The sequence below is a fragment of the Phyllostomus discolor genome, chromosome 3, assembly GCF_004126475.2.
Source record: "Phyllostomus discolor isolate MPI-MPIP mPhyDis1 chromosome 3, mPhyDis1.pri.v3, whole genome shotgun sequence".
In the NCBI taxonomy this organism is placed as follows: domain Eukaryota; kingdom Metazoa; phylum Chordata; class Mammalia; order Chiroptera; family Phyllostomidae; genus Phyllostomus; species Phyllostomus discolor.
In genome coordinates this window covers 198742494-198814582 of record NC_040905.2, presented here as the reverse complement: position 1 = coordinate 198814582, position 72089 = coordinate 198742494, and the positions used below count along the sequence as shown (strand labels likewise).

General features: G+C 41.3%; 1 protein-coding gene across 1 annotated transcript; it reads left to right on the top strand.

Annotated features, from left to right (window-relative positions):
• Positions 1 to 11924: 11924 nt before the first annotated feature.
• On the top strand, positions 11925 to 40997 carry TNFSF8 (TNF superfamily member 8). The gene is made up of 4 exons (XM_028519243.2): positions 11925 to 12411; positions 23477 to 23519; positions 36207 to 36278; positions 38004 to 40997. The coding sequence occupies exons 1-4, from the start codon at positions 12217 to 12219 to the stop codon at positions 38396 to 38398; spliced, it is 705 nt and encodes a 234-aa protein (XP_028375044.1). The 5' UTR covers positions 11925 to 12216; the 3' UTR covers positions 38399 to 40997.
• The last annotated feature ends 31092 nt before the right edge of the window (positions 40998 to 72089 follow it).

Sequence of the window (72089 nt, the reverse complement as noted above, 5' to 3'; positions counted from 1 at the left end):
TCCCTTAAATGACCCTTGAACCTATAAAACTCTTCCCAGCCTTGGGCTTTCACACATGCTCTTCTCTTTCTAAAACCCAATTCCTCCCATTGCCTAGTCCACAATTTCTGACATTTCAGGTTTCACTTTAAAATCCACATCCTCAGAAAAAATACCCTCTTGGATATCTCTCAGCAAGGGCCCTTGCAGGAAGCAGGTGTCACATACCAAGCCAGGCAAAGGTTAATAAAGAGGCTATGTACAAAGGTGTGGGCAGAGTTTAGAAACCCCCACAAGAAATAATGCGGTGCCCCATGGCTAACAACAGCAAGCAAACATTACCTCGCTCAGGCCTGAATCAGGAGGGGAGGGAACATGTACAGGAACCTGGAGAAAGTAGCTGTAAGAAGGAGGCTGCCTTAAAAGAACTGGTGGCCTTCAGCAGAGGGTCACAAAGGGTCACAACTGAGTGGGGAGGCCTGGTAGAGAAGGAACTAGGGAAGTAAATACCCCAGAGCCCTTGTTCTCTCACTGTCCCAATGACCAATCTCCAGCTGGGAGCAGAGGAGCCCTTAGTGGCCATCCATGCAGGCAGCCTCCTGGGAAGGGCAGAGAAGGCAGGGAGAAGGTTGGCGGGGTGTACAGAAGCTGCCCAGTGCATTATCCACTCTCAAGTAAACCCTCTTGTTATTTTGCCTCATAGCAACCTGTGCTTTTTCATGTGAATACTCAATACAATGTTCACTTCTGTATCTTTTTTGCTGAATATCTAAAAGCACCTTCAGGCTGTAAATCCCATGGCCAGGAAGACATGAGCCTTACTTGACATACTTGCTCACTACAGCATTCCCAGTGTATAATAGGTGCTGAATAAATACTACTAGCGAATGAGTGAATGCAGGCATTAATTAGAGACATAGTCACACATATAATTACACACATACATATCTCCATTTCAAAGGGAGAAACCTCCTTTATAGAATTAAGAAATGCCAGGAAATTTCACATCAAAGTCAATTCAATGAAGAAAAATTTGCTGCCTCGCATAGAATATCAAACTTTAACTTCAAAAAGAGCTGATCATTTTAAACCCTACTGAAGGGACACACTTGGTGCTGTCCTCTTGGCCTGCAGTGCTTCCTCCGCACCATTCTTCTAAGCAAAGTGGACCACTGTGTTCATGTTGGTTTGATTATCAATATTTGCTATTCAAGTATTGGCCTTGGAGGGATAGCATTAACGGTACCTGCTTGATGTGGTCAGCTGCTCCCCAGATCTATTGAATTACAATCAGCGTTTTAACAAGATCCCCAGGCAACTTCTATGCATAATTAAGTTTCTGAGGCAGTAGAATAAGGTAAACCCAGGAGCAGAACTGGTGGTCGCATAGAATGGGCAAGAGAGTGGACACTAGCCAATTTCTACTGCTCTTAGGATGATCAACTGCTCTTAGGATGCTCTTAGGATGATATCTCAGGTCAAATCCATATTCATGTGTATTTTTTCCTTGTTGTTTCTAGTTTTTACTTCTAATTCTTTAATCACAGCATTACTGATGTTCTCCAGAGGACTCTTTAAGAGAGATTAGGGTGTGCTATTAAAACCTACAATTAATCAATTAGCCCTCAATCCCATGCAGTGAAGACAACAATTTCCACAATGTTTTAAATGCGTTAAATTTTAGGCTTTATTTCTTCTCTCCAAAAATGCTTATCAAGCACCATCACATCAAAGAAAAAGGAAAGAAAGGCAAAGCCATGTGGCCTCCAAGCTGGGGTCCCCCTGTTCCATGAAGTACAGGAGAGCTGGGTCGGCTTTGTCCAGCCTGGATCCTGCAGGAGGCATGTACCAGGAGCCAAAGACAGGACCACACAGGAGCAGCTCACTGCTGGCACATGCTCCGGGTCCCAGTCCTCTAAGGACAAGGCAATCATCTTCTAAAGTTCTGCCAGACTGGCAGATGAGCCCCTTGGACTGATACTTTATTCTCTCTTGGTTCCCATAAAGGGTTTTCAGCCTGTCCAGCTATTCATCAGCTACATCAACATTTTCTGACATGTGGACAGAAGGGGCTACCCCAGACATCACCATTTCACAACAAGAAGAAAAGGACACACAGGGCGGGGTCCACCACTCTGTGGGCTGGTTTCAGAGGGAGAAATTTAATTTTGTTTCTCATACATTTCACATTCCCTGGAAAGAGGTAGTGAAAGGTAGTACAGGGTTTTCAGAAAAGAAAATAATAGATTTTCATATGGCCTGTAGGAAACTACCACACATATAACTTAAAAAAAGAAAGAAATGAAGAGTATAAGGTCTGTCCAGAAAGTGTCCAGCTATGTAATATGAAAAATAGAGACCCTTATTGAAGAAGATGCAAGATCCAAGAAACATTGTACATAAGACAATGACACCTCAGTCCCCTTCAAAGTAGGCACCTTGGGACCTCACACACTTCTCTCCCAGTGTCTCTTCCACTGTTCAAAACACTCTGCAAAATCCTTTGTTGGAATAGCCATCAGCTGCCCCATAGTATTTTCCTGAGTCTCACTGACAGTCTGAAATCTCTTCCCTTTCAAAGGTTATTTTACTTTTGGGAAAAGCCAGAAGTCACAGGGCACCAAATCTGGTTCATTGGTAACAGTTTGGATCAGGTCATTAGTAACTGCAACATGATGCTCCTTCTGCTCTGGTAGCAGAAGTCATGAAACAAATTTTGCCATGACATGTTTCATGCCAAGATCCTGCATCAAAATCTTGGACACAACAGTTTTTGTCAGCTTCTAGATCAGCTTCCAGTTCTTGCACTGTTAGTCTCCAATCTTTATTCAGCGCAGCCCATACACATTCAACATTCCCCAGTGTTCTGCCTGTTGCAGACCTTCCAGAACATGGATCACTTTCAACAGATTCTCAACCATCTTTTAAGTTTGTGCCACACTTTTATTTGCACTGCACTCATTGCATCATCCTTGAAAGCCTCTTGAATCATCTGAATAGTTTCCACAGAGGAATGTTCAAGCTTAATGAAAAATTTGATGCAGAGTCATTGCTCCACTTGCTCAGTCATTTTGAATGCAACAGCCACACAGTACCCATGCTCACTCAACGTCTACCACCCCCACTGACTAGTACAGTGAAGTCATCATTGTTCACACATACTCATTCCAGTCCATTCTCTTTGGCTGCCAGGTTACACTGATGTTATGCAAACCATTATTATATTAACAATGGCTGGACTTTTTCCAGACAGACCTCATATAACATATATTCAATATAATCACAAGATATTAGTTGTCATAGGATTATGGGTTGTTTCTAGTACCTTCTTTACTAAAAGCAATGCATGTTCATTATAATCAATTTCAGACAAAAATATATAACAAAAATAAGAGAAATATAATTGGTTAAAATTGCAGCGGGGTGAGCAGAAGGGAATATTAGAAGCAAGAAGGGAAAGGACAAGTGAGAAAAAAGAGGGAAAGACCCTGAAAGGGAAGAAGGCTTGAAAGGAAAGGAGGAATGGATGTCTTTGGTGATTTGACCAGGAATGCTGGAGGAATTTCAAGGCCTCGACACATACTCAATGGCTCATTCAGCTAGATTAACACTTCAAGTCAACAACACTCAGATCCTTGGAACAAATGTAAACCAAGTGCTCACTCTATGCACCAGGAGCTGTTCTAAGATGTTTTAAACACAGTATCAATCTTTTAACCACCCTAAAAGTGAAAATTATTTTTGTCATGTTACCAATGAAAACAATTGACACATAAGGTGACTACATAAACCCTCTCCCAAATGCTAGAAATACCTATCTTAACGTGAGTGCTCAATAAATGTTCATTCTCAATAGAAGGGAGGGGGAGAGAATTTGAAATCAGGTCCGCAGCAGGTCACTGCTCTGAATGCTTCTCAAAACATCCACACTCTTCCATACAACAGTTTTCCTGATCCATGGCTTTGCTTTCCACACTTTCAATGACCTGTGGTCAATCGTGGTTCAAAAATTAAATCAAATTTCTCCAACCATTGACATCATCTATTCCTGACATCCAACCATCAACATCGTCATGGCTTGATGACCCAGGATCACTCAAAACAGATGGTCCTCCTTCTGAACTGACATACGGTGAGAAGGTCAGTTGTAGCCTGATGCTACATCACAATGCCTATGTCATTCACCTCACTGCACCTCATCACATAGGCATTTTATCTCATCTTCACAAGAAGGGTGAATACAAGAGGTATTTTGAGAGAAAGACCACATTCACATAATTTTTATTACAGTATATTATTATAGTTGTTCTCTTTTATTATTAGTTATGCTTGTTAACCTCTTACTGTGCCTAACTGATAAATTAAACTTTATCACAGGTATGAACATATAGGGAAAAAACAGAATATGTAGGGTTCGGCACTATCTGCGGTTGCAGGCACCCACTGGAAAGTATCCGCTGGAGGACCTTGGAAAGTATCTCTGTGAATAAGAGGGGACTACTGTAGCCCCACTAAGGCCAAGTTTCCCAGAGAGATGCTCCACTACACGTTTTCTTCTATTTCTTAACACCCTCTGTGTTTCCCCCTTTTTGGTTATCCCCCCTGCAGACAGATGCTCACATGTTGGTATTTTCAGTCTGATAATCCCTCCTTTATTGGCACAGCTGAAAGTTTAATGTTAAGAAAGCAAAGTTAGGTTGGGACTTTTTTGTTCTCCTTCCCAGTAAAAATAACAACTATGCAAAATTAAGGGGTGCATTCTTGTGGCTCACATGTTTCCTCCTTTGCGTGTCCCTTCACAACTGAAAATATGTGGCATTGCACAGCAAAAGCACCTGTCAGATTTGAAATAGTTTGTTCCAGGTATAGATCAAGTATTACTTCAAAACCAAGACCCTTCAAGCTTCAAATTTCACAGAAATTGAAAAAAAAAGTTAGCACACTTTAAAGAGAAAAGGTCACTTCCTGATTTTGCTAACATCAGGAAACAACACGTTAGGACATCTTTTAGTGTCAACCTCCACCCTCAGTGCAGTCCATAAATCTAGCATAACCAGAGAAATGAGCCATCCAAATCTCAATCTCTCTCTCTCTCATATAACATTTGCTCATCTAATTCTTTGCCCACCAATTATGTTTCAGGCACCATTGTAAGAATACAATTTTCTTAGACATCTGTGTCACAGTTTCTGTCCACTTCTATTTCAAGACATGTGTGACCATATACTTAGAGGCAAGGACTCGAGTAGAGAGAGAGAGACAGGAATTTGGAGGTTGGAAGGGAGCAAGAGGGAAGGGGTTGGGGAGAGGACCAGACCTGAGATCTCTGTTTGGGGAAAGACTCACATTTAGACCTCATTTATGAACAAAATTTTAAATGTCTTTAAGCAAATGGCATTTCCCTAATATATGTATTTAAATAGATTCATTAAGTAGAGGCACAGTTTAAACATTTATTGGGAGCCTAATAGGGGTGAATACCTGCAAGTCATTTACTCAAGGGACATACTATGTCCTCAAGGTGCTTATAGTGTAGTTGGGGGACAGAGCCCTAAGTAGTCACCTAGAATACAGTTAATATAATTGCACAGTAGTTTCAGCAACTTGCTCTGCAGTCAGGTGGACCTGTGTCATAATGCCAGCTCCATCAATGCATAACAGTAAGACTTTAAAAAGCCATTTGGTAGCTCCAAACCTGTTTCCTTATCTGCTAAATGGGAATAATAGCACTCATGGAATAACTGTAAAAAGAAATGAAATTATGAATGTAATGTGCCTGACACACAGTATGAGCTCACAAAATGTAGGTGATGGCTGTAACCATACAATAATTATTATTACTCTCATCATTACTGACTAGAGATAGAAGTATGCTATGGAACCCTGCAGAAAAAGAAGGATATATTTCTTACTGGAAGTTTGGGGTGGAAACTCAGAGAGACAATATTTGAGGAGCAACTTTTTTTAAGAAGTGTTGAATTATCAGAGCAAAAGATGTAAGAAAGGGCATTCGATGTGGTGAGGGTGTTGCCTGCACAAAAAATACAGAGTCAGGGAGGGGATTAGCAGGGAAGGGAATTGGAACACACAGCACAACTGGAGTAGAGGTAGCGTTTTAGTGGGATCAGAGACTGAAAAAAAAGCTTAGGAGAAGACCATGCAGGGCTTGCAAGGAAAAGTGCCCAGGTTCCATGGGCAAAGGAAGATCATGGTAGATTTAACAGTGGAAGAGGAATGGAGTGAAACTACCTAGTAGTGTTCAGGGGGATTTTTATTCATTAACCTAGCGTAGAGATCAAAGAGTTCACCACAAGGAAGCCCGCTAGACAATGACAGATCAGCTTGAATTTTCCCACTGTACACAGGAACACCCTGAGTCTTCTGTTAACCAATACCACTTACCCAATTTTAAGTTTCATAAAGGCAGGAATGATATCTGTTGTCTTCATTGTTATACTGGCAATGCCCAGCATGTAGCAAGCTTTCAAATGCCCAGTGCGCAATAAAACACCCGTCTCCTCCCTTATGTATTGTTTTATTGATAAGGAAGGAACTCACCTCAGCTTTGCAAAAAGTCAGGCCCATCTCTCTTCTTTGAATGACAATAGGCCATCTAGTTGATGAGTTTTTTAGTTCTCCAGTTCTACTGGAAGCCTGAAGCGGTCAGGAGAGTGATGATCTATTGTTGTTCTTCAATCTTCCACTTTCCTAGTGCTTTGTTTGTTTATCACCAGCTCTGGATCACTGAAAATCATAAAGCATTTCTTTTGAAACACTTCAACATTTTCAATTCTTAAGACTGGTTCTTATTCTAATTCATTTCAGTGGCATACTTTAAATTCATAGATTACAGTCATCTACCATTTCAGCATGTGTATATTTCAAAGCACCTATATAACAAGCAAAGGGTCCATTTCTCTTTTGAACTCACCTGCTCTTTATGATCAAAGAGAATCATGAAACCCCATGTGTTTTCTTCTTTGTTACCAGGGAGCTCAAGGATATACATGCTGTGCTCAACTGCTGAAACTGTCATCAGCCAGGGTTTCTTAATCCATTCACTTTCTCTCTACCTTTCTACCCTGGCTCCTACTTTTCGCTTTGTCTTATGACTTCAGTTCTTATAAATCTGTGTATTGATTTTAAGTTGCCTCAAAACATTTTTCAAGTCAGCAGTAATTATATATATGCAAGAATGTGTATATATGTATATAATTCATGTATATATGTGCATATATTCATATATGTATGTCACATATTTATGAACACACATATATCCAATATTGAAAACATATCTATTTGTATACTGCCCCCCTTATCTTCTGCCATGCCTCTCTCTCAGCTCCTGCGTCCTCTCCAGTAGTTCATTTTTGGCATTTGCAGAGGACATCCAGCTACTCTGCAATTGGTGAATCCTAAGAAAGAATTTTCTCACAGGAAGGCATGAGTTAGCAATATAAATGTAAGTAAAGACTTCATAGGGGACCCCAAGGAAACACATTTCTGTTCTATTCTCCAAATCCCTTCTTTGGTTATCCTGCTTTGTGTTTATTTTAATACTCTAACCCAGGGGTTGGCAAACTTTTTCTATAGAGGGCTAAATAGTAACATTTTAGACCTTGTGGGCTGTGAGGTCTCTATCGCAAGTACTCAACGCTGCTGCTGTAGTGCAAGCTCAGCCATCAATGGTGCATAAGTAGAGGGCCATGACTATGTTACATTTTTATTTATCAAACAGTGGCACGCCAGATCTGGCCCGTAACTGGATTTTGCTGACCCTACTCTAAACCTTCTCCCCTCCCCCACTGTGTCTGTCTTCACTGCATCCTCTCAGGAAGTGTCACTCTGGCCAACTCTACTGCCCAATGTAGTCAAGGTAACCCCAGCAAAACAGGACTGCCCAGCTAATGGGACAGGACCCTCCCTCCTCAGTAGCATTGACATTACATATTTTATTGCTTGAAAATACCCTGCAGGAGTTTGTCCCTCTCTTGCATATACCAACCATTTTTAAATATATCTTTCTACCACAGACAATAATCACCACGAGAGAACTGTAGATACATATTACAAATATATCTCCATCTGCATGAGCAATAGTATTTTTACAGCCTACAGCCACATTTGAGTTTGGAAACAGCACTCAATTGAAAGACAGAAAAACAAGTCTTCGTGTCAACATTCCCCAGCTGCATGAACCTGGACAATCCCTTCTCTATGCCTCAGTTTTCTCATCTCTACTGTGAGGGTAAGGGTTCACCTGCCCAAAGGCACAGTCTAGACCAGATAATCCCTTGGAGGTTCATTCTCGAATAGACAGGTCAGGTCTTTATACTAGAAATTTCCAAATGGTTTCACAAATCACAACTCTCTGGGGCTGTATGTCAAAACAGATTGCGGGACCCCAGCCTGAGTTCTGATTTGGTAAGTCTAGGGTGGAGCCTGAGAATTTGCAGCCACCGAGGTCCTGCTACTGCTGGCCTGGGGACCACACTTTAGGAACCACCAGTACACATGCTACAGATCTCACAGTCCCTTCTGTGAGGAAGCACTGGTGGGGGGAGGGTTTTCTAGAGCTGGTTCCTCATTTCAAGAATGGGGCTCCCTCTTAAAGGGATAAGAAATTTGTTCTTTTTGCACACTGAGTCTCAGATGCTATAGCCACACCTCACTATTAATTCGAGGTTAAAAGGAGGCTGGTGTTCACTCCACCTGTAGAAGGACAGGGAGATAGGGGACATCGCACAATTCTTTTGTATAAGCCAAGCTTCTAGAACTTTCTCTCTCCACACACAAAATCAACACAAGCACTGACTGAGGGTCGACCATTCCTAGGCCCTGTGCCAACTAATGCAGGGTGGGATGCAAGGAATCAGAAGGAAACTGGGAAAGTGAGGCTGCCCTCAGGGACTCTCAGTCTTAAGGAGAAGGCAAAATTCACATGGGTTCACACATTTGACCATCATGTGTCAAGGCCATCAGTAGATAATGAGATGCAGTGTTAGGGGGCATGGAGATGGAGAGTTCTGCAGACAGGATGTTGGTAGACTTGAGAGGTCTAGACAGACTTTCCTGGAGGAGGTGAGGCAGCCTGGCAGTGGCCCAGGGGGACAAGAAGGACCTGAAGCAGTGGCAAGGGGAGGAGAACATGAAAAGAAACCTGGGTGTTCCTGGAATATTAGCAGAGAAGGGGTGAGAATGAGCACAGGGGACTTCTGAGCTTGTGTCTACCCTCCCCATGTGAACTCCCAAAGTCATTTCCATTTGTTCATCTCAGTTTCCCGGTTTGAGCAATGAAGGTTTGAGCTAAATCACAAGTTTCCAAATGGTGTTCCATCTTGAAGAGACCCCAGGCCATTAAAAGGTAAAACGAGCAGGTCGGGCTCAGCCCTTCTCCTTGTCCTGTCTGTTTCTGCCAGAGAAGCTCTGCTTTCTTATAGTGTTCACTCCCTGTCCAGTGTCACTTCCAGAAAGGAGCTGAGAACCACTCAACAAGAAAGTTTCTGAAGGCTCTTCCCATTGGTATGCTGGGTGTCTGAATAGACAGGAGAAAGAAGCTGGTTAGCACAGCGGATGGGGCCGCTGGGTTGGTCGGGCTCACTGCTAGAACAGCTTGGCAGCAGAGGGTTTCAGCCAATGGGGGCAGGAATCAGGGAACTCACAGGAGGTTTGAGAGGGGAGAAGTACCACAAGCTGCTAAGCAAACTGATCTGAAAATCTCAACTGCTCAGAAGGTTCTGAGTAAACACAAAGGTTGATTTTTCCCCCGTGTCAGCCTTCCCTCCCAGGACATTGTACTATATGCAAAACGGGTAACTGTAAGACAAACATTTTTTTCCACTGCCCTTCTAAGCCTCACAGGCCTTCAGGAAGACCTGCACTTCAAGCAAACCTTTTTTATTTTTCAACACCCACAGCTTCCATTCAACAATCAGAAGTTTTCCACTTTCATCAAAGAGAATGAAGAGAGAGGCCGAGGAAGCAGGCTGTTCTCAGCAGCCCTGGGCAGATTACTAAATCCCCTGCTACCCACTCACTGCCCATGCCCACCACAGGACATAGCCTTCTCCCCAAATCAGCCAGGTACACATGCAAAAAAAAAATGCCCACTGCCTTGCTTGCTTCATTCCCACCTCAATTTCCAGGCCAAATGAGTGTGTGTACCGACTTCACCCTAAACCAAGCCCAGGTGTTAGCTGAACCTATTGTGAGAATCATTATATATATTACATATAGTATTCATATACCAATATAATATAAAGTCACGTTTATATATAACTTTGTACCGGGCATCTTGAACATACAGTGATGTATATCAATTACTTCCCAACCTGGGATCAAGGGGCTTTGGCTTCTTTGAGGGTAAAATGGGTCTATAGCTTCGTACTCTATTTAGCCCAAGAAAACAATGCACTTCTGAGTGGCTCTTCCATATCTGGAATCTGTGATTTTATAGATTCACTGGGAAGGAATATTCAGACCAGTTCCTAGAGTCTGACCTGACTCCGGTGATGCTCAGCAGTTTGGCATCCCTGCAGAGGGACCCAAGCTTGGCTTGGGACAGAAGACATTTATTTCCTTAGGAGGAACTGGGGTTTCTGCTGGCTTGCAGAGAGAGCCAAAAAGTAGCTTCAGCCAAAAAGTGGCTTCAGCCAAAGAGTGAGCAGAAAGGGGAGGGGTGCTACAAAGAATTGGGTACTTCCAGATGAGGTTTTCAAGGAGCTGTATCCGGAGGCACCAACTCTGCACTGATTCACATTTCAAATGGTGTTTTGACATGCAGAGCATTAACAAGCACAGAAGTGACCAGCTCTGTCCCCCAGAGAATCTATTTATTGAATCTATCTAAATTCCAGACTGGGCCCAGGGGACCACTTCGGATGCTTAACCGGAATGGTCCAACACCACGGCCAAGTCTATTCCCGTTCATGAAGTGTTCTTACATCACTATACCATTTCATCCTTACAGTGGCTGTCAAAGCATATGGGGAGAAGGGAGGGCCATAAGGATTTGTACAAGGACCCAAGGCCAGTGAGAGGCAGGGCTGAGACCCAATCTCAGGTTTTCAGCATTCAAGTGCAGTGACAGTTCAATGATTTAGCCAGGGGATTTGGGGGCTAGCCAGGTATGGCTATGAACCCAAGTTATCTCATTGATCAACATTTGAGACTTGGCTTGAGACAGTTTTCATTTTTTCTGATTCTCTATTTTCCCATCTGGTAAAAAGAAAATACTACCTGCCTCCGAGGGTGGAGATGAGGGTGGAGTGAGGTCATGTGTAAAGCTCCTTGCACAGTGCCTGAAACAGTAGAGGTTCAACTATAATAGTCCCATACCTGTATAGCACACACGATACACAATATATACATATGCGCACCACACATGCAACCACCCACACAGAGCACGTGCAAACACACCCTTCACTTTGGCATACAACCACGTCCCCACCTCCGCCCTCACAACACATTCCTTCCCCTTTTTGTGAGTTTTATGACAAGCCCAGGTGATCTGCAACTTTAACAATCCTGATACACTTTGCAGAAATTTTTGTTCAAAAGATCAGTGTGTTCAGATTTCCTGCTTACAAACAGTCTCTTTGCACCTGCCCCCAAATTTTATGCTGCCACAAGCTTGTTCTTCTTTGGGTAAATCTCCACAGTCATGGGCTCTTCCTTCCCAGATATCTGGTAGCAGTTCCAGTTTTCAGGAGAGCTGACATTGTCAAACTGAGTCCAAAGAATCCAACCTCCCTGCGGCCCAGCAAAGAGACATTTTCTAACAAGATCTTCTGATCTGCACGCCTCCCTAAAGAGAGCGTGCAGCATGTCAAGCCGGAAGGCGTTTTGCGGCTGGGTCTAAATGAAGCAGAAGTGAAGCAGAAGTGACTGCATGTGTGCACGCGCGCGGGTGCGCACCTCCCCACCCCCTACCCCCAGAATAGGGAAACTGTCATTTTCCTACTTGCCCTCTGACATCAGCTACCTTCTGTGTAGCTACAGTTTCTCTGCACTCAAATTAATCCCTGGCGATGAAAAATGAGCCTCTCCCCCACCCTTGCTGCTGCCTTTCACCTCACGCCCCCAGAGAAGAGCTGCTTCATGAGGCAGCTGGTGAAGGTTTTTTTCCAAGTCACATGATCCAGGATGCAGGGGAGAATCCTTCTTGGAACCGAGATGGGCCCAGAACCGAATCAGATGAGGAGAGATAAGGTGTGATGTGGGGAAGACTATATAAGAATGGGCCCAGGACTGCGGCAAGCACTCAACCAAGTGGCCCCTTCTCAAGACACAGCCATGCAGGAGCCAACAGGCTCCGTCACCAGCCACCTGGGAACCACTAGCCGCAGTTATTTCTATTTCACCACGGCCACGCTGGCGCTGTGTCTCGTCCTTGCTGTGGCAACCATTATGGTGTTGGTAGTTCAGAAGACGGTAAGTGGAATTCTCTTCCTTGCCTTTCCTTTCTGATTTATATTCAGTTTTCCCCGGACAGAAAGCCTTGGTAATAGATTATAAATGAATGGAGAGGTTAAAAAAAAAGTACATATATCATGTAGTGAAAGGGAGAAAAGAAACGGGAACTTAACTCTGAAATGTTTGGGTTTTTGAAAGAAAAATATTTTGAGCCATCATCTCAAAACTTTCCAGACTCCCTAGAGCCAAAAGAGGGCAGAAGAGCTACAGGCTTTGAATTCAGATTTAATTCAGAGAAATTAAGATTTAAATCTTGCAGAGACAGAGACTCATATCAAGGAGGGAAGCAATAAGGAAACCGGGTAACCTAATTGCACAACTTATTATTTTGTCTTTGAGGTCTTCGGACAAGATTCTTGGGTTCTGTATTTTCAGTCTAAACATTTCTCCGATTTCTGAGGCCTCATCCATTTCCAGGGGCTTTTTGTGTTTTTAAACAAGGATCTCAGTTTCAGAGGCCAAGGTCGGTAAGGGAAGGAGGCAAAAGAGAAGACCCGGACTGCTTAGAGCTTTGGCCATTTCAGCATTGAAATCCACAAGGCAAACTGCAAGCTTCCTCCCAAGTCACTCACTGCTTTGAAGAGTTTAGGGTGTCACAAAAAACAGCATAGAGTCAGGACATAGAAATGTTTTTAACACCTGTTCCCTCTGAGGCTGCTCAGAACACTGAAGTACAAGCAGTTATGGGTGCACACAGTAGCGTCAAACCGTCTCAGGAGACTTACTTTGTTTGAAGGAAATGGTAAGCTTTGTTGCAAAAACAGAAGAGATGAAGGAGGACACTTCTTTATATTTTAGAAAACTGGCGTTTATAGAGAGTCCACCAGTATTTATTATTAATAAACAGTGTACTGAAAGTATCCACTGCTGATGCATTCTTAAGTAAAATTTTTGTTAATTTTGGTGATTCAAGAACTGTACTCTCCCCCCACCCCACCAAAGTGAGAACATTTCTGTTTATTCCTTCATAGTTCTCATTTTTCACAGTATTACAATCTCGCAGAATTTGCTCTGGTTTTCCTTCAGTTCTCTTAGGCTGAATGCTCTATAACTTATGGATTACTAAAAAGAACAGGCTTTAAAATGCCTCTGTAGTATCTTTCTCAAGTGTCCTTAGGCTTTGAAACTTAAATGAAGCTTTGAGTCTTGTATCTCCATAAAAGTGAAAGGAACTAATTGCTAGTGTTTGATTTTGGTAGTAGAATGTGTGTAAGTCACCATTTAATAGCCTTTTCTACATCTACTAAGAATTAATACTCTTGAAAACATTCCAGGGCACTTTTATTTTGGTAGAGGCTCTATAATTTCTCTAATTCTAATTTGATGTGAACCAAGGCCAAAGAAAAGAAATCTAAGTGGCCTTTAAGGTCTAGTTAAAGGTTCCAACTAGAACTGCTGAGAGGGAGGGAGGGAGGGAGGGAGGGAGAGAGAGAGGAGGGGGATGGGGTGGGTGTGGTGATGATGACATTTGAAGCTAGAGAAAGCTCCAGAAAAGCTCTTATGCAAATCCCACGTTTAATTGAATTGATTCTTCTTACACAGGAACGGGCATGGATCTTTCTGCCTTGTTTTTGTAAACGTGGAAAATGGGGAACAGAAAGGGGACAGGGCTTGAACTAAGTCATCCTGAGAAAGTGGCAGAGCCCACTATCTGAGTGTGCACTGGGAAAGCATTCTCTTTTCCAATATAGACAGCAACAGAAGCACTGTGGAACTTGGTTCTTAACCAAAGCTCTGGGGAGCTTTGTCTGTTTGTGTCTCCATTTCTCTGACTTAGACCTCATGTTTGGATATGAAAAGATTCATTTCACAATCTGATTGTATGGTTTGGTATGCTGTGATTTCTTAGCCTGAAAAATATCAGTTACTCGTTTGAAAGCATTGTGATAGTAAGTGTTTTACATGTGTCATTTCCAATAAATTGTCAATACATTAACTGTTATAAGAGATAAGAAGGATTATTCCCTGGAGTTCAAGGTATCAGGGAAGGCTTCGTGTAGGAAGACGGAATGCAGGCTGACTTTCAGGATACATAGAGCTTAGACAAATGAAGAAACTTCAATATGACTTCTGGTAAGAAAAAAATCAGTGGGAGATAACCAAAAAACTTAAACTCACATCCCAGTTATTAAAAATGAAATGTGTTGACGGCCACATAGCTCTGTATGTGTGAGGATGGATGGGGCCAGGGTGGAGAACAAGGAGAATAGTTTTACTATCCTAGAAAGTCACAGTTGCAGGTAAAAGGACACATGTACAGACACAATTGAAACAAGAGAAGTCATAATATATAATAAGTGATGGAAGGTAGGCACCTAGCGCTACCATGAGATCCCAGTTTAAGGAGACAGAACAATTTCCCAGGCAAGTTTAAGAAAAAATGTCACTGGAGATTGAAGTTTCAGGTTCGCTTGAGAGACATGTATCATTTCCCACAGGTGGAGAAGGGACATCAAGGGAGAGGGGACACCTGCTCAATAGAACACCACAAGCAAAGGGATGGAGAAGAGCAGGTGTAATGCATGCAGGAAAATCAACAAAGACTGCCTTGCCATTTGTCCTTAAGATCAAATAACTCCAAGGTCAAGCTTTTTGGGAAAAACAAAAAAGGCACTTAGGTTTCAATTACAAATTTTTTATTGAGCATATACTGTGTGCAGGACACTGTTCTAAGCAATGGGATTATACATAGACCTAAACAAAGCCAACAGATGCCCCGCTTTCATGTTGCTTGTACAACAGTCATCTAGTGATATCTCTAAGTCTGTGTGGTGTACTTTGCTCTATTTCCATTTAAAACTAGTATTATAATTATAAAATATTATATTCAAATTATTTAAGGTTGGGCCCTGGCTGGCGTAGCTCAGTGGATTGAGCTCGGACTGCGAACCAAAGCATCACGGGTTCAATTCCCAGTCAGGGTATGTGCCTGGGTTGCAGGCCACAGCCACCAGCAACCACACATTGATGTTTCTCTCTCTCTCTCTCTCTCTATCTCCCTCCCTTCCCTCTCTAAAAATAAATAAATAAAATCTTTTAAAAAATTATTTAAGGTTGGTAAACAAGAAACAAGGGAAAAGAAAAAAAGGTAAAAATCTCTTATACCTGCCCAACTACCAATCCCTCTTTCTTGAGATAACCACCACTGACAGATTCTTCCTTGTTCTTCCAAAAATCTGTTTATCTACAAATTCATAGTGTACACATATGATTATAGTAAACTCATCATTTTGCACCTTACTTTATTGACTTGACAGTATATCTTGGAGATTCTTCCATGCCAATACATGGAAATTCACCTATTCTTTTGAGAAGTCACATAGTATTCTATTGTATGCCTGCTTCATAATGTATTTTATCTGTGCCTAATGAAGGACACAATGTTTTTGTCTACAATTTTTCTTGCTGTGCATGTCTAACAGAATATCTGTGGGATAAATTCCTAGTGGAATTTTGTCAGTCAGCTTCCAAAGAGGTTGTACCAATATACCCTTGAGGATGTAAAAGTACGACCAACAAAGAGACACCTCTGCACCACAATATGGAAAGAAAGAAAAGTGATATATTATTATATTAGCACAGCATAGTCCACACATATACGTCAGGATCAAATTTCACACAATTTATACAGCAAAGCAAAAGCAAAAACAAAAAAATGTCTCTTATCTCCTACAAAGGGTTAGTTAGATAAGGAGGTGGGCTGTGAGGTTGACCCCAGAAGTGTTTACATTTCAAGGGACTCTGGGGTCTTCAGTGTTAAGGACATCTCTCTTACAAACCCAGCCCCTGGAGAGATTAATTTACTTTCTAAAAGGTTAGAGCAAATACAGTTGTCTCCATTTTCCCACCACCATTTTCCCCTGCCCCACCCACCCTCAATCCTACCCCTCTTTGGCTTTGTCGATGGGTCCTTTATACATGATCCTTGACCACCCTTTCCCTTCTTCTTCTTTCCCCATTATCTCCCTCCCCCTCCCATCTGGTGACTATCAGCTTGTTCTTTATTTCAATGTCTCTGGTTATGTTTTGCTTACTTGTTTGTTTTATTGATTAAGTGGAACTTAATCAATAAAGTATTTGTCTTTAGTATTTGTCTTTAACTGCCTGGCTTATTTTACTTAGCATAATACTCTCCAGTTTCAGGAGTTCCTTCTTTCTTCTGTACAGTATTCCATTGTGTAAATGTACCATACTTTTCTGATCCACTCATTTACTGATGAGCACTTAGTCTGTTTCCAGCACTCGGCTATTGTAAATTGTGCTGCTATGAACATTAGAGTGTATAGGTTCTTTTGTATTGGTGTTTTAGGATTCTTAGGGTATTATCCCAGCAGTGGAATTGCTGGGTCAAAAGGCAGTTCCAGTTTTAGTGTTTTGAGGAGATACCATATTGTTTTCCACAGAGGCTGCACCAGTCTGCATTCCCAGCAGATCACTAGGTTTACAAGGAGACCCTTTCTAGAAAGAAAAGAAAGCAGCTGCCCCCTTTCTCTTTATAATTAAAGAGAATTCCTTTTTTAAGACAATGTATCCTTATCAAGCATGGAACTGAATGCCTGTTTAAGGGTAGTGATTGGAGTGGTAATATGGGGTTTTGTTTATTTGTTTACTTTTAGCTTCAAATAAAATTAAGAGGTGAGTTGAAATGCCCTGTGACACTTCCCTCTACCCAAGTTACCCTCTTTCATGCATTTAATTTATCAGTGAAAAAAAAATCTTCTGAAAATCTCAGGATCAAGCCCTGTGATGGATGGGCTGCGATGGGAGGACCAAATGAAAGGGGCAGGACTTCTGTTTGCTTGGAATTCTCTAGACTGAAGAGTGAGGTTCAAATATCCAAGAGCTTGCACTCAGGGCAGAATGGCACAGAATACTACAGGCCACAGGAGAGGAAGGTGATTTCTGCTTAGAGTGAGAGAGGGGTTAACAGAAGGGCTAGAATATAAGCTGAGCCTCTTCCAAGGGTAGAAGGACCTCACGTCGTATGCCCAAAGTTTTATTTTGAAAATGTTCAAACCTACAGTAAACTAGAATGGTAAATGCCCATATAACCTAAACTTGCTGTGTTAGTATTTTGCCATATTTGTGTTCTCCCTCTCTCTCTCCGTGTGTGTGTGTGTATGAATGAAAATGAGTTGCAGTGTGAGCCTTTCACTTACATGTACTCAGCCCCCATCTTCTACTTACTGCAAAGATATCATCATAGCTGAGACAGTTAATGTTAACTCAGTAAGATCATCTAATAATAATAACATGCAGTCCATATTTTAATTTTCCCACTTGTCCAAAGATATTTTCTACAGGAGTTGTGCTTTGTTTTGTTTGGGGATCCAGAATCCATGCTCAGGTCACAAACCACATTTGGCTATGTCTGTTAATCTAGATCTTTGCTACTTAAAGGGCAGTCCTGGAAGCTTATAGAAATGCAGAATCGCAGGCCCCATTCTAGACTTACTGAATCAATATCTGCAGTTTAACAAGGTCCCCAGGTGATCTGTATGCACATTGAAGAGTGAGAAGCGATGATCTAAGAATCTTCTCTGCCCTTTGCTGTTTTTATGACATTGACTTTTTTGAAGCATCCAGGCTAGTTCTGTTGTAGAATAGTTCACTTTTTAGATTTGTCTTAGTGTTTACTCGTGATTACATGCAGGTGAAACATTTTTGGCAATTACAGTCCATAGGTAATGTTATAGACTTTTTATTGTAGCATGGTTGGAGGTGTTTGTCAGGCTGTCCCATCACAGGCAAAGATGTTTAGTCAGTTGATTAAGGTGGTAACCACTGGCTTTCTCTTTTGTAAAACACTATTTTTCTTACTAATTAGCGATCTATGGGGCAATAATACTTTGATGCAATAATACTCTGATGACATGTAAATATCCTTCACTCAGTGTTTTTTGGCACCCTTGATGACCCTGGTCTGAATCAGCTAAGAAACTGAGGGTAGACGAATAATGATTGCCTAATTCTATCATTCCTTCTACATTTATTAGCTGGCATTCTTCAAGGGGGAAGAGCCTTCTGTTGGAAGGATGGTGGCAGGTAGAGTTGGGATAGGACATTCCAGGTGAGGCAAATGTACATTCCATAGGAAGGTAAGCCTAGGCATGAGGAGAGTAAAGGCAGAGCCAGAACAGTGGTCGGTCCAGACTGCAGACGGTAGCAGCAGGAAATAGGCCTAGGTAACAAGGAGCATTGATAGTGGAAGGTGAGAGGACAGGATGCCACTCCCATCAGTAGTCTAGGAAGAAGTTTCCCTAAGCCCCTATTTGAGCCCAGCTGCACACTCAGCCTCCTGTAGCCATACCCCCATTCCTTAGGTGCTCTGATTGCCTGTTCGGTAATGTCTTTAAGCCTTTGCTATTCAGCAAGTGTGGGCACCATCCAGAACCTCCTTAGAAATGCAAAACCTAAGGGCCCATCTCAGACCTACTAAATCAGAATCAGCACTTGAACAAGACCCCCACGGGAAGAATCGCTGCTGTAAGCCACTCTATCTCAACTCCCACTTTCACTGATCATACCAAGACGAAGACTATGTTTCCTTCAGTGAACTTCATCTTTCTCCTGGGAATTTTCTATGACCTCCGTCCACTTTCTCAGAGAGTCACAGAATTTCCTGCCTCGGGTTAATCTTGCCCTTCCTTAGAAAGGCAACATGGCATGCCATCTAAATTAACATACCTGAGTTTGAATCCTTTCCCACTATTTGTTATCTGTGGGACCCTCTGTAATCATTGTCATTTCTCTAAGTCTTAATTAGTCACTAACGCTTGGGGTAAAGACCAAATAAAATAATATACATGAAGTATTTAGCCCCAGATGATTAAGAGTTTAACAACGTTAACTTGAAAATAAGAGAGACATCCTGACTGGTGTGGCTCAGTGGGTGGGATATTGTCTCACAAACTGAAATGTCACTGGTTCAATTCCAGGTCAGGGCACATGCCTGGGTTGCTGCCCAGGTCCCCAGTTGGGACCAAGCAAGAGGCAACCTTCAATGTTTCTCTCAAACATTATTGCTTCTTTCCCTTTCTCTCTCCTTTCCTCTCTCTCTAAAAATAAATAAATAAAATCTTTTTAAAAAGAGAGAGAAGAGAGGCATTCCTGGCAAAGATCTCCGTGGCCCACCTTATAAGATAGCACAAGGCCAGCAAGAAAGGGGATATGGAATCCCCCTGGAATATTCCAAATACTAGCTGCCTTTGGCCATTTTCAATTCAAGAGGGCATATTCTATCAAAAGGACATTTGGGAGCTGTTTACCTCTGCACAGCGTTGCTCTGTGAAAGGAAATACCCTTTCAAGGTGTTGAGGCAAATTAAGCACATCATTAGGTTGAAGAGAGTAGCCAAAATAGGTATCATTTTCAAGCATTCTCTAACAATTTATATCTAACATCTTATTATGTCTGCAACAACACAGTGGACAGTACGATTATTAGTTCTGTAATCACAATGACTAAAAGAAGTGAGAAAATGGAGTCCTAGGCAGGGAAGATGATTGGGATTGGGTCATTTCATCTGGATAAGCAGGTTAAATGTGACAGTTCCTCCCTCCATGCACAGAAACGTTGTTGGGGACATCCATCAGCCACCCAGAATCTGAACCAAAAGAAGTTCACTGAAGGAAGTGTAGCTGGTTGGTAACCATGGAGATGAAGTTTCCTGAGCTACTCAGTGGAGCTGAGAATGACAACTTGAAAGGGTCCATTGTCTGTGTCTGTCTCTAGCCTGTGTACCTTTCACCTCAAAGTCAAGTCACTAAGCAAGATGGTTTGTTTCCCCAGTCAGGACCCAGATCCCCTGGCGAGATGTGGGAGAGAATTCTAGGACTGGAGCGGGGGAATGGGGGGCACCTGCCATGGAAGAACTGATAGACAGCACTTAGCATAGTGCCTAGGGCACATACAGTCCTCAGCCAATTTTGGAAGTCATTATTCCTTTATACCCTGCTTTCTTATCTCCAAATGGGAGGGGAGAGGAGGGAAGGCTGAGCTTTCCTGCCCTTGGCTTCTAAAGATAGCCACTACTCCTGGGGAAGTGGAAAGAGCACCAGAGAACTTCAGTTCACATCTGCCACTGACTCATGAGTGTCTCAATTTCCTCTTCTGTAAAATTAGCTTGATGGACTAAAAGATGTCTAGGTTCTCCTCTGGCTCTGACTCTCAGATCTCGTCTACCATGGGCCTCCAAGAGACCTAGGAGGCTTTGTCCCAAGAGCTCTTTACAACAGGAGTTGTCACACTCCTGTCTTGGCTGCCCTCGGCCCCGGGTGAAGGTTTAAGTCACAGGACTCTTTCCTGTACAAAGGTACCTTGTTTTTGACATCTCCTATCTGAAGTTAGGAAACCAAGAAGCCCCAAAATGATAGACAGAGGCTTTTGACCCCCAAATAAATGAGGTCCTCCTCCCAGGTATTATCTTTTACAAGTTTGCTACCCAATGTGTGTTCTGTGGGACAGCGACATCATCATTACCTGGGAGCTTGTCAGAAATACAGACTCCTGGACTCTACCCGAACCTGCAGTCAGAATTTGCATTTTAACTCCAAGTGCCTGAGGAGTGCAGCAGTCTCCCTCCACACCTTATCTGTGGTTTCTGTTATCTGTGCTCAACTGTGATCCACAAATATTAAGTGGAAAGTTCCGGAAATAGACAACTCTGAGTGGTGTAATAAAATCTCACCACGTCCCCCTCCAGCCCCCTCTGACCTGCCCAGGATATGAATCATGCCTTTGTCCAGCATCTCCATGCTGTATAAGCTCCCTGCCTGTTAGTCATTCAGTGGCCATAGAGGTACTCAGGTCTACTGTCATGGTATCTTATTGCAGTGCTTGTGTTGGAATCACTTTTATTTTACTTAACGGCTCCAAAGCCATCACTACTGTGATGCTGGCAATCTGGATATTGTTTAAGGGGAAAGGTCAGTATGTGTAGAAAAAACAGTATATAGAGTTCAGTTTTGTCCACGATTTCAGGCATCCACTGGGGGTCTTGGAAGGCATTCCCCTTGGATAAGAGGGAACAACTGTACAACCTTGAGATATTTGGACTTTTTGCCTTCATAGCTCTTGTAGCAACTTGAAATTCTAATTATATATTTATTTGTATATTTTAAATAACTGTTTCAATGACTGAGCCATAAAATCCACAGGATGTTTTCCAATGACTAACTTGGTGCCTGGCACATACCAGGTGCTCATTCCATATGTGCTGCGTGAATGATTCTCTGGTATTTCCCAACTGCTAGCAGCCCCTGGACGACTCCCACACATTTGCTGTTCTGCCATTCTCCCACTGTACCTCCATATTCTCCTGGGCAGCCAACAAATTCAATGATGTTAGTATCACACCCAACATAGATGATTTTCTTTGTCCATTCAAACATCATGCTGACCAATGCTCATGCTCTGCAGTAAATTAGGTGCTGGTTAAATTTTGAGATGCTGTTTATTGTTTCACAGAGACAACATGGAGGGGAATTTTGTGATGTCAGGTTTTCCTATGACCTGCAAGCACAACTGAGAGACCACAAGTGCACAGTATTGTTAGTTAGGTTAAGAGCTTTCAACTAAAGCAATCGAATCATAGAATATGAGAGCAAAGAGGGAAGAACCTGTGAAACCAAGTTCACTTTCTTTTCCCTGAAAAGCTGAAGCCCAAGAGTTTACACTGACTTCTGCAATCTCCAGATCAGTGCTGAGCTAGGGTGTTGCCTCCAGAATACTTCCCAGACTCATACCACCCATTTTGGCTTAGAGAAGAGACCTAGTCACCAGGAAAAGAGTCCTCAGTGGAAGGCAAAAGGCAGAGCCCCTAGGAAGGTGGTAGAATAAAAGGAGAACTCTAGATGTGGTCCTAGGTATTTATACTGAACACTAAAGAAAATAAGATACAGGCAGCTGCTAACTTCTTGCTTTGATAGAGGTAGGGAAATTGTTCTCATCTAAGAGCTCCAACCTCCCTAGGTCTTTATTAATATTTCAATCCAATGACCCACAGGAGATCTCAACCTGGCCAGGTAAGAGATGGCTAAGACACTTTATTCCTTCTTGGCAGGACACCTGAGGGTGTCTCCATGGCTGAGGTGGAGAGAAGGGGAAGGGAGACTAGTTGTGGGGAAGTTAGTCTCTAAAAAATGTATTAGGGGTAAAGAACTGTGCCCATCTGCATCTGTTGCCTGCTTACTCAGTGCACCTCAACAAGACTTCTCTTTCATCCTCTGCAACACCCCAACCCAGGTGGTACCCCCCACAGAACACAATCTGTCTCTATCCATCTCATAGTTATCTGTGTAAATATTGATGTATGCATTTATGTTTACTGCACAGTAAATATAAAATATACAGTGACTATATACATATATAATATTTCTGCATTTATTTATATGTTTATACATATTTGGATATTATATTCAATTTTTAACTTGTAATAAATCCAGAGGGCGGGACTCAATTTTATTATTTCAGTTACCCTCATGATGCTTGGCATATAAACATTCAATTAATTCAGAATTTCCAACCACAGGACAGATATAAATGTACCTTCCCAGGTATGTTTACAACCTACTTTTACTATTTGATGAACCAATGATGGAAAAAAACCCACATATATTTATATACTATATTTGATTGTTCTTAGGTGGACCAAAGAGGGAAAAAATAACATATGTGGAGGTGAAAAAAAATAAAAGCACTGGACTGGGAGTTGGTTGCAGATTCTGGTCCCTGAGCTGCCATAAACTTTTCATTTTACCTATCTTAGCCCTGCCCCCCATTCCTCGCCTGTGAAATAAGACAGTAATTGAATTGCTTTTCTGATAGGCACGTTGTGAAGTAAATGCATGAGCAAGTATATTATAACTAAGTCAGTGAATTTATTTTTTAAAATGTAAGAGTCAAATGGAATGTGAATTCTAAATAGCACAGTACATTGAGGACAATCAAAATGTGGGGGGTGGGGGGAGTATATTATTTCAATTGAATATCATCCTCATACTGTTTATTTCTTCTGTTCTAGGACTACATTCCCAACTCACCAGGAAAATTCCCCCTTAAAGGAGGTAAGACCTTGAGATTAAGAATAAATGTGTAGTGAGTCATCCACATCACACCACAGGTGATCAACAACCAGAAACATCATGGCAGTGCCCAACAGAAAAGTGGGTGGAAGCGGAGGCAGAGGCTGCTTGGGCAGAGCTGATAAAGTTGATTCATCATAGCAGGCTCTGATCTGCACTCTCATCCCCACAAGTCTTCCACCATCCCTCAACTCTCCCACTAATGAAATTCTACCTCTGGCATAGGCTGTCACATGGACATGGGCAGGAACACAAAGCAGCATTGTGTTAAAAGCTTGCAATCTGGAGTCAGGCAAGTGTGGGTATGAATCTTGGCTCTATCACCTACCTGGGAGCCTCAGTTCCTTATCTATGAAACAGGAATAACAATACTACCTTATGAAGGTATTCAAGGAGCCAATTAGATCTCATCCACAAATTGTTTAGCATGGCCACCAATACATAAGAATCATTAAATAATTGGTAGTCACTAAAATGTATATTGCAGTTGAGGACTTGTGAAAACAGACCTTCTCCACACCTCCTACATATTTTATCATTGAGGTCACTAAATAATGCATTGTCTCTACTAGCCTCAGAGGGCTGATATGCAGAGTTAGGTTAGCACTGAAGGTGAAAAACTTTGAGATCATCTGATTAATGTTTTCATTGCACAGAGGAAAAGTAAGACCCAGTGAAGTGTTGTGTCCAAGGTAATACAGAGCTAAACCTAGAACCCAGATGTTCTTATCTCTTATCCAGTATTCTTTTCACTTAAGAGCATTAACTCTTCTGAGTTCTGCACTCTTTAGAACCTCAGTAACAAACACAGCTGGATAACCAGAGAGCTTAGAGAAAAAATGTAAAAGAGAAAGGGGGGAGGGGGTTATCACGGGCACCCAGGTAGAAACACCAGAGCATCCTTGGGACCAGAAGAGGACACAAGTGTCTACACACAGCCTCCCACACCAACATCATCACACTTGGAGTTCCCTTAAGCATGTCTCTCCTGCTATCTGTCACCCAGAGGCTTAGAAAATAGGGGCAAAAGGCCCCAAAACAGACAAGCACTCTGGATCTTTTGGGAAAGATGAATAATTATAGCTTTGTCAACAGTATCTTAACTGTGGCTCTAATTACTTAGCATGTGACCTCAATTCTCATAATACCTCTTTAGACAGTCACATTAAAGTAAAAAGAATCATGGTATAATGAAAAGGTAAGCAAAAAAATTTTCCATAAAGGGCCAGATAGTAAATATTTTAAGCTCTGCAGGTCATAAGGTCTTTCTTGCAACTAGTCAGCTCTTCTGTTGCAGTGCAAAGCAGCCATGGACTTTGCAAATGAGCGGTCAGGGCTGCGGGTCCATAAAGCTTTATTTACAGAAGGAGGTGGTAGGCTGGCTTTGACACAACATATAAGGCACGTTCTCATGGAGTCTTTCAGAAAGCCAAGCCCACACAGCAAAAGTCATTTTCCCTTCCCTACTCTCACCATTCCACCACCACAGCTACCCAGATTTTTCTAGCAAGACCAGAACTTTTCATTTTTTGTGAGGTTTTTCTTTAACAGGAATATGACCTCAGGGACAAGGACAGATTTAATTAGGTAGTGAGACCTTAGCCACTTAGGATCTCAGTTCAACACCTGGAGAGAACTTCCAGCATAGGTTGCCAAGCACAGGGGCCCTAACCAGTGGTTTTGCCCCTATTATAGTTTTCAACAGTCCAGAGTGGAATCAGAAAAAGAAAGACAAGGTCACCCCTGTTCTCGCAGCCAACAATTTTTAATGTTAGGGGAGCTCCTTTGCTCTGAGAGTATCTTTTCCTAGTCTTAAAATGTCCTTTCTTTTACAACATGAAGCTGATAGGGATGGAAGTTAAGTTGGTTTGCTTTTTGTCCATTATTTTATTTTGTTTTAATGGTTGCAATAGGAAAAAATCAAAAGCTGGCCACTCTGCATGGGTCACTGAATTTTCATTTTGGGGTAAATTTCACCAATCCATGAAATCCAAAACCATGGGCACCATGGACTAGACCATTTGTTAGATCTCTTCTTATCTTGGCTACCACTGTGAATTATCAGAACACAAACTAATCCAAAACCAACTTCAGTTCACAATGTAATGTTACTGCAACCAGATAAACAACGCTAATAATAATCTGCACTAGGGCTCTGGCACTTTTGGTAAAGACCTTCCAGAACCTCCCTTGCAGAGATCTTAGCCTCCCTCCCGTGAGTGAACAACATGGGAATTAGTGATCCCATTTTGCAGATGAGTAGCTGACACCCATGCAATCAATGAGACTTGCCTAAGGTCATCCAAGGAGTTGCCTGAAGAGCAGGGACCAGAATCCAAGGCTCCTCTCTATTTCCCTCCTGCAAGATGTGCTTCAGCCGTAAATGTCCATGACTTGTTGTGTGTGGTTCCTGGTCTTCTCCTGCTTTTAATGAAAGCCTACTCTTCCCTTCACTTGGCCCATTGCACACATGGTAGAATGGTGAGGTGGAAAGCATGTAAGATCTAGTCTCCAGGACAGACCTTCATTCCAGCAGGCGGTTTCTCCGGGCCTCGTCTGTAACGTAATGGCAATGTACTCAATGAACTGGAAAGCCCTTCCAGCTTTGGCACTTTACCATAATTCTGTTATTTAATATGTAAATATGTAAGAAAAAATCTAACAATAACCTCGAGGAAATCTGCAGCCATAGCTTCTGTCTCCAGCAAGCCTGTCTACACAGGTACAAGCAGCAAATTTTCCCTTTAGAAAAGCCATTGCAAGATATTCCAGGCAGATGGGAACCATCTCCCAGAAACTCTTAGGAGGAAGCTCCAGAGGCAGTCTGTGCTTTGTCACTGGAGCAGACAAGAGCAGAAGCCAGACACTTTCAGGGAGCCCTGTGCCACTGGCTGATGGACATTGCCCCCCATCAGCAGGAAGCTGGCAGCAGTTCAGAACCTGGGAAGCAGGGCCACGTATGAACACTAAAGTAACTCAGCACAGCCTGACTATCAACTGCAGGGAAACCATGGGAAACAAAGCCCTTTTTGTAGAGGAAGGATTTCTCAGTCCCAAGACAAGATTCCTCTTCCTGGCTAGGATGCTGGTCATCAGCAGCCATTCGCACTCACTCCATTGTGCTTAGGACTCAGTGGATCACTCTGGGGTTCACTGGGACCGTCACCCAGGAGAACCTTCCAGTGCACCCTCCTCTTCTCTAGAAAACAGAGTTAATAATAACTCTTGCACAGAACCGCTATGAGAGTGAATGCAACAGTACAACCCTCCACTGCCACTAAATAAAAGGGCTTCATCCGGCCCCATATACAATGAGAAATTCAAGAGAGCTGCAGGGAGAGTGAGGCATGTGCTGCTGCTCCTCACTTCTTGTTCCAATTTTCTGTTTCCACCACATTTGGTATCTTGCATGCGCTCATGCGGCTCATTTGTCCAAACCACAGAATAAAGACACATCTGCCTTAATTTCCCCAGTGTTCCTATAGCAACACTTGTTTATAGCAACATTTGCAGTAGGATTTAGGGTATGAGAGAAGCTGGTGGGCAGTGCACTCCTTCGCAGAGGACGATGCAAACTGTGAATTGCACCCTTCTGTTCTCCTAAGGCTTCTTCCACACCAGCCACTGGGCATCGCCTGAGGGACAGCTTTCTGCCCAGGGTTCAGCCCTCCACCGTGCATGCTGACCCACTCTCCTTCCTACTTCTTTTTACTTTCTTCTTCTCCCCATTTCCACACTTCACGCCCACACACACGACTTCCTCTCTTAAACACTGTGGAAATTCAAATTCTACTGACTCTACTTTGCAGAAAGATTTTGTCACCTTGGTCTCACACCCAAAACTTTCCAACATCCCAACAATCAAATGGCAGTTTTTCCTTGCCTTCAAGAAACTCTGCAGACAAATTTTAAATCAGTTTTTTCTGTTTCCCCTCACTTCATATGAATGAGGATCTGAGGATCTAGCAAAGTGAAAATAATAAACACTGATGTGCCAAGCACGGGGCTAAGGGCTTCGTGATTCACTCACACCCTCCTCACAATGAGCCCCAAGGATAAGTATTATCTCTATCTTATAGGAACAGAAACTGGTGCACAGAGAGGTTTACTGACTTACCTAAAATTGCACAGCTAGCAAGGATTGGAGCAAGACTTCAAAATCCAGGCTGACCTACCTTGGAGCCCTTTTGTTTATACAGGTGCTTAGTAAAATCCCACCATGCTTCCTTCTAGGGACCCTGTCAGTTCTCCGTGGCTGGGATCCTCCCAATACCTTCCTCATTCCCTCAGAACCTGCAGGCATCTGTCTGTTTTCCTGTCCCTGAAGCATACTCATCGTTACTGAGTTCTGAGGCAGACAGCGCCATTAGGGTGGCCACACACGTACCTTTGCATGAAAGGTGAAGTGGTGGGGAGCATAAAGGGCCCAGGATAGGGGGTCTAGAGGGCCAATTTAAGCCCTAGCTCTGTAGCTGAGGAGTCATGAAATCTGGGATGATTCCTTCCCTCCTGCCAGTTAGAAGGGGTTTGCCTTTTCTGTGAATGTCGTGTGCCTGCCATATCCAGAGGTTCCTAGAGGCCCTTAGGAAAGTGCGTAGACCATATAGGGTCCTGACAGCCTCGTCCTTGCATTCCCCACCCTCACCTGAATGCAGTCTCCAGCTAAGGGCAAGGCACAAAAGGCAGAGAACTGGGTTGAACTTTGGAATACCTACACTCCAGTCCTGGGACTTGGAGAAACTCATTTTCCCTTAGCAGGGCTGGAATTTCCTGTTTTCTAAAAGATCAGGAGTGATGGGGGCAAGCCAGATGGCCTGACCCCGGCCCAGACTTTGCTTGGGGTATAACATTCCAGGAATCAAGCAAATATCTTAATATTCTTTAACCTTTTTACCATTATAACAACTTACAAATTCTGCCTGGCTTGGCAGGCACCCTCCTCCACACTCCTTTTGCTGAAAAGAAAATGTGGGCATTAGGGAGATCAGGTGAGGTTGGCTCTCTAATGGAACCCAGTGAGTCCACTCCCAAAGAAACAGGAAAAGCCACCCATTGCAGGCAATGAAGCTAAACCACTCAGGCTAACTACTCACCAAACCCTGATGTCCCTGATGTGATATGGCTGTGACCCACACAGTCACAGTCCCACCAGGACCCTGCTCTGGCAGCAGAAGTGGCAGGTAGGGGACCAAAGCCCCCTTCCCTACAAAGACTGAAAGCAGCAAATCTTACTTCTATCAGCTGGATTCATCTGGATCTAGATAGCCCAACCGAGCAGGTGTTGCTGCTTTTATTCAGAGCGAGAGGGGCGACCTCCACTTAGGAGGCAAATCGCTTTTCAGATAGCCAGTCACAGGTCTCGGAGGGCTTATTTGCTTCTCTATTTACTCTAAATACACTCACTCCAAACCCTCTCTTAAACTCGCTCTTTCTTAAGGCAGAGCTAACAAGAAAAAGAAATCTCTCCACAATAAAATAAGTAGAAAATTGGCCACACAGAATAAAGTAAAATAGGTCCTAGGGAGGCCATCCAGAGTGTTAAAGGATCTACACCTAACACTCACCCTCTGCCCTCGAGAGGAGAGAGGGGTACTAGGGAGCAGAGGAGAGCGAGGAGGAGATGGAAGATAAGAGGAGAGGAGAGGAAAAGGAAAAAAATGTTTTGATCACTGAGAAACATTAAAATGTATTACTTGAATTTAGTACATACAAATCACAAGTCTCTAAATCCAGAGGAAATCCTCATCTTTCAAATACTTTGAGGAAGGAAAAAGGAAAGACAGACAAGTGGGGGAGGGAAAGCAGGCCTATTTCTCAAACTGGCTTCATTATTTATTTCATCCAAGCCCTCAGGAGACCGCACGTGTTGGCTGAAATTTCTACGAGCCTAGCAGTGCAAGCCCTGAACCATGGAATGGGAACCAGACACTACTTTGTATATTTTGGGTAGTGGATAAAAGCTCATTGTTATGCATTATCTCATTTAATCCTTCCAGCAACTCTTCAAGGAAGGTTACTATTATCCTCACTTTTAGGAGAATTCAAAGAGGCTGAGTGTCTAGTCAGTGGCAGGGAAAAAGTCTGAATCCACGCTGGTTTGATCTCAAGACTAACATTCTAAGTGTGCTGTCATACTTTTGCATCTAGAATAAGCTAAGAAGTGTTTTCAAAAAGTTGTTTAAAATGTTAGCAGATTTCACTGTAAGATTCTAGACTTACTTTGTCTTTTGGATTATAAACATTAAAGGTGCTTCTTAAATGCTCCCAATATTATCAATTCAACCTGCATTTACTGGAACTGAATTCCAAAGAAATACCCACAGGGTAAGACAGTTTTAGCTCACAAACTGCAACAAGTTAGGATTGAAAAGACCCTAAAATCCTTCAAGGGGTACAAATGAGCTCCAGCCTGATCTCAGTTTGTACTACTGATCACTTTCTCTATAGGTGCTTAACACTGAGCAGACCAGGGTGGGTATCCCCCAAAACTGCTCTTTTTAAATCCAAGGCCACTTATCCTGGAGTTTCTCTATCACTAGGTGACTAGGTGGCATCAAGAAGACGGTTAAGTTAAAGCCAGTTGAAATGACCCTTAACTTAGGTTCGGGATTCACTTTGATTCCAAACTCTACTGATAACAGAGAGACGCTCCCCTAGATGTCACTGTTGGGACTCTCCTGGATATTCCACCGGCCCAGTGGAATATAGCCAGACCCAGGTAGATGCAGAGTCATTAGAAAAATTACTCTCTTTCCTGGGAAGACTAAAATATTTCAAAAGATGGAAGGAGGATTCTGCACGCCTTTCTGGAAGTGTCAGATGGCCTCAAACACTTTCATACATAATTGAGAGACTAATCCATCATATAATGCCATGAGCTTTGTTTTAGAGAGCATTTCATCAGCCAGATTTCTCTGTTTAGCAGTAGTGTTTGGCTGGGCCACTGTAACAACTAGGAAAAGAGGAGTAGGGGAGGAAGGGACTGCCTACCATTTGCTGGCTGTCTCCTGTATGTCACACTCTGCACTGGCCACTTTACATCCGTCATCTCATTGTATCATCACAGGACCCATGCATTTGGGTTGACTGTTATCCCACTTTATAGATGCAGTAACTGAGGGTCAGTAAGAGGAAGTGACAGGTCTGAAGCTCAAAGCCGTGACCAGAACCCAGGTGTTTGTTCGGAGATGCACTATGTCTGTCTAGTCCTGATACCAACCTGGAAGGTGCCTGGTACTCAGACCACATACCATCTGGCAACAATGGTTGGTGTGGTTTGTTTTGCCACCTTGGACATCATTGCATCTTAATGTGGCCTGACAGATGACTCAGCAGGGTTCAGCACATGGGCCTGAAATCACCTTCTGGCATTCTCCCACAAGAGGGAGCCCGGAGGCTTGTTTTCCTAGCACCTCCAGCTGTCTTGTTTTCAGTCCAGTGCCGAGCTGCGTTTGGTAGCTGCAAACCCACTTAGCCCTCTCTGCTCCATGAAAAGACCAGAAACCAGGAACAGTGCTTTGGACTGGAGGTGCTCTGAACCCAGCTCTGCTACTTACTGTGAGGCTTGGGGACATACCTTCAGCCCAGCCCCTCTGGGGTCAGTGTCCCCACTCACAGAACTAGGATTGTGGTTCACTTAGCATCTAATGGCCCTTTTAGGCCTAACCTTATGAGATCTCAAGGTGGGGTACAATCTTCAGGTTAACATTATTCTCACTTCTAGGACACGATCCTTTCAACCACTTTAAGCAACATCTCCCTCTGTGCAACTGGCCAGGAGGGTTTCATTGGCACATATTTCTCTTCAGGTCCCTCCCCGCAGAAAAGCCTAAGAAAGTTCATGATCCTTCCAGAGGAGTCCAAAGCTTGGGAAAACAGTTTACAAATCTTTCCCATCAGAAAGCCTTGGCCCTCCAAAGAATTCACAGGGTACTTGAGTTGTCTGAAAGATGGAATGCCCCAAAGAAGGAGTAAGGAGCCCTGGACCCTGGTCCTGCCTCTGTCCCTAACTCATGGGGTGACCTAGGACAAGTATGCAGTGGGGTAACATTGGGGAGCACATGTATTATCAGCTGGTTACCAAGCCTGGACCAAGTGACTTCTCCGGAACTTCCATTTCTATGAAGCAAGCACATCCTTAAGGAACTGGGCCCTACATAACTTTGACTATCCCCAGAGCTGAAATGTTCTGTTTCAGCAGGACACCTACCATGGCAGGTGTCTGGAGTCTGACTATGAGAAGACAGACTCCTAGCTGGGGAAGAGTAGCATGTGCACACAGACAGACAGCTGGAGCTAGGACTGACTTCCCCCACCCCACAGCAGGCCTGGCAGTGTACAGCTGAGGCTAAAAGCCTTTTAGAATAAGTGAGAAGGGCCTTCCTAGATCATCAAATCCACAGTGCTCTTCATCTGGCTAGGGACAGGAGAGCCCCAAAACAGGAAATTCCTAATTTCTAACTCCCAGGCCACGTAACTCAGCCACAACTTGCAGAAAGTTCTCATTTTCCCCATGGAAGCCTTCAGCTCTTCCAACTAACCCCAACCCCAGGCTCCACATTCACCCGGGAAATGAATGAAAAGGGAATGTTTTGCGTTCTATGCTCCCAGCACACAAAATTTCAGGGACATTGCAGGAGTACAGCTGCACGTAGCGCTACCCATTGGTAAGTCACTCCTTCCCGTTTTCAGAGCCAGAAAAGAAAGTCATCTCATGGACTCCCAGGGTGCTAAGGAGACACGAGCCACATAAAATGTTCATCCAGTTCTTGACAAGAGGCATATGACCCTCCAAGCAGCCCAACACCTCTTTGAACAGCATTTGACTGGGACTGCTCATATTTGAGGTCCCAGTACTGTGACTTCCAGTCTAATTTGTGTGCCCCTAGTGAAGGTCCTTCCATTGCCTCATCTGAGAAATGAGGATGAGCGCACCATTAGCCATTAGCGGAGTGGGTCAACTCCTTAAACGTGCATTCGCAGCCTTAGCGTTAGGGGCCCGCAGAACAGGTTGTCCGCCTTCCTGCTGACAGCCTTGTCAGATGGCCAAGGCCTCCTCTGAGCTCCTCTCCAAGTTCAACCACTGCATTCATTCCATCTGCAACCCCTCCTGGATCCTGGGGCCCAGCCCCCTTTCCTTAGCAATGTCATTCTCACAGGTAGTGGCGCATGTTTTTCCTTTCACTTTAAACTATTTAAGAGATTCTTCAAGAAAAATTAAAATACACCACACCATTTGACTTCAGGAAATGCAACTTCAAATACATTTTTTTTCATTCTTGGGTTTCTCAGAATCACAACTGAGGTCAACCCACCAAACATGCAAAGACCAAAGGGGGAGAAAAAAAGAACCTGCCTATGTGAGAGGCAAGCCCAGGCTTGTACTTTTACAGCCATCTGTTTACAGAGGCTCACCTGATATGGCATGATGTGAGCAGACCTCTGGCCTATGAGCAGAGCTCGTCCTTGGTGTGACATGCTGGCCTCACTCCAGGGCACAAGTTTTATCCTCTCATTTAATCTAGCCTACCCTGCAGGACAATGGGAGAATGAGGCCAGGTGTATCTCAACCTGGAGGGGAAAGGCAAGCCAAGCACCCCATTCACCTCGCTCATGCCTGAAGAACTTACCTGATATCCTCAGAGGGAAGAGAGAGAGGTGAACTAGATTATCCAATTCAACAAACATCCACAGAGCATCTTCTGCACTGGGCAGTGGGGATATATAAACACTAATCCCTTTGTGGTCCAATGGAGGAAACTAGGCAAACCGAGGAGACAGTCAGAAGAGGCTTCCTGGAGGGGATGACTGCCAGGCTATGCTTTAAATGAACCATTACTTGCCCAATGAAGGGGAACCCCAGTGGGATGGCAAATCAACATGTGTGTTTGGGGGCAGCAGAAACCCCCAAACTCCAGTAGTGATAAGCAATCCACTCAGGAATTAAAGTCAGGCAACCTGGGTTTGAATCTCCACTACACCACTGACTAGTTGTATGGATGGAAACAAGTCACTTAACCCTTTAAAACCTTGATTCCTTAGACACAAGATGGAAATCATTATAATACATTTCTTGTGGGGTGGTTGTAATGATCAAGTAAAATAATCCATGTAACATGCTTAGCAAAGTACCTAGAAAATAGCCATCACTCAAAATGTATCAGCTATTACTATTATTACTAGCACTACTATTACTATTATTATTTCATTAGGGCAGAGGGGACAGATGAGAACACAGGGGACCATGAAAGCCATGTGGAGGAGCTTGGCCCTGATACTACAGGCACACAGGCCCCAGGAAGGGGATTCAAGCAGAACACAGCTAAGCGCATCTCCGTGATTCCTCCTGACTCGATGTTCCACACCCCACAAAGAGGAGGCAGGACCACAGAAATCTCAACAGCTGTCACAGTGCTTAGAGAGTAAGCAGCCCTCAGTGTTTGGTTTCTGATTCTGAGACAAGAGGGCAACCTAGTCCAGGGCTTGTCACCACTCAGCCAAAAAGCAGAGATGGGGACTGGATTGTAATCGTGCTTTTATTAATATCAGAGGCCAGCCATCCAAGAAGGTGGAGGGTTAAAGCCGTAACATCCATTCTCCCTTGAGTTTTCAGAAGCAAGTTTATATAGGGGAAGTGTGGGGATTCGTGAGGGGGAAATTCCAAAGGGAGTTGAAAGGGGAGCCTGGCAGCTTCTTCCCAAACTCTCTCCCTTTGTTCTGGTGTTATCTCTCCGTTCACGTTAGCATCGCTCTCTTCCCCCAGACATCTGTGGTTTACGCCCATCAAAGCTTTGTATTCTCTGGTTAGGGAGGAGAGGTAAAACCCGTTCACTCTCAAGTGCCCTTGGTCAGGGGAGATAAGGTTTTGTGATTCACCAGCTGACTGTAAGTTGCTTAAACTGTTTGGTCTTATATAATTTTCTTGTCTCAGTTTCCCCATTCCACTCGCCCAGGAATTCTCCTAGCTTCTTACTATCGTATCTCAATTCTACACACCCCAAACGTGTGGGCTGTGGGCTGAAACAGGCAGGGCAAGAACGCTCATTGGAGTATGAGTGAAAGATGGATTCAAAAGCCTGGCAGCTGGCCTTCCAGTCCTCATCACAAAAGAGACATGTGGATCAGAGAGCTTCTTTAAGGGGTGAGGGCAACGCTTCCGGTGAAGACGCCCCTAGCAGCAAGCTTGTTCAGACAGCAGAGGGAACTCTTCACTTAATGTTCAACTATTCCAGTACCATGAAGAGCCAAGAGGGATTTTCTCAGGCCTGGGAGCAGAGGGCAGTGGGAAGATTATGAGCCCAGCAAGTATTATAAGCAAATTCACGGGTGTAGTGCCTTCAACTGAATTGGCCTATGGCTGCCTAGTGTCTGATGGTCAGAATGAACAGTCATTTATGATGACATCATTCAAAGGATGTCAATGTCAGGTCATATCTACCAGTTTTATAGCTAGGGAAACCAAGGCCCAAAGAAAAAAAAGGAATTTGCCTAGAATAAGTTGAATTCATGAGGCAGTGTTGGAAATGTGTAACGTGGTTCTTTGCATACAAAATAGTTACAATAATAAGAAGCTAAGCCACCATCACCAGTGAATATATTGAATAAAATGCTTTTATATTTTAAGCCATAATGACATAAACATTGTCTTTTTCCCCTGCCAACAGAGCTCCTGATAGCAGGTTCCCCACTTAGATTTCTTTGATCCTATATCCTCTTACAGTTGAGCACAAGGATGTTTTTTATCTCCACTGCCTAGCAAAACAGCCTGAAGGAGGAAACCTGGCCTCTGGATGCATGCTGACTTAGATATGAGTCTCAGCATTTCCAACCACTTGCTTGACCTTGTACCACTGACTGTATCTAGGCCTCAGGATTAACCTTGCAGAGTTATTCTGAGAATTAAATTAGCTGAAACATGTGCAAGCACACAGTTCGGTACCCGGTGCACTTGCAAAGGAAGGACAGCGACAATTACCATCAAATCAACAATTACACAGCATTGCTGCAACCACCACGGCCGGGCTGAGTGAGGTGGGAAAAGACTAGGTGAGGTGAAATCTGCAATAGGACAAGAATGGCACCTGGTACAAAGAGGAACCTGGGTCATATATGTTTTCATTCCCCAACTTCCACAGTCTGGTGAAAGCCCAAGTAGAAGCAATCCATTTTTAAAATACTAAGGTAGCTGATGGCAAAATGAGAAATAAACAGATTTCTGTGGTGAGAACCAGGGGAGGGGGGCCGGGGGCTAGGCAGAGGTGGGCAAATGGGGGCAAAATGGGGGGCATCTGTAATAGTGTTAATTAACAATTTTAAAAAAGGGAAAAACTAAGCTATAGAGATCTAATGTGTGGTATAATATAATGAATATTATACTATAAAGATATAATGTGATAAATATTACTTCAATGGCAATCATATTATAATATATAACAACATGCTATATGCCTGAAATTTACAAAATATAATATATCAGATTAAATAAAAATAAATTAAAATTAAAAAGTAAAGGCAGTAAACTACTAAAAAAATAAATAAATAAACAGATGCCCTTTGCCCCCAAATGGAAACAGCATGGTAATGGTCTCCATCAAAGGGCCGTGGGAGAAGATCTGGTGTCTCCCACTCCCAGAGCAGAGAGAAACAGTTAATGTGTGATTTCACTTTTAGGAAATTGCTCAGAGGACATCTCATGTATCCTGGAAAGGGCTCCGTTCAAGAAGTCATGGGCCTACCTCCAAGGTCAGTAACCAAATCCAGGAACTCCAACCATCCCAGGGCCAATTCCTGCAGCCTTTTTTGCATTTGGAAAACATTTTCGTTAATTTATTGTTGTTCAGTAACAATTGTTCCACCTTTTTCCTCATCCTGGAACTTCTAAGCTAGAGGTCACAAGTAGAGGCCTGTGGCCAAATGTGACTGGCCGATGTGTTCGGTTTAGCCCGCAATTTGAATTAAATTTACAATTTGAATTAAAATGCCTTAGGAAAAAGAGAAGAGAGTTGCTGTAAAACAACAAGGCTCCTCTAGCCTCAGCCACCTGCACTGCATTCACTGCTTCTCACTGACTACCTGGCTCCCAAAGGCATCTGCATCCCACCCCCACCACCCCTCTCTACTCAGCACCCCTTCCCCAAGTTGCAAGGCCAACTGCATAGTGCTTTTCCTCCTCCAAGGGAAGCAGGCTCTTAATCTCTGCCTCTGTCTAGTTATTCAAAAGGGGACCACAAAACTGCCCTGTCCCCAGATTGACAGCTTAATGAACAAGTCAGCACAGTGTCTATTTACATATTATTGCAAAGTAAGAGTCCCCTTATAAAAGAAATAATTAGAGCCACTTACACTGGGAAAGATGAAATACGGAGGGGATGGCTAAGATTCTCTGAATAGCCATTCTGCTCATTTTAGAAATTCAATTTTGCAGTTAGATTAGTTTGCACTCTTCAGTTGAATTGCAAGGAGGTTTAAAGGGAAGGCACGGAGGCTATTAAAACTAACACGCCTGCTTCCCAGTTCTGAAAGGCACCCTGAGTGCTGGTTTTCACTCGTTAGGGCCCAGAGCAATTATAATCTAGATTATATGTTGACACGTAAATAATCTAGGGTGTCCAAGCTTTTGGCGTTTCCGGGCCACACTGGAAGAAGAGTTGTCTTAGGCCACACATTAAATACACTGGAATACAGAATCACAAAAAAATCTCATAATGGTCTAAGTAAATTCATGATTTTGTGTTGGGCCACATTCACACCATCCTGGGCTGCATGCGGCCTGTGGGCCGCAGGCTGAACACCCCAGGAGGATCTGCTAACATTCTGCCTTTCTATAAACCCCAGCTTGGAAGAGGTCCTTAATGTGCATGTAAAGGGTATCTGCATTTATGTTTGGCTGCGTTTTTAAAAAGAGGAAAACATTTAAAAATTTAGATGATGAATGGTTAAAGGATGCATCTTATTTTGAAAGCAGACAGGCTGAGATTCTCCTGAACATCTTGATGCCTAAATTGGTTACTAATTGATTACTAAAAATAAATATCCTATTTCTGATATTTTGTGCAATGCCTACCAAATATTAGTCCCCCCTTAATCAAGTATTCATTGATTGATTGGCTAAATGAACATGATAGTCCAGAACTTGAGGGGAATACATCCAGGAGCTTGTGGTCTGAAAAGGCAAAGATATTGTAATAACAGAATATAATAATTAAATGGAAAGTAATTCTGTAGGAGGTAGAGAGAGGTCCAGCACCCTGTGTGTTCTTACTCTCAGCTTTGAGCATTAGAGAAAGGGGAGAATATTAAGCAGCACCTAGAAAGAGTAACACAGAAGATATTTCAGGTGGTTGTCACAGCAGGCAATATTATAGAAGACATAAGTCTTGAATGGGGAACACTGAAAAAGACTTCACATTTTTTAGCCTGCACCTGCCAACTGCCCCATAACTGTTTTGTTTCTTCTTCTCTTTCCAGTGTCAAAGCATATAAACAAAACCAAGTTGTCTTGGAACAAAGATGGCATCATCCATGGAGTCAGACAACAGGATGGGAACCTGATCATCCAGTTCCCGGGTTGGTACTTCATTATTTGCCAACTGCAGTTTTATGTGAAATGCCCGGGACATTCTGTCGACCTAAAGTTGGAACTTCTCATCAACAAAGACGTCAAAAAGCAGACGCTGGTGACAGTGTGTGAGTCTGGAGTGCAAACTGAAAAGATATACCAAAATCTCTCTCAGTTCCTGCTGCAGCACCTACAGGTCAACAGTACCATATCAGTCCAGGTGGATAAATTCCAGTATGTGGATACAAACACCTTTCCTCTTGAGAATGTGTTGTCTGTCTTCTTATACAGTAGTTCAGACTGAACCCTTTCTCCTGGCCTCTGTCATATAGCACTTCATCCATCCAAACACTTGAGCAAAAAGGAAACTCTAGAACAAGACTGAAACCACAAAGGGTATTAAATAGTACGCTTCTCCTTCTGTCTTTTGGGAAGATACAGCTCCAGGGTTAAAAAGAGAGTTTCAGATAGAGAGCAGGGAAGCAATGCGGTGTGGTGGACAGAGCCCCACAAGGGAATCAGAAGGGATGGGTTTATGCCCCAACCACTAACTCACAGAATGACCTGGAGCTATTCCTTTCCTATCCTTGGAACTCAGGATCCACGCCTGAAGAATGAAAGGGCTGGATCTGAATCACTCTAGTCTCTTCCATCTCCAAAGACCATCCTCTCTCATCACAAATCTATGAACTAAGATTCCAGACAGTGTTCTGGAAGCCCCCAACTAAAGGGAAGGCCCTCACACCAGTATAAAACCGATGGCACTAGTATCATCTGGCTGCATGTCACCTCCACAGAGTCAGAAGTTGGAGACAACATTCAGAGCACCTTGACAAATGGTGTGAACTGCAGGACCTAAAATGTGTAAAAAAAACCATAACTGCCAATCTGACCATTCCAAATCGAAGAGGCTTTGTGGGTCCATTTCACTGAAGGCAGACAATAATTCAACAACAGATGGTTTCTGGTTTTCAGGAAAGTGCTATGCATTCAGTCAACTCTTAAATTGAGCGGTGGTCAAATGATGGGATGGTCCAAATGATGTGGTCATTTGGTCAGGGCACAGCTGCTGCCATCTCCCTCATGAGTTCATTCTGTCCCCTGCTTCAAACACCTCTCAGAAAACCATTTCTGGGCAGGGTTTGTAAGGCCTCACAAAGTTGTCAATAGACAGTGATGACCCTGAAGACAGTGAAAAGGACTCCTGAGCAAAGCCAGATTTCACTCACTACATCAACTTTGACAGCTGTCCATCATCTTCGAAGGAGCATCTGATTGTTTGAAAAGGCCATTGGACTAGAAGCGTAAGCCCCTGAGGTTATGCTTCAGAAAGAAAAGGGACCTTTAACTCTATGCAAAAGAGTGAAGTGAAATTTGTTTTTTTCTCAGTAATTGGGAGAGGAAAGAAAAGATTAAGAATTCAGAAAAGCTTGTCAGAGAAAGATTTAAAAAGATTTAAAGAAGAAAAAAAGCAGCAGTGGTGGTATGGATGAGAGGAACTTGGGAGCACAGAAATGACTAAGAACATTTTAAATGAGTAGCTGAGCGGCATACTCTGCGGACTCCTCCTCCATCAATGAATTATTCAGTAAAGTCTGCATTTCTCTTAAACGCTTTCTGTGAGTAGACAAGGGGCATTGGAAGAGGTGTTGAACTGAGCAAGCCAAGTGGTATGTGGTAAAAACACAAGCAGGTTTTGAGGATCCAAAGCTAGAAAACAAGGAGGCCTCTGCCATTTGAGTTATACCCTAACTCTACAGAGCAAATGAATCTTGCCTTAGACCAACTCATGCATTCTTGAAAATGTATCTACAACCCAAGCATGTGTAAATTAAGCACATTTTTTTTTACCATTTCACATTCCAACTCAAGAACTACTCCATTTGCACTTTTCACCAACCATCCTCCAAGCAGAGGTACCTGATTTGGACATTGTGAGTGGTTCCCAATCTCAGGCTCTACCAAGTCAACAGTTGAAGACACAGGGGGCACAGCATTGAAAGGAATCTTGAAGCAAGACAAAACAGTAAGAGAGTAATCTCTAGTCAGTCACCTAATAGTTACACAGGAAGTAGACGACCTAATAATTATATAGGGAGTGGACAACCTAGGAAGTTCGAAACTAAAGTTACTCCCTGAGAGTTAACCAGCTTCCGGACATATTGTGAGCAAATGACACCATCTTTGCCAGTAAAATAAATGATTTTTGTAACTGGGAAGTCAGGCTACCTGAAACATATGCCTATTTGGTAAAAACTCAACTGCACTTCTCTACCCCCCAACACACACACACACACACACACACACACACACACACACAGAGTATACTTGCAGAACTTGTAGAAGAGCATGAATTGATGAAAAGTAACAAGTCAATATAGACTAAATATATTGCTGCCCTTGGGAAAATTCATACCACTGATTCATTCCCACACAAGGACAAAGCCCTTAGTTAAGAGGATAGTCAGTCTGACATCTCTGGAAAGATCCTGAGAGATCAGCTAACCCAACATTTGAATGGAAACCCAATAAAAGGCAGGGACTTGGGAAGTCCTTACCCATGATTAGCAGCAGCGCTGGGTCTGAGCCCAGCCTCCTGACTCCAGTCTCCACTATTTCCCACCAGGCTTTGTGGGTCCCCTTCTGCAGCCTATCTGTAATTCCTCAGGCCACATCTTCCCAGCCCTGCACTGAAGTATCCCTAGTACTCAGGGCTGTCCTCTGCTCTGTCTTGCCCTCACTGCAATCACCCCAGGATCACCATTCTAACATGAGACCCATGTGATCTGTAGATTCAATACACGGTCAAATCTCAGGGAAAGGTCAGTGTCCCATGATATAAAAGTCCTATCTCTCAGAAACTGAAGAAATATGTAAGGCTGGTATTTTTTCCAATAAAAAAATTAAAATCATGTTTTAATTTGAAATTATGTGTATATGTGCATATATGTGTTAACACATATGTGTGTACATCTATATATCTCTATATGTGTGTGCACTGTACACGCATGTATTATATATACATACATGTATGTGTGTGTGTGTACTTTCTTCAGTAATTGTTTTAAAGCTCATCTGTGTATTCTGGGGTCAGGGGAGGGAGCCTGATTCTTGCTCTGGTCATTACAAAATGTATATTCATTTGTATTTATTTTAATTATAAAAAGAACAGAAAATAATATTTCTTCCATGCCTTACCAGCCTATTTAAATAACTATTAATATTTTGCTATATCTGTCTCTGCTTCTTTTGAAAAATAAAATAATACATATAGACCTAAAGTCTCATTCCTCCATCCACGTCCCTACACCCTCCCCAGAGAATAACTATTGCCTGGGAGTTTGTGTGTTCCCTTCACTTACATAAATTTACACTTGTTCTCCCATAAAATTATATAGTACAGTTCAGAGTAGCTTTTAAAATTTCAATAAATGATATCATACTTTATATAACACTTTGAATTAAATGTTGTCATGTAATAGTAAGTTTTTGAGATTTATGCAGACTGATACATGTAGTTCTAGCTCATTCATTTAACTGCTATATGCTAATATTTCATTATTTAAATACCCCACCCTTTGCCCATTCTTCTATGGATGAACATTTACTTTGCCTCCTGATTTTGCTGCAATAAGCACATCTTCCTGCCCAACTCCCACTGCTTGTTGCCATTTTTCTATACAACAAAAATACTCTTTAAAAACTATAAATATGGCAGTTCCTCCTTTATCCACAAGAAATACATTCCAAGACACCCAGTGGATGCCTGAAACCACAGATTGTACCAAACCCTATACATACTGTTTTTTCCTATACATATTCTAATACATACCTTTTAACTTAAAAAATAAAAGCAATTAACTTTAAAAAATTGAGGGCTTCTCTCTGACATATCGGAATTGCCAGAATCACTATTCCTGCATTTTGGGGCTATTATGAAGTAAGAGAAGGGTAACCTGAACACCAGCACTGTGATACCGTGACAGTCAGTCTGTTAAACAAGACAGCTGTTACATGACTAATAGGCAGGGAACACGTAGGGCCTAGATCTCATGGGCAAAGGGATGAGTCGCATCTCAACTGGGAGCTGCACGGCATGAGATTTCATCACAGTCTTCAGAACAGCCTGCAATTTAACACTTATGAATTGTTTATCTCTGGAACTTTCCATGTAATATTTTCAGACCACAGTTGACTGGGTAAGTGAAAGCATGCAAAGTGGAACCACAGTTAAGGTAGACTGCCATCGTAGCCTGAACCTACTGAGTCAACCGTGGCAAATGAGACTAGACCCCTCTGTGGTCACAGCTCATGAGCCAGAGCTTTGGAATCTGAACAGCTCTTCCTGCCTTTCTTAAGCACTTCTCTGCTCTGTGCACCCACTCTGCACACATCAGGAGTGCCCGTGTGGTGCCTGGCCTCAGGCCAGATGCCAGGTTATAACCCAGTGTGATGTGTGCCACGGCCCTGACAGGCTGCTGCAAAATCAGTGCTAGTTAACACGTGTTTGGAACATGCCTTTCCAAAGTGTTCTGGGGCGTCCCCGGATCCAGCTCTCTTCCTGATGAGTATTTGAAAAATGCTCGAGTGCAAGAAGGACAAGCACAACCCCAGAAGAATATTTCTGCTTCAAGATGAAATGCCTGTGTTCTCTGTGGTCTGTTCCAGACCTCTTTCTCCTGACACTCCATACTGTCTCCCTGGGTGACTTAACTCCCATGACTTCAAACAACATCTTCTTGTCAATGACTATATAATCTAGATATCCAGGCCTGATTTTCTCCTAAAACCCAGCCCTATATATTCAGTAGACTCTGGGCTCTATCCATTAGTTCTCTCTGAGACCTTGCAATGGAAGACTGGCACTCAACGTCTAGTGCAGTGACTTTTGAGGTTTGCTTTTTTTACCATGACCCAGAGAAAGAAATATTCTCCTTTGCAAACAAGAATACATATACACATGTACACATACCCTTAAGACAAAAGTTTTATTACATTAAGAGTTGCCCTTACTATTGGCAACTAAGAAAAAAAATATTGTTGTGACCACCTGAATTGATTTCATGAGTCACAACTCACAATTTGCAAAATACTGTCCTCATGTGACCTTCCCTACTCCAGAAGTTGGAAAACTAAAGATATACTTTCCTTATTGTCTTGTGGCTTGGGCTCTTGCAGCTGAGACAAACAAGGCTTTGGGATGCTTGTCCCTTCTGCCACAAGCCCAGCTGTGGAGGCATTTGGTATTTCTGCAGCTGCTTTTGCAGAGGTTCCCATGTTTAGATACTGGCGTAGTAAGTGTGGCGAGTCTAGGTGTAGGGAGAGGAGCATCCATGCTGCTGAGATGGTCTGTTGCAGATTTCCATTGGTCCTAGAACCGGAAGTGGTAGCAGTTTCCTGATTGTGGTGTTTTCCTGTTCGAAACAGCAGTGTGGTGGTTCCTGAGGGGGCAGCTTCTAGTACAAGATTACTGAAGAGAAACCTGAGCAGCCCAGTTCCTAGGAGAGGGGTTAGAAGTTGCTCCTGAAAGCTCAAGCTGAATTCTTTTTCCTCAGCCCTCTTGATAATTCTGTAAGCCATTTAATACCCTGTGATAAATGTCTTCTTGCTAAGCAAGCTAGAGTAAAGTCTGATCTCTGCAACTGGTCCCTGATGGGTAGCCTCAGCAGGTACTGAACCAACCTCATGATACCACAACTTGTCAGCATTCCCATGTTCTAAATTTCAAAGTCTACATGAGTTTTGTATCATCCTTCTTTCCTATTTCCCATCCAATCTGCAACTGTTCAATTCATCCTGTTCTCTAGCCCCAGCCACCATCATCTCACTTGCATTCACTCTCATCACCTTCTAACTCACATCCTTGGTTGCTGTCTACTCGCAAATCCCATCTTCAAACAGAAATAACAACTCTCCATTGTTCTTGAGCTTGGTAGTAATAATTGTTTACCCAGCTCTCACATGTTACGCACTTTTCATATCCTTGCTCATTTAATCCTCAAAACATCCCTATAAGGTAGACATCATTATTCCCACCCAGCAGACATGACATCAGGACTCAGAAACACTGGGTAGCATGGCCAGCATCACCCAGCCAGTGGTTGGTAGAGCTGGGATTCAAGCCCTAGTGTGTGAACATCCACATTCCAACATTACCTACTCCAATCACTACAAATTCAGCCTTCCTAAAATGTAAGATCTCTAAACCAGCCCCCTCTCCATCTAGATCCTGCCTTTCTCTCTGGCTTCATATCACTTCCCACCCCTAGATCATATTGAACTTCTCCCAATCCCTCAAACTTGCTGTGTTCAGCTTTGCCGCCAGGTGTTTGCAGATGTTCTTCCTTCTGCTTAGAATACTGGTTTTGTTCACTTTTTCCTGGTTACCACCTATCATGGTCCGATCTCAGAGAAGTCTTCCTGACTCTGCTGGCCTCACCTAATGTCCTGCTGCCTTCTTCCATACTTGTCCCATTCTTAAGTGCATAACACTGTACTGTTCACCCCTGGTTCTCTTCAACATCTGGACTCCTCAAGTGCAGGAACCCTATCTGATTCAGCACTGGGTCCTCACAGCCCAGCACAGCTCCTGGGACAAAACGATCATTCGGTGACTATTTCTTAAATGAATAATCAAAGAAAATCTCTTTCAACACAGGCCTCATTCTAGGGAGAAGATAGCAAATAAGCCATCCCCCCCTCACAGGAATAAAAACTATTTACAAAATATGAAAATGTACATTGAAAACAATCTTTTTTCTTCAAATGGTTTTTCAGGACTCAGGAGAATAAGGATGCAGACTAAAGAAAGGGGAAATTTTCAGAAAACAAAATCCACTACTGCCACCTGAAAATTTGGAAAAAAGACAAACTCTCATTTAGTTTATTGAACCCCTTATGGTCCAGGTGTAGTATATCCTCTATATAATTCATCTCTATTCCTACCCCTATGAGATAGCTAGATGCTATTCTATTCCTTTCGTAGGTGGGGAATGCTCACCATAGAGAATTTAAATCAAATTTTACTGCATCTTACAATCAACTGAAAGATTTCTTTAAACCCTCAGGGTCTATCTCATGCCAATTAAGTTAGAATCTCTGGGGTTAGAACTCAGGCATCAGGATGACTTTAAGCTCCCAAATTTGAAGCTAAGTTTGAGTCAGTGGTTTAGACCCTTGCTGTCCAAATGGACCAGCAGCCCAGAATCTCACACCCACCCGGACCCATTAAAACAGAACTTCCATTTTAATAAGACCCACAAGAGACTCACAGATACCTATACCCTATGAAAGTTCACCCTGGATTTTATTTCCTTAGCCCTCTTGACAATTCTATAAGCCATTTAATTTTTGAGGAACACTGGCTTTGATGACTGTCCCTGTGAAGTGGAGAAAACTGCACTGAATCCATTATGTTTCCTAAGCTGACTTGGGAGACGGTATCCCCGTTCTTCTGCTGCTTATGCAAATATGCGGGTCCAGACACTACCAAGAGCATCCTCAAGTCACCATGACAGTATTCATTTGTAATTATCATCACTGAGTTTTTAAAATAGCTTTTGGTCCAGCTCTCTCCCTTGGGAATCTTTTTTTTTTTTTACCCTGTGTTGTTGTATTTCTTTTTTTTATTTTAATCATTGTTCAAGTACAGTTTTCTCCCCCCTACTCCCATTCCAGCCCACCCACCCAACTCACCCCCCTTCCCCCCATTACCCCCCTTGGGAATCTTAGGCAAGATCTTGTACAAGACTGTACAAGGTACTGGCCAATACGTGGAAAGCTTGCAATACAGTCCAGAGTGGGTTATGTGTTTTCCCTATAGCCAAGGAAAGCAAGAAAACAAGTCTGGGGGCAGCAGAAGGGAAAAAAACAATTTGGAAACTTGAGTTTGAATCCTAGCTCAGGCAATTGCTAGCATTAGGATCTTGATGAGCCACCAACATCCTCTAAACTTATCTTTCCACAGCTATAAAATGAGAAGCATAATCTGCCCCAAAGCTGTGGGTAAAGCAAATACACAATAAGCCTGAAATGTATACAAATGATATTCAGTATCCTCAGAGGAGTCTGACTGCGGGAAAAGGAGCAGAAAAACAAATCAAGAGCAAATTTGAGAGGAATGAAGCTTCCACAACCTCACCGAATCCCACTCCCACCTGCATCCTGAAAAACCAGCCACTGGACTGACAAAGATGTACACAAGGCCAATGCCCATGGCATGCTTTCATACTTTTGGGAAAACTGGCCTGGTTAAGCCAATTGAGTATTGGGAGATGGGGTATGGGGGGTCCCTTTCCTGTCTCCTCCATGGCAGCACTGATCACATAGGAGTGTTGGTGTCTTCGAGTCTTTTTTCCACTTAGAATGAACTACTTAGTCAAGAATCTGCCTCTGAACCCCAACGCCTCGGTCAGTGTCTGGCACTAAGTCCACACTCAGGAAGCCTGTGGATTTCACTCACAGCAAGACAGGAAATTAGCAGCTGGGGGTGTCAGAGCAGCTAGTTGAGAACATGCTGAAGTCCCCTCCACCTTCACTACCAGAAAGCTGCAAGTGAAAACTAGCTGAGGTATTTCATCATTGCATTGTCTGTGCTGGTGGTATTACAGATGACATCACTGCCATGACCTCTGATTTTGTCTTCTGCTCTCACACTAGTTTCACTTTAACAGCTGGCCTGATGCACTCAGCATCAGGTGCGGAGGAGTCAAAGAAAGAAAGGCCACAAACAGTCATGGGATTGACACATCCAGAGGAGGACAGAGCAAGAGTGTGCATAAGGAGGCTGAATTCCTACTGCCGAAGCAACACTCGTACACTCAAACAGAGAGCCCTCAATTGTATCTGACCTTTACTTGTTCCTCTTTTCATTAACTATGGTGTGTTTATCTAAGTAGCTTTATATCATATTAATCTATATAATTGCTAACACTTACTTTATGCTTGGCTTACCAGGTTTGCTTACCAGGTTCCAGGCATCATATTGAAGCTTTCAAATACTGCTCTATTCTCACTACCTGTTATGAGAAAGACTGTTTATTCCCATGTTAATAGATGAGGAAACACAGCCTTAAAGAAATGCATAAGCATACAAATTGGCAGTTTCAGAATAGTCATGGAAACATAAAGTACAACATAGGGAATATAGTCAGTAATATTGTAACAACTATGTATGATATCAGATGGGTACCAGATGTATTGGGGTGATCACTTAGTAAGTTACATAATGTCCAATCATTGGGATATATACCTGAAACTAATAAAATATTGTTAGTCAACTGTAATTGAAAAATAAGAAATTATTTTTTAAACAAGAAATGCACATATAGACAGAAATAATTACATGTTTATTTGTCTATTTAGATCTGGTTTTTAAAAAAGTGTGTTTAGCTGTGAGTCAAAGCATCGCAGGTTCGATTCCCAGCCAGGGTACATGCCTGGGTTGCAGGCCATGACCCCCAGCAACCGCACATTGATGTTTCTCTCTCTCTCTCTTTCTCCCTCCCTAAAAATAAATAAAATCTTTAAAAAATAAATTTTAAAAAGTGTGTTTAAAGGAATGAAAGCAAGTGATCAAAGATACAGAAGCCATTTAATTTGTGATAAAATTTCTTTTCTTTGTGTGCTCACCACCCAAAGACAAGCCTTCCTCGGTCACACTATATATTTGACCTCTTTTATACACAATGCAATATACAGGTGATGTGTTATAGAATTATATACTTGAAACCAATGTCACCCCAATAAATTTAATATAATTTTTTTAAAAAACAAGAGATAATAAAATTTAAAAAACAACCAAAACAGAAAGAAAGAAAGAAAGAAAGAAAGAAAGAAAGAAAGAAAGAAAGAAAGAAAGAAAGAAAGAAGACATAAGCATGTCCCACTTTAAGCAGCTTGGAGCCAGGATATAAATGTCTGAAGTCTGACTGCAGAGCCACATCCCTGAGGAGGACCCTGTACTGCTGCTCTGCTGTGAAGCCACCTGACTTTGCACATACTGCTCCCTCTGGCTACAGGGTCCTTGCCCTTCTGCCTCAGCTTGGCTAAGTTACCTCATTCATAAGATTTTACTATTTCTCAAGAATCATTCCCAGGCTAAGTCAGGTATCCAGCCCAGGCCTTGATGCCCTCATCTCTAAGCAGTCATCACCCTGTTCTAAAATTGTGTGAATTATGTGTTTATCTACCTTGCTAGACTGTGCACTTAATGCTAAGAACAATGTTTATATGTAGTACACTTCTCCCTCCAGTGTCTACAACATAAAGTGCTTCTTGCTTCCAAATGATTTGGCACAGCCTCCCATCATTCACGCCCTACTCTAGACTCTGGAAAGGACATTGCTACCTTGAGGCCGTAACTCTACAAGCCTGAGCCTTCATGCTGGCTGCTCCAGAAATGCTGGCTGCTTCTCCTCTTGGTTACTGTCACAACTTAGTGGAAAATCATATACTTAATGATACCCATCATTCTAGGCTGAATTCCAAATAGTCAGGAAGTATCTCATTCCCCACAGCCTGAATGACCAAGGCCTTTCCATGACTTAGAATGTTGGTCCAACTCTTCCTGGACCAGAGACAGAAAGAAGTGTGACCACCCCGAACCCAAAGTGCCAACTCATTTCCTGCCCAGAATTAACCACTTCCCAAAAAGAGTAACTATGTGAACATTAGGTCCCTTCAGGGGAAAACCCCACCTCCCCCTACAGGGCTGTCATCTTACCTTATGATCCCAACTTGACAGTCATCCAGCTGTCCGTTATTGGTACCCTACCCAAAATTTATATGACTCATTCTTGTCAACTACCACCTTGCTGTTCTAGGACAATTCTTAACACACATTGGGCATTTGATGTGCATTTGTTGAATAAATGAAAGATTAAATGAATACCATCTTGGATATCTACATAGTATTTTTTAATTTTATTTTTCATTCAGTTTACATTCAATATTATTTTGTATTAGTTTTAGGTATACAACATAGTGGTTGGACAATCATCTACTTTACAAAGTGTCCTCTCAATATTTCCAGTACCTTAATATATGTATGGCACCTACCACACATATATTATTGACTATATTCCCTATGGTATACTTTACATCGTTATGACTATTTTGTAACTACCAATTTGTACTTTTTAATCCTTTCACCCTTTTCATCTGGTTCCCACCTCCCTCCCTTGTGGCAACATCAGTCTATTCTCTGTGAACATAGTACTTTATAGAGTTTACAAAACTGTTCTTTCAAGTGACAGATGAGGGAATTAAGCTGTTCAGGCAGCTGGTAAGGGGCAGAGCTGGGAGCCCCTGTATTCTGATTTCTTGTCCAGACTGTACTATATTCTGGGGTCAGCAAACTACAGCCTCTGGGGATTTTACATGTTTTGGTAAATAAAGTTTCATTAGAACACAGCTCTGTCCGCTCATTGACATACAATCCATAGCTGCTCTTGAACTACAATGATTACAAGTTGAGTAGTTGTGCCAGAATGCAACAGAGGTTCTATGGCCTACAAAGCCTAAAATGTTTAATATTTGTCCCTTTATAGAAAATGTTTGCCAAATCCTTCTATATATTAATGGTGATTCCATGTATGTTAAGACAGACCATATTTTTCCATATATAATGAACCCCTATGTTTTGTACACACTGTACATGGGATTATTATACCCATGGTATGTAATCATTATACCTATGTATAATGCACATCCTTATCTTTCCCTTAAAAATTTGGGCAAAAAAATGTGCATTATACATCACAAAATACAGTACATGTTTACATACCACACACATGTTTAATTTACTTACAAAGAGAATGATTTGGCTATTGCTTCTATCTCAACTTTTCAATATTGTCAACTATAGGGAGTGCCAATTCTGTTAGAATTGAGTATAGAACATACCTGTTGGCAGTTTGCCAGATGGAAGGGGTTGGGGGATGGGTGAAAAAAGGGAGGAATTAAGATGTAAAAATTGTCAGTTATAAAACAGTCACAGAAACATAAAGCACAGTATATGAAATAAGTATGTATGGTATCAAATGGGTACCAGACTTATCAGGGTGATCACTTCCTAAGGTACATATAAATGTCTAACCACTATGTTGTACAGCTGAAACTAATGTAAATTGCGTGTCAACTCTAATTAAAAAATAAAAATAAAGCCCTGGCTGGCGTACCTCAGTGGATTGAGCGCAGGATGCGAACCAGTGTCGCAGGTTCAATCCCGTGAGGGCACATGCCTGGGTTGTAGGCCATGACCCCCAGCAACCACACACTGATGTTTCTCTCTCTCTCTCTCTCTTTCTCCCTCCCTTCCCTTTAAAAATAAATAAATAAAATCTTAAAAAATAATAAAAATAAATTTTAAAAAGAAAATGTCTGTGAGTGCTGAGTTCTATGAAAGAATGCATGGGCTTTGACCATGGTAGTATCTATCCTAACAAAAGAAGAACTGGCCTCAGAGGCAAGTCCACCAAACACAGTGAGCAGGAATGGCTTGCAGTAAGAGGGGACAACAGGAACATGAAAAACAGAATAATTTAAAATCACAATGTAGCTCAGGGATGAAAGCCCTACATACCCTTATAATGACACAATTTGATTCAATTTTAACATCGTGGCTGACACTGAATTGCATTTTTTGCATTATTATTATTATTATTATTATTACTATTATTATATCTTGATGATTTAAGTTAGAAAAACAGCTGCCAGGAGGTTTCTAAACTCAGAATTGTAAGGTACCATTTTAGAAAAAGAGTTTATTGTTTTTTAAAAAAACACATTAATGGACCTTTTTGTTATATAAAAACAAAGCAAAGATTGAGCTCTAAATGAAAGAATTTTTGAGATGTGAGGATTTGAACTTCCTTATAATAATAATAAAGGTTTCAGAGGCTGAAATTCTTAACTGCACAGAAACTTCATTCCTTTAATATGCACTTTTCCCCTTCTTTCCTTTGTTATATAAAAACAAAGCAAAGATTGAGCTCTAAATGAAAGAATTTTTGAGATGTAAGGATAACTTCCTTATAATAATGAAAAAGGTTTTAAGTGGAATTTTTTTTCTAAAATATGAATTTGGAATGTACTGCTCCAGGAAAATTACTGTTTGTTCTTAGATGTGTATGTTTGTTTGTTTTTTTCAATCAGCTAGTCAGGGGAGTTTAGAAACAGTTGAGTAGATGGATGATACCTGAAGGGATATGAAAATGTGTCTTTCATTTTCACTGGTAAAGTGGACTTAGTGAATTCTAGGTGAACTATGGAGCCTCATATATGACTATTTTGCAGAATAAATTATCCAGTTTTCCAGAAATATGCTATCAGACATGATGTTGTATTCAAACATCGGGACAAAGCCAACATGGTGGGTAGTAGAATATTGTAAGTGTCCAATAAAGACAAGGGTATCATTATTATTCCTCTTTGAATCACATGGTAGGTACTTATGACATACTTTTTTATTTGAACAGAAGCTGAAATTCTTAACTGCACAGAAACTTCATTCCTTTAATATGCACTTTTCCCCTTTCTTTCCTTTTGATTCATACTGGCCTCATCCAACACCCTAACTCACCTGCCTCTTTCTCCCTTGCATGTCTACTCCCTTAATCATTAAACCCTCAGGACAAGGTGGTTCTGGTCAGTATCAATAATATTAGGAACAAAGTCTCAGGTCTATTGACGCAAAGACAGAATTTCAGTCAAACTAGAGATAAAATCTGGGCCTCAGCTATGTTCCAGCTTTAGACCCAGAAAAGCGGAACAACCCCACCAAAAAACGTTCTCTTTGCAAGAACACACCCTTGCAAAACCAGGCAGAGAGCCACAATGGCTGACATCAGGATGGGACGCACAGATCAACTGCCTCCTTACCCAGGTTCCAACCAATCAATAGAGGTAATGACCCTAATCATAACCCTAACTACATTAGTCCCCTATATAACCCTTTGCTTAGAAAACATCAGAGAGCCAGGTTTTGGAGCAATAGCTCACTTGTGACTCTGAGTTTGGCCCCATTTCCTTAAATAAACTTTTGCTGCAAACTCCTATTCATGTTTGGGCTTTGATGTGTGCAGGCAAACAAGCCCCTTTAGTTCCGTTACAAAATCACCTTCATATATTGAATTTTTCCTTTTAGTTCCATTAATTTTCCAACTGAAAATATTCTATTCAAATATTCATTAAATGAGCTATATATACTTATATTTCCAAAATAATTAACGCAAGACTCCTTTTAAATAAAGGATTAGCAAGAACAGCATTCTATTTGAGACAGCATATGGTATAAAGAAAAATTATAAAAGACTGAAATTTAGTGAGAGTACTGACTAGCTCATGAATTCAGATTATTTAGCTTTTGTTGTCTCAGAGATTTTTTACAATCCTTAAAGTTGTAGGAAAATAATGACAAAGAAATCCTTTTTCATAAAAATGCAAGCCGTGTCCCATGCAATGCAACTGATTATTATTTTGTGGATATTGACCAGTTTTGCTAGTTTTCTATACCTTTAAGTCCCACCTCCACCAAAGAGTGTCTATTGGCATCTTCAAAGAACAATCTTTGGTAAACATTGGTCTGTCTATACCCTTTTCTGTAATTGTTAACAATTCTATCTATCTATCTATCTATCTATGTACCTACCTACTTATACAGAGAGATATATATGGATACATATATGCATGCATATGTGTATATCTCATATGCCTACCATGCATATGTGTACATAAGGATATAGGCATATGAGATATATACACACACTAGTGATTGCAATACACATTTACAGTATTCTTGTGTTCCAGCTATTTTTAAATCACATTTTTGTCAAAAATACTATTATAGTATTTTAATCTAAATAGTGAAATACAGAAGAAAGCTAAATGCTACATTAAAAAAGCATTACCATCCTCATCTTATTGATGTAGAAGCACTGAAAATCAGAGAAGGGGGTAATGGGGGGAAGAGGGAAAGGGTTTTCAGAAACAACTATAAAGGACACATGGACAAAACCAAGGGGCAGGTGGAAGCAAGGGAGGGAGGGATGGCTGGGCGGGGGATGGAGCGCTGGGGGGTAAATGCAGACAACTGTAATTGAACAACAATTTTTTTAAAAAAGAGAATCAGAGGGGAAAATCACCAAGATAATAAGTAAATAAAAAACCAAGGCTTCAACCCAGGTTTCAGCAACCAAATTAGTCTTCATTCTAAACCACATTTCTTTCTCTGAATACTTAAAGAGGTTAAATCTCCACATAATACATAAAGACATATCCATTATCGCTAAAACAGCAAAACTTCAAAAAGGATTAGGCTCATGGTATTTCAGAAATACAGGTAAAAAAATACTGAACTATGAAAATTATCATTTTGCTATTCTATTGCAAATAGCAAAAATGACTAGCACAAAGTAAATGCAAGAAAAGTACAAGACTCATTTGCGTGTTTGCAGAACTTAAAAAGGAGCTTGGAAAATGTTATAGGAACTCAAAACTTCCTGATAAAAGTATAAAATGATATATTAAAAAGCCCAATAAATTCAATAATATCAGCTAATAATAACAGCTAACAAGCAATAAAAGCATACCAATTGCCACAGATTAGTCTGAGTGCTTTTTACCCAAATGACTTTTTTTTAAAGATTTTACTCTTTTTATTTTTAGACAGAGCAGGAGGGAGGAAGAAAGAGAGGGAGAAAAACATCAATGTGTTTTCCCCTTGCACATCCCCTTGCAATGTGGTTGCCCCTTGCACATCCCCTACTGGGGACCTAGTCTGCAACCCAAGTATGTGCCCTAACTGGGAATTGAACCAGCAACCCTGTAGTTCACAGGCCAGCACTCAATCCACTGAGCCACACCAGCCAAGGCCCAAATGTCTCTTTTAATCTTCACAGGTATACTATGAGTTTGGTCCATTGATATCTCCAATTTAAAGATGGAAATGCGGCCTGGAGAGACTAAATTACAGCAGGGCCTGTCATGAGAATGTCTTGCTAAGGGATAGAACTCCTGTGATAACTGTGGTATTTGAATTTGGAGAGCCCCACCTTTGGCCCAGTGGGGAAGAAGGGGATCCAGAAAAGAAATCAGCTGTGCAGACACAGTGGTGCTGAGGAGAAGTCCAGGCCTTCAAGGAGGAAGGCTCCAAAGCATGGCTAAGGCACAGTAGGAAGACAGAGAATAAAAGGCAATCAAGATGAGGTCAACGGTGTTCTAGGCAGAATAAGAAAACATGCTTAAAAGGTTTGGGAAAATCACACCTTAAAAATACCTTAACAGATTTTTTTAAATCCTTTGCTAAAGAGATTTGTTTTATTTAAAAATACTAAAACTAGTGCACCAAAAAATAAAAGTATCCCCTGATAAAACTGTTAAAATTTGGGGGTCGGGGGGGATACAATAATAGCAAGTCCTTCCTTTCTTCATCAAAATTCTGTAATAAACCAAAAATTAAAAGAGATTAAGACAGATGGGAAATTAAAATATCAATTTTATGGTTGTGAAAGGTCAATTTGGAGGATGTAGTTTAGTTTAAGAGTCAAATGGACCAGCCTCGCTAGCCAAATCCCAGATTTAGACAAACTTGCCTGTTACAGCATCACTGAATCCTAGAAAAGACAGGAGTCCCCCAAGAGGAAGATAAAGAGAGCCTTGGAGCAGAATATGCCCATTGTACTCTTCCCAGATAAGTCATTCAACCATCCCTGTGGCAGAATAAACAAAAGAGCACAGAGAGAAATGGAGTTATGCTAACCGAGCTTCCATCATGTGAAAGAAACATTTAGAAAAGATGTTCCTCACTAACTTCCATTATTCTTTTAAATATTTCACACTAAGAGACAGAAGAAATATATTTACCAAAAGTCTACAATTAAAATCATACTTAGTGGTAAATATTGAGTGTTTGCCCCCTGGTTGGTAACAAGACAAGGATGTCTATTGTCACCACTTCTGTGCCACACTGCACTGCAGGTCCTAGCCAGAGCTATAAGAAAAAGAAATAAATTTTACAAAGATTAGAAAAGAAGTAAAACTGTCTTTATTAACAGATAATACAAATACTATATTTTAAAAATTACAAAGGGTCTACAAACAAATTTACAAGGTTGTCAAATACAAAGTCAATACATACAAATCAATTACATGTCTGTATACTATCAACAATGAGAAGACAAAAATTCAAAAATACAACATGCACAGCAGTACCCCAAAATATCAAATACCTAGGGAAAACTCGAAGGAAGATGTAAAAAAACTCTAGGCTAAAAATTATAAAATAGTGCTGAAAGAAATTAAAGACCTAAACAAACAGATTTCAAGTATACGAATTGGAAGACTTTATATATTATGATGTAAATTCTTCCCAAATTGATCTGCAGAATGAAAGGAAAGTTTTTCTAATTAAAATCCCTGTAGGTATTTTGTGTGTGGGAATTGGCAAACTGATTATAAAATTTATCTGAAAATGCAAAGAACCTAAAATAGACAAAATAGCCTCAAAGAAAATGATCAAGCTGCAAAACTTACACTATTAGATTTAAACTTACTATAAAGTTGGGGACTTCTAGCTAAAATGGAAGCACAAGGAGATATGCTTTGCTTCCCCGAACATCCAAAAGAAAGAGAGCAACAAATTTAAAAACAAAAAACAACTAGAACTGCCAAAAAAATTGAACTGTATGGAAGTCCGACAACCAAGGAGTCAAAGAAACATTCACCCAGACAGGTAGGACAGGCAGGGATGAGCAGCTGGGGCAGAGAGGACATGCAGCAAGGTGGCAGCAGCAGTGGGTGAAATGGGCAGTCACACATTCAGTGTGAATAAACCAGGAGAAACAACTGAGGAGTGGGGAAGACTGGTCTGACTGTGCAACCCAGGGTTCCAGTGCAGGAAACTAAAGTCTCAAAACCTCTGGCTATAAAAATCTGTGGGAGTTGTAGCAGGAGAAACTGCCAGTCTCACAGGAGAGTTCATTGGAGAGACCCACGGGGTCCTAGAATGTACACAAACCCACCCACCAGGCAATCAGCACCAGAAGGACCCAATTTACTTGTGGGTAGCAGAGGAAGTGACTGAAAACCAATGGAGAGCTGAGTAATCAGCATTGCTCCCTCTCAGACTCCTTCCCCACATACAGTGCCACAAAGCAGTCATGTGGATTGCCCTGCCCTGGCGAATATCTAAGACTCCTCCCCTTACTACCTAACAGGCATGCTGAGACAAAAAAAAAATATGGCCCAAATGAAAGAACAGATCAAAGCTCCAGAAAAAGAACTAAGCAATGAGGACATAGATAGCCAACCTATCAGATGCAGAGTTCAAAACACTGGTAATCAGGATGCTCACAGAAATGGTTGAGTATGGACACAAATTAAAGGAAGAAGGGAAAGCTATGCAAAGTGAAATAAAGAAAAATATATAGGAAACCAACAGTTAAAGGAAGGAAACCAGTATGCAAATCCCCGATTTGGAGCAGAAGGAAGAAATAAACATTCAACCAGAACAGAATGAAGAAACAAGAATTAAAATAAATGAGGAGAGGCTGAGGAACCTCTGGGACAATTTTAATGTTACAACATCTGAATCATAGGGGTGCCAAAAAGAGAAGAGGAAGAGCAAGAAATGGAAAACTTATTTGAAAACATAATGACTGAAGACTTTCCCCAATCTGGCAAAGGAAATAGACTTCTAGGAAGTCCAGGAACCTCAAAGAGTCCCAAAGAAATGTGACCAAGGAAGAACATACCAAGGCACATCATATTAAATTACCCAAGATTAAAGATAAGGAGAGAATCATAAAAGCAGCAAGAGAAAAGGAGACAGTTACCTACAAAGGAGTTTCCATAAGACTATCAGCTAATTTCTCAAAAGAAACCCTGCAGGCAAGAAGGGGATGGAAAGAAGTATTCAAAGTCATGAAAGGCAAAGACCTACATCTAAGAGTACTCTATCCAGCAAAGCTATCATTTTTAATGGAAGGGTAGATAAAGTGCTTCCCAGATAAGCTCAAGTTAAAGTAATTCATCATCACCAAGATCTTATTATATGAAATGTTAAAAGGACTTGTGTAAGAAAAAGAAGACAATTGAAACTATGAACAGTAAAATGACAACAAACTTACAACTATCAACAACTGGACCTAAAAAAACAAAAACAGAAACAAACTAAGAAAACAACTAGAATAGGAACAGAATCACTGAAATGGAGATCACATAGAGGGTGATCAGCAGGGAGGTGGGGAGGGGAGAAAATGGAAAAAAGTACAGAGAATAAGAAGCATAAATGGTAGGTACAAAATAGCAGGAGGAGGTTAAGAATAGTACAGGAAATATAGAAGCCAAAGAACTTAAATGTACCACCCATGGACATGAACTAAAGCAGAGGGGAATGCTGGTGGGAGGTGGGGTACAGGGCAAAGGGGGGTAAAGAGGAGAAAAAATGGGATAATTGTAATAGCATAATCAATAAAATATACTTTAAAAATACAATTTAAAAATTTACTGTAAAGTTAAAATAATCAAAGCAGTGTGGTCTAATAACACACATATGATTATTTGAATAGTGATGAAAACCTTGGTGGAAAAACAATGTTCTTTTTAATAAATGATGTTGGAACTGTATGAAAAATGAACTTTTACCCCTACCTTGCACATACATAAAAATTTATTTGAGATAGGCCATTGACCTAAATGTAAATAATGAAATAATATAGCTACTGCAATAAAATAGAAAATATTTTCCTAATCTTGAGGTAGACAACAATGTATTCTGTAGATATAAAATACATAACTATAATAAATGATAAATTAATATTCATTTAAATTAAGAACTTCTATTCATCAAAACACATCACTATGAAAGTGAATAGAAAAGCCACATATATTTAGAAAGATGTTTACTACATATATATGACAAAGAAGTCACGCCCCCAATATAAATAAAAACACATATAAACCAATCTTAAGTGGGCAAACTAAGTTTTAGACAGGTGACAGAATTGAATGGAATTTCAAAAAAGAGAATACCCATTTGGCCAATGAGGATATGAGAAGGTGTTAGGTATCATCTATAGTCAAGGAAATGGAAATTAAAACCACAAGGAGATACCACATGTACCAGAATTGCTAAAATTAAAATGATTGACAATATCAAGTGTCAGTGAGGATGTGAAGCAACTAGAAATCTGATAAATTGCTGGGGGAAGTGAAAATGGTACAATCACTTTGGAAAACTGTTTGGCAATATCTATAAAGCTAAACATATGCTTGCCTTATGACCCAACCATTCTACTCTTAGGCATATTTCTAACAGAACTGAGGCCATGTAACATCTGTCCAGACAGCAGATAGCCATATATTATGAAAATAGGACACTTATTGAAGAAGATAAAAGATATAAGAAACATTGTACATACAACAACGATGCTTCAGTCCCCTTCAAAGCAGGCACCTTGGGACTTCACACAGTTCTCCCAATCACCATCAGCTGCCCCATTGTATTTTCCTGAATTTCATTGACAGTCTGAAATCTCTTCCTTTTCAAAGGTATTTTAGTTTTGAGAAAAGCCAGAAGTTGCAGGGTGCCAAATCTGGGCTGTAAGGGGGTTGAGTCACATGGGTGTTTTGATATTTTGCCAAAAAACTCTTCACAAGATGTGATGCATGAGTGGGCGTATTGTTGTGATGAAGCTGCCAATCACCAATTGCCCATAGCTGCAGCCTTCTGAATCATCTGAATAGTTTCCATGGAGGAATGTTCAAACTAAACACAAAATTTGATGCAAATTCATGCTTTATTTGCTCAGTCACTTTTAATACAATGGCCACACAATGCACATGATCACTCAAGGGTGTTTACTGTACCCTACTGAGTAGTACAGTGAAGTCATCATTGTTCACCCATGTGCATTCTAGTCCACTTTCCTTGGCTGCCAGGTTACATTGATGCCATGCAAACTGTCCTCATTATACTAACAAAGGCTGGACTTTTTCCAGACAGATCTCATATATCCACAAAAAGACAGGTAGAAGAACGCAGCAGCTTAAGTTATAATAGTCCTAAAGTGCAAGTAACTCAAACGTCTATCAACAGAAGAATTGATAAATAAATAGTGGCATATTCATGCAATGATATACTAGGCAGCAACAATGGGGGAAAAACAACACACAATAATAGAAATAAACTTTAAAGGCATTTTGATGCCACACTTTCATTAGCCATGGGTACTACCAATCTTTATTATTTTTGCCAATATAAGGGGGATTGCATTTTATTGACATTTGGCATTTTTAAAATAATCACATATCTATGCTGGAAACTGCCAATGCTCTAGATATAAAGAAGACTTCTGCTTTGAAATAAAGAGTTGAGATTGGTTAAAGTTTTGTATGTAGTTTCCTCCTTATCCACGGGGGATACATTCCAAAACCCCCAGTGGATGCCTGAAACTGAGGACAGTATCAAACTCCAATCAACTTCAACTTTGCAGGAAATGTGGCAGTAGCTTCTTCATCAGTAGACACACCCTCTCTAGTAAGTTTTTTATCTTTTGATCCAAACCTACTCCTGGATCTGTGTAGCCCTCCCTCACTTGCAGAAAACAGCACATTGTCATCACTCCTTCCAGGGAATCCCTTGCTAGAGTCTCCGTATAGGTTCAGGGCTGTCTGGTGCAACACACTGCCATCCATCAGTGCATGTTTTCTGCTCATGCCTTCTAACCACAAATTTAAGGCCTTTTCTACCTTAACTAAGCACTTACCACCCACTGTGGCCATAACTTTTGCAGTATGAAGTGTGACAGCAAAACTAGCACAATTTTTTTCCTTCTTCACAATTTCCTGAGTAGAAGATTCATTCTTACTGTAGATCTTAGAATACAATTTTTTTTCTTTCCTTAAGTCAAGAACTTTCACCTTTTCACTTTAAGGAAGCATATTACAGCTTCTCTTTAATGTATCCAAATTTCCAGCATCACTACTCTTGCACTTTGGGGCCATTGTGAAGTAAAATAAGGGTGACTAGAACACAAGAACTGTGAATCCATGACAGTCGCTCTGATAACCACAACAGCTACTAAGTGACTAATGAGCAGAAAGCATGGAGAGTGTGTTGATGATGAACAAAGGGGTAATTCACAAAGGGGTATCCCCAATGAGATAGAGCAGGACACATGAGATTTGATCATATCATAGGTTGCCCACAATTTAAAACTTTTGAATTGCTTATTTCTGGAATTTTCCATTTAATATTTCTGGACAGTGATTGACCACAGGTAACTAAAACTGTGGAAAGTAAACCACAGCTAAGAGGTGACTGGTGTACAAGAATTCATTGCTCTAAGAGAGTCTGCCCTGCCCTCAGCCTTTGCTGACGGAAACAATTCTAGGTAGATTCTTAAGCATAGGAAGCCACACTTTGTACCCAAATCATCACCAGCTGGCCTTAGAAGATTTGACCAAGGATAGGTCACCCTTGATAGAGCACATAGAATGCTCAGATGTCTATGAATTAGTCTGGCTCTGCAGGGACAACAGAGAATAAATGGGTGCACATCTCCATGATGCTTTGTATATCTTAATCTAACCCAATCCCTCCCAACAAACCCTTCCACTGTAACCCTCGTAAATCCTAGTCTAGGGTAAGCAAACAGTCACAAATCATCACTTTTCTTGATAAATTCTTTTTATCTTTTTGCCTTACTTGGAATCTGGCCGTTCTCTGAGACACCATTTTTCCCATGGGCCTTTCAAGGGGGAGGTGCTTTGTTCTCTCTATCCCACAGCATAGAGTCTTGAGATAAAGTGGGTGTCCTTCTTTTTCCCTATTTCTTTTGTCACACCCTTCCTCCCCCTTACTCTTATAAAACACACCAGCTCTCATGAACCTGTGCTTTTTCCTTGTTGCTATTATCTACTGACCACCTGACCACTCCTTTATCCTTGAAGACCTGAGCTTCTGGCTCAGTTTTCCTCTCTATTCCAACTTCTGTATTATTCTCACCAGTCTCAACATCTACACAATGAGCCATCCAGCACCCTGGTATCTCAGCTCCTTCACCTTTTGCTCCAATCTACCTCAGATACCCACTCCCACAGTCACATCCTGGATCTCCCTACCAACAGAAACTATATCGCCTATGAAATATCAGCTTAAACATCCCACACTCTGCCCATCACCTCCCATCATTCTACATTATATGCTCCAAAACAGCCCTCACAACTCCCATCACAATTTTTTTTACCTTATATTTCAACCCCTATCATTTTTTCACCATCCTTTAGTCTCTCCTGACTTCACTTCCCTTCTTGACCATCCTATATTCACGAGCACTCATTTTAAGTACTATTTGGAAAATTCCCTTGCCCATAGCCCCTTTTATTATTCTTGCCTGAGATACACAAGCCATATCCCCTCTCTGTGGCTTCCCCAAGCTGCTGTATGTTGCTGGAGAAAATGACCACACAACTGAGCTGATGAGGTTTATGTTAACATAATAGTTCCAAGTACCATCGGGCTCTCACATCTGCCCAGAGAGAGGACCATCTTTCTCTCATAGGCTCACTTTGCCACTCACCAAGGTGAGTAACTCCTCCCTCCCCATGCCTCCCACACCTTCTCCTCCATCCACAGTGTCAGTTGATGACCCTGTCTCATACTTAGTTGACAAAAATACATGTCACCAGAAGCAAACTCCCCCAGCTTCTCACCACCCATGCCCAAGCCCACAGTATCTATATTCACTTTCTTCTTTTTTTAACCCACCATGATGTACAAAGTGTCCTCAGGCCTCATAAAAGCCAACCCTCCTCTTGGCTCTGAATCCTATCCCATGGAGTCATCCTTGCCTTCTGAAGGACCTCACTTCCTCAGTTATGCCATTTCCTGGAATATGATTAGTCTCCCTGTCTCTCTACCAAATAATTCCCATCAATAAGCAAACAACCTCTAGTGTCTGCTCTTACCAAAAAGGCAAGTCTTGACCCCTGCAGTGTCCACAGCATTCCTCTATCTCTATTCATAGCCAAACTTAACAACAGTTATCTGCACACAATATTTCCAAGTCCTTCCCATTATTGCTCTTTTTCACTTAATCTATTTTTCTAGAAAATTTAAAAATACAGGGAAAGAGCTGGATATTCATTTGTATATATACATTTTTAAATGAATTAAAAGGATAGGCACGAAATCCATGACAGCAGTTGCTCCTGTAATGGGGATATCAGAATAAAACTGGAAGTGCAGGACAAACAAGACTTTACCTTCAACCTTTTACTCTCAATAGTCCCTGTTCTGGCTTCCACCCCCACCACCCAACAAAAAATTGCTCATGCTAAGATCAATAATCAATAACCTCTATGTTTTTAAATCCAGTGGAAATCTCCTTGTCCTTATCTTACTCATACTCTCAGCATTTGTCACAGTTGACTACTCCCTCCCTAGCATATGCTTCTCCTTCAGCTTCCATAACACCACAATCACCTAATGCCCTCTCCTACCTCAGTAGGATGTCTTTCTCCCTGATATTTCAAATATAAAATGTCCACAATTTCTTATTATCACATCTTCTATTCCCTGCCTGCCTCCCATTCTCTAGATTTTCTCAGCAAGTGTTAGCTCATCAATTCGATTGCTCAACCAGAAACCACTCTTTCAGTAATAACCAACATCCAAGCAACAACTAATAAGGTCTCACATTTTTCCTCTTTTCTCTGTTTCTTCTATCAGGACTACAACCTAGACCATCATTCTCACATGGATTCTGAAATAGACTCCTGCCTGTCTTCACCACTTCCTTTTTCCTCCTCCCACCCCTGATTTCTGATGCACTGTCCTCAACCCATGAAAAAGAATCTTCTTAAAAATGAAATCATATTGGTTTATTGGTCTCTCTCTCTTTCCTCCCCCTCCTCCTCCCCTTCTTCCTCCTCCTCCTTCTTTTCTCTCTCTTTCTCTATCTCCTCCCTCTCTCTTTCCCTCTCTCTCTCCCCCTCCCTTCCTCCCCACTTCCTCCCTCCCCCATCATTCTGTCATTAAATTTGGAAACCTCAGAACTGAACTCGACATTGACACATAGCCAGAGGATCATAAATACCAATTAAATGAATCAGTGAAGTGTAACAATCAGGGAATTCTATAATCTCTGAAATCCAGGCAGGGTGAGCTGAGAAGCTAATAATAGAGCCAGATATCAGGCACACAGGTAAAAGAAGGTAAAATAATAGCCATGAAACAGTAGACAATTATGAAAAGGAGAAAAATCATCAGAATTAGAAAGTATTTGGCATAGTGCCTCACCCTTAATAGGCATGCTTATTAAACAGAAATTGGTAGTGATCATTGAAACAGTAGCAGTAGTCAGTCAGCGTTCTAGGAATGTCCTGAACTTTCAAGTGCCCCCATGAGGGATCTAACTGTGTAACTGAAATTCTATTCTCCCTTATTCCTTTGTGTATCCCTACCACAGGCTAAGGGGTCTTCTGAGTTCCCTAGAGTTTGGGCTGTCCATTCAAGTAGTACTCTACTATTGAGTATCTCCTGAGTTGACCTGGGAGAGTGTCTGTTCTTATAACTGGAAAAGTAACACAGTACTAAAATCTGTATGGTCCCTCCCAAGGTTGGTGTTTACAGCTGTCTTTGGCGCCAGCTCACAGAAGGAGATTGCAAAGTATATATTGAGATGGATTCCACCAACCAGAATGTTCCAATGAATTAATTAATTCTTTTTTTAATGATTTCCCCCTTTCTCTTAAAATTAAAGAGGAAATAAATTCTGGTGAAGTCTATTTTGTAGCTAATAAAGCTTTGGCAATGCCATCTAAATGTGAACTCAGTTTTAGAGTATTCCTTGACCTAACCTCAGGGTAACTTAATGGGACATGTATCAGGGTGCTCCATACATGTGACTGCATGCTGTTCCATAGTGGGAGGCTTTTTCTAGAAGGAGCTAGTATCACCCATCACACATCAGAAAAGCTGACCTGCTCAAAGCACCTTTCATTGCCACCTTCTAAATGGGGCCTTTAATCACCTACTGTTGTTGTTTTATAAAGAAGGAAACTGGAATTCCTAAAACTAAATCAAGGGATGCCAACCAAAACAAGGCAAATGTAATGATTTAGACTTTTCCATTCTCTATCCTCCAAATTTCTATCCTGTACCCCATGGACTCTCAACCATGTAGCCAAATATTTTATGGAACCACTGTGATGAACTGGAAACAGCACAGGCATTACAGCCAGAATTCTGATCATATATCTACTATTTGGATTTGAATAAGTCACTTAATCTTGATGAGTTTGTTTAATCATCTGATAAATGGGTACAATTATGTCACCCTTATAGTGTGTTTGTAGGTGAGCCCTTGCTGCTTGGCTCACAGTAGACATTCAATACTGAGAGCAATTAGATATCATTTTATACTGGTAGACTTCTTTCTCCAACTTGACTATAAAACCTCCAGTACAATGTAGTTTTTATTTTCCTTATTTCGTTATCTTCTACATTGCAAGAGTTCAATAGCCAGAAATGAATACTGGACAGCCCAGCTCAACATTATTTCTCTTTAAATAAATTATTGGGGTATTTTAGGCTTACCTTATGGTAAAGTTTAATTCCACAGTTGCTTCAAAAAAAAGATTTATATATTTTTTGTAAGTTTCAATATACTTCTACCAGGAATATCTCATAAATTATGTTCACACCCTCTTTAACTTTGTATCTACTTGGTCTGCCAAAGTCCCCAAAAATAATTTTGATTTTGGGGTGTTTTTATGAATAGTTTGCTTTCTGTATTTTATGGTTATGTTCACTGGTGCATAACTACTCATGACAGTATATTCTAGTATGGATCACACTCACCATCACTATAAAAGTTCCCTTTCTGACCTATTTAGGATATTTTGCCTTGAGTTCTGCTTTCCTAATATTAATACTAAGATCCCTCAGTATTCTTTTGGGTTGCCTTGGCCTGTATACCCTTGCCCAGTCTTATAATTTTAATTCTCCATGTCTCTTTACTTTAAATCTGTTCTCTGAATCACTTTGGTGAGCTCAGTGGTGAATCTGTGGGCCTAGAGATTCTGATTAAAGACTCTTGTCTCTTTTATAGCCACAGTATCTATTGAGCCTTGAGGAACCATAAAGTTCCTTAGCACAGTCCTCTTAATAACATTAATTCCCTACGTATTTACAGCACACTTTAGCTTGAAAAATCACTTTCTTATCTTTTATCCCCTTAATCTTCACAACCACCTTTGAAATATACAGAGCAGATATTTTTCACTCATGGTGATTCTGAACACAAGATAGTGCACACTGCTCAAGTATTATAGTGCTGGGTATAAATTAGCTCACATCCTTCCAAAACAAACTAATCCAATGGAAAGAAGCGGGGGATCAGGCAAACATACAGATCAGGGGAATAGAGTAACTCCTAAAGAGCTGTACCTTTTGTCTTTCATGTTAAATATAGAGGACATACAGAGGGCCCAGAGACATATGAAAAGACACTAAGCATCAGAGAGATGCAAATTAAAACCACAAGGAGATACCACCTCACACTGGTCAGAATGGCCATCATAAACAAAGCAACAAACAAGTCTTGGAGAGGATGTGAAGAAAAGAGAACCCAAGTGCACTGTTGGTGGGAATGCAGACTGGTGCAGCCACTGTGGAAAACAGTATGGAATTTCCTTAGAAAACTGAAAATGGAACTGTCTTTTGATCCAGCAATTGCACTGCTGGGATTATATCCTAAGAACCCTGAAACACCAATCCAAAAGAACCTATGCACCCCAATGTTCATATCAGTACAATTTACAAAAGCCAAGTGCTGGAAGCAACCTAAGTGCCCATCAGTAAATGAATGGATCAAAAAACTATGGTATATTTACAAAATGGAATACAATGCAGCAAAGAAAGAAGAAGCTCTTACCCTTTGTGACAGCATAGATGGAACTAGAAAGCACTATTCTAAGTGAAATAAGCCAGGCAGTGAAAAACAAATACCATATGATCTCACCTTTAAGTGGAACCTAATCAACAAAACAAACAAGTGAGGAAAATATAACCAGAGACACTGAAATTAAGAACAAACTGACAGTAACCAGACAGGATGTGGGAGGGGATAAGGTGGGGAAAAGGTGGAAGGGTTTTTAGGAACAACTATAAAGGACACATGGACAAAACCAAGGGAAGGTGGGATCAGGGGAGGAAGGTGGGGATGGCTAGGGTAGGGAGAAAATGCAGACAACTGTACTTGAACAACAATAAAAATAAATTAAAAATATAGAGGTTTAGCCTTTTATTCATTAAAAAAACATTTATTTACTACATTGTACAGGTATATTAGATACTACATTAGGCAGTTGCAATACAAAGTTGAATAAGACAGTCTCTGCTTCGTGGCACTCAAAGCATGGTTCAGGAATTCTCAAATTTGGCTGATCATCAAAATTAACTTAGAAAAAAATTTTAAATTACAGATTTCCTCTCCAAGCACACTGAAAAATCATAGGGCTAGAACCCAGAAATGTGTATGTTTTAAGGTCCACAGTCCCAGATAGAGTTGAGAACACTGGAAATTCAAGGAAAATAATGAACTATTGGCACACTTAGCAATTCTTGCAATGTTTTTGCTTATACCATCTCACTTAAGTCTCTCAGTGAAACAATAAGGTAGAAGTTTTATATTCACTTTATAAAGGTGAAAATAGAGAAGCAAAGTGGTTTCACAAATTCACAGCCAGTGAATAACAAAGTTGAATCTGGACTGAAACTCATTTCTCCTAGTCCTACGCTCTTTACTCCATCCACACTTGATGAAATCAAAGGAAGGAATGACAGTAGACAAATAAACAGTATAAGAGGAAAGAGGGAGGCTCTTATTCTTATCAGAAAGAGTTTGGCCAAGAGCCTAGCACAGTGTCTGGCTTATAATATGAGTTTAATAAATGTTTTCAACTGAACTGAACTGAACTGAACTGGAGCTCCTGTGTCTACCACCAACAGGAAAAGGCCAAGCCAGATTAATGCTGCAACTCCCCAAGCCCAGAATCCAAGACCTGGGATAATGATAATACCCAACCAATCAATCAGTGTTCACCAAATGCCAGGCCCTGTTAATATGTTGCATTAAATATTATATGTGGGTATCTTTTAAATTTTATACACACACATACATACAAATGAAATTTAATCCTCAAAACAAGTGTATGAGGTTTGAGCCATTATTAATCCCATTTTCTAGGTGAGAAAAATGGGGAATGGAGAAGTTATTTTACCCAACATCAAAAAACTAACAACTTGGAGGCAGGATTAGAAGGCAGCTAGTCTTGGCCCAGGTCCATGTTTTTAACCATTTCAACCACACAGCAGCTCTGTATAATCCTGGATTTCTAGCTTTTGGCCATTTTCATAGTTAGAATTAGATAATGACAGTTTGAGGGTCCATAATTTTATTTTTCAGTTGCACCACATTCTCCACAGTCCCAGAATCATTGCTTAGCCAGGAAAATCACATTTTGCCACATCCCCTTGGCTTTGGCCTGATTTCGGCACAAATGCACATGCCTATTGATTTCAGTCTATTTCATGCACATGGCCAGGGTTCCACCTATGTGTGGCATGGGGTCTCTGCTTTTCTACCTCAGGGTTTTCTCCAAAACCATGGAAGACTCTTAGTCCTAAATTGTGTGCAGCCAGGTGCTTTAAGGTCATTCATGTCCCCAGAGGCACCCCAGAGGAGGACTGGACTTGATGAATAGAGGCTCTATGATCAGCACACATATGAGAGACAATTCTGAGGCATGTTTGTCAACATTAGGACCATTGATATTTTGGGCCAGATAATTCTTTGTTATAGGGGCTGTCCTGTGTCAAAGAATGTTAGCAGCATCCCTGGATACCAGTAGCACCTCCCAGTTGTGACAACCAAAAATGTCTCCACATATTACCAAATGCCAAAGAAAAAAATATATCACCCTTAGTTGAAAACCACTGAACTACATGGATTGAGAGAGAGTGCCTAAAGGGACTGAGCTCCAACTTTCCACCAAAGTGACCAGTTCAATGGTCAATATTTATTGACTTTTCTCCCTTCCCTCCTTTCTATTTCCTGTGTCACCTCCTACACAAGCATCTCACCTGAATCCTTTCCTTGGGCTTTGCTTTCAAAGGAACCCAAACTCAGATATTAGATTGTTAGCAAGTATCCCTTAATTATATAAAAAATAACCACCTATGGAAATTTATTTTATTAACCCCCTAAATGTAAAGAAAGGACTCACAGGCAGATCCTCCTAGCTCACTGGAAACCTGTAGGCCACACTTTCAGAACTATGGCCTGGATGACAGCCCTGGGCAAGAGGAAACTTGCCTGAGTTCCCTCACATTTCAGTAAGTCGCTGAGTCATGTCACATATCACAAACTGTAGACCTCTAGCACCTTATGTGCAGATGCCTTGGGGCAGGAACAGTGACTCATCTTTGACTTTTCTGAATCAGGATCTCTGAGCGGGTGGTCTGAACATGCATATTTTTAATCAAATGCCCTTAGTACTCCTAGTATATGGAACTGCACATTCATTCCAGCCTTCCCACTCACAGGTACAGATTCTTGGTGAGGCAGATGGGACAAGAGACCCACTCAAGGGCCCATGGAGAATAGAGGCTGAAGAATCCACAGCAGCTGTGTTGCAGCTGTGAATTTCTCGTTATCACTGATGCATTCCAAGGGACTAGGGCTGGAAAGACAGAGATGGATGAGAGGAAAGAAAAGCCTTAACTGCTGCTTTCCTCTGAGAAGCTTCCTGAGAGAGAACCCAAATGTCCTTTGATTCATGCCAATGGTTTGCCCAGAAAGTTCTTGCTCAATAAATGGAGATCACAGAGCACAGCTCTGGGCAGGGGGACAATTTCTCATCCAGAGACCTGCTCTCCTTCACAAATTTTGGGCTCTACTGGCTTCACTGGGCAGCATGAAATACTGGTAATTTTTAGCTTCAAATATTACCATCCAGTGTACTATTTGTTCTTTCATTCTTTAAAGCTTGACTCCATAAAAAAATTCTTTCTTCTTTATTTTAGGTGAGAATAACTATATTCTCACCAGGCCAGAATAACTATAAAAAGGAAAAAGAATAAAGATGCATTAACAAAACTAAGCTACAGCAATGTGACGGGATGCTCCAAAGAAAGGACAAAATATCCATTTGGACCAAAGTTATAAGAAAAAATGATATAGCTTATTTTTATTGAGATCACAAGTATATTATTTAAGCTACTTGTCAGAATAACTTCATGAGACAGGTATCTATTATTATTAGTAGTAGTGGTATCCCTATTTTGTAAATAAAGAAAATGAATCCCATAGAGAGTAATTCACAAGCTCAAAATGATACAGCCCAGCATGAGCTGAGTTAAGAAGGTCAAGTTTCAGACCCTTCCTTTCTTCAGAGTTCAGACATGCCTTCCTGAATGCTAAAACTGTTTTCCAAGTTTGTGTACAGATCTTGTTCCACTTGACCACATAACAAGTATAGTTCTTTCTAGCCATAGTTCAACATTTCACTTATATATACTAGGTGTCCTTTGTCTAAGAAAATGCCAGAACAATGTCATATAAAGCTTTATATTTTTGCAAAGTTCCAGCTGAAAGGGCTCAACAGATTAAAGTACACCTTTCTTTGAAGAGACAGGGAAACTGAAACCCAGAGGGGGCAAGGGACTTGCCCTAAGCCACACAGCAAGCCAGTGCCAGAGGAAGCTGAAGATTCAGATGTCCTGGTACCCACTCTAGGTTACATGAGGAAGAGCAAAAAGAGAGAAAAAAACAGTAGAGCCAAAAGGGCTCTCACGTGTTTTCCTGCTCTGTGACCTTCCAAAACTTGGCATCCATAATTTCATAAATGGAAAAATACAAACACTTTCCCCAGTGAAAACATAACCGATTTGCCTGTGAGGCTAACAGCACATACTTTGTATTTACTCAGGAAGTTCTCAGGAACAAAGAGAGCTCTGGTGGGATTGTGTTTCTCAGCCTCCTCCCGAAGTTTTCAGCGAAGCAGGGCCAGGAGAACTATTTCCTACTTGGCTTCAGTGGGTTGCTCTTAAAATGTGCTGTGATCTAAACAGACATTGACAGCCCAAAGCAACTGCAAATATTCTTTTTCTTTTTTTCTCCGAAGCAAGTCATGGCACTTCCCTGACTTCAGCACCACCAATAATCACATCCCTATCTTGCAAGGCTGTATTCTCAGCACCTTGAAACTAGAAAAACACTGTTCATGGAGTCAGATGTGACTTTCCTAGCTGACTCTGGGGCTATGGAGAATAGTGTGCAACAGGAGGATAATGATGAACCCAAATCTCTCCTAATGTAATTCTAATTATTGTTAGTTTATCTTTAGTTTTATCATTTTGTTGTTATTAGATTAGGTCCTTACAAGCAGGGCCTGAGCAGTGGTAAATTTTTAAGTTTCCCAAAGAGACTTTGGGGATGGAATCATTGGTAATGGGTTCCCCAAACTTGCCTTTAATTTTTTAAAAGAAAAAATTAAATCATCGGGCATGCCTAATAAAGACCCAGCACCCCAGACCCCTCTTCAGATCAGCATATCTTGTATGGAGCCCTGAAATCTGTGTCCTTAACAAGTACTCCCAGGTAATGCCTGTTATTTGGGAAAGTTTACAACACAGAAGTTTGGGAAACATTAAATGATGGCATAGAATTTTAATCATCCCAAGAAAGACATCTGATGACCAGTAGATTGGAAGACAGAAGGAGGTTTCCTTCTGCTAGAGAAAACCATCCTGGACCAGGAGTTCCCCTCCATAAGCCTGTTTGCTCTTTTCCTGGAGGCCCTTGCCTTTCCCTACTTCCCCAAGCTGATCTCATCTCCACAGGCCTGCTCATCTCTCCGCCCACCCCAGCCTGGCCCCCTTTACTCACCTCTGCTCTCTTTAACCTGCCTTCCCTGCTGGGTGTAAATCCAGAATCCCTTATGATACCAGTCCACACTGATTTTTCCCTAGATTATAAACTTCTTAGGGCCTGTACTAAAACTAGAGTCTACCCTTAGTAGAGCTCCTAAACAGAAAGCCGCATGAATGAATGCCAAGGTTAAACTCTGGGAGAGCAGATTGTCTTGTTCCTCACTGTTGTCCTAACACCTCACTCAGCACCTGGCACAGAGCAAGTCTTCAGTAAATATTCACTAAATATAGGAATAAATAAATGAATACATTTCAACCTACAACTATTTTGGCACATACACAAAACTTAAATTATGGTCTCAGAAGCTAACTTATATACAACCCATTACTTAGATCTGTTTTAGTGTCTCTATGCCAGTGGTTCTCAAACTTGTGGTCTCAGAACCTCTTTTTACTCCTAAAAATTATTAAGGATCTTAAAGAGCTCTTGTTTCTATGGGCCACACCTATTTATATGGATTATATTAACAATTAAAACTGATGTTTAAGAATATTTATTTACCAAAGTGTCGCAGGTTCGATTCCCAGTCAGGGTGCATACCTGGGTTGCAGGCCACGGCCCCCAGCAACCACACATTGATGTTTCTCTCTCTCTTTCTCCCTCCCTTCCCTCTCTAAAAAATAAATGAGTAGGGGAAGGGTTGGGTGGGTGGGCTGGAATGGGAGTAGGGAGGAAAAAACTGTACTTGAACAATGATTAAAATAAAAATAAAAAAAGAAATCAAACTTCACACTTCCAAGGAAAGTATTCAAGAAAATTCACTATGTTCTACAGATTTACCATCACTGCATTTTCTTTAATAAACATTGGGAAAATTAAAATAAATAAATAAATAAATAAGTAAAATCTTTAAAAAAAAGAATATTTATTTATTAAAATAACAGTGATCAAACTATTATATGTTAATGGGTTAACACAAATAATGTATTTGTATGAAAAATAACTGCTTTTATAAACTAAAAGAATTTAATGGGAAGAGTGGCACTGTTTTAC

Bases quoted from the DNA above. Each gene is read 5' to 3' on its own strand.
- TNFSF8 (XM_028519243.2), top strand. From the start codon at position 12,217: ATGGGCCCAGGACTGCGGCAAGCACTCAACCAAGTGGCCCCTTCTCAA. The intron at 23,520-36,206 runs GTAAGACCTTGA...TTTCACTTTTAG, and splicing joins AAAATTCCCCCTTAAAGGAG to GAAATTGCTCAGAGGACATC. The intron at 36,279-38,003 runs GTCAGTAACCAA...TTCTCTTTCCAG, and splicing joins GTCATGGGCCTACCTCCAAG to TGTCAAAGCATATAAACAAA.